Genomic DNA, 72,089 nt, shown 5'->3' on the forward strand with positions numbered 1-72,089 from the left:
GTGGATTTTACTAATGCTCCTCAAAAAGGCAAATGTGATATATGAAATGTCCCAAGAGTCAATGTTGTAGCTGCCCAGGAAGATATTACTTATGCCTCTTGGTGGTGGTTCTGTTGTTATCATCTCCCATTCGTCCTGATGATTGGCCCCTCCTCAGGGTGACTAGTTCCTCAGCAGTTGCAGGGCTTCAAGTGATGACAGGTGGCTCCTGGGGTTGCAGGGCCTCCCTCTTTGTGGAAGAAGGTAGTGTGTGGTCCACTTATTTTTCTGGATCCACAGAAAGGGGTAATTGTTTCCCATATAGCCCTACATATGTCTCTAAATCCATTCTGTAGCAACCCAGAAAAGGAGCACACAACAGATACATGCCTCTCCAGGAGGTCATTGTGCTCTCTCTCCAACTAAATATTGTCACCCATAATTTCATTGTTATATTTCAGGAGCTGTTTCACCTGGTCCTTCTGCTCTTCATACCGGTAGGCTGCTCCAATGGTATTGTGGTCCATAGTTTCCCTGAAACTATGGGCATCAGTAACCTCAATAACCTGTGTTATTTGTGCTCCTCCTACTCATATTACCGTGTACGAGTTGCTACTGGGTTGCACACTGCCAAAATAGATGTTTGAGGTGGGCTACAGGGAGTAGTGCCTACCACTGCAGGAAGATATTACTTATGCCTCTTGGTGGTGGTTCTGTTGTTATCATCTCCCATTCGTCCTGATGATTGGCCCCTCCTCAGGGTGACTAGTTCCTCAGCAGTTGCAGGGCTTCAAGTGATGACAGGTGGCTCCTGGGGTTGCAGGGCCTCCCTCTTTGTGGAAGAAGGTAGTGTGTGGTCCACTTATTTTTCTGGATCCACAGAAAGGGGTAATTGTTTCCCATATAGCCCTACATATGTCTCTAAATCCATTCTGTAGCAACCCAGAAAAGGAGCACACAACAGATACATGCCTCTCCAGGAGGTCATTGTGCTCTCTCTCCAACTAAATATTGTCACCCATAATTTCATTGTTATATTTCAGGAGCTGTTTCACCTGGTCCTTCTGCTCTTCATACCGGTAGGCTGCTCCAATGGTATTGTGGTCCATAGTTTCCCTGAAACTATGGGCATCAGTAACCTCAATAACCTGTGTTATTTGTGCTCCTCCTACTCATATTACCGTGTACGAGTTGCTACTGGGTTGCACACTGCCAAAATAGATGTTTGAGGTGGGCTACAGGGAGTAGTGCCTACCACTGCATGCTGCTAATGGGGAGACACAAGAAGGGTGTAGAAGTTGTGGTGGGCAGAGCAAGACTCACCCAAGCAGTCTCCTCAGATCCACCTGATAGACCAGGCTGCTGCTCCTCCAGATCAGGACCAGCATGAGTCGCGTTCTTACTGAAGTCTTGTGCAGGAGTTGGTACTGTGGTAGGATTGGAGTAGCTTCATGACCTTCCGCTGTGGGAGCTGGTCCTACAATATGAAGTTACATGATGATTTTTAGTACATCTGTGCGCAACGGTTTACAAATGTAGGCTATATATCTGAGTCGGTCCAATCATTATGCCCATATACAGAATCCAGTGTTAGAACAACACATTGCTTTACATGATACTTAAAGAAATATTTAGGGAAAGAGAGTTGACATCAGCTTTAGTTAGGGCATCAATGTACACATTTATCATCTGCCTCATATGCACAAACCCCACAAAGAATATGATATACTTATATACTCAATTTTTTCCATCACACTTTTCAGTCGTGCAAAAGTGATATGCAGCCCTTTCACTTTTGGAGATCACTTTCTCAACCTGAATTTATAATATTTATGCAATGTTTCATTTTATTCAGCTAACCCATTGTAGCTTTAAAAGCCATAAGACAGAACTTGCATAACATAGGAGACACATACTCTATACTCCCCCGGGTAGCCATACAGCTTAAACATTTCAAACGTTCAGAGTGACATCACAAAGACAAGTTACCCACATTAAAGTTGATATGTGTTGCAGGGTATGCACTTGAAATATTTTCATAGTCTGACATTTGATTCTATATTTTCAGAGTCCAAGTTAAGGTATGATGAATGTGAGATATCACATGAAGGTATGTTAGATACCTGATTGCATTATAGAAACTGTAGTGATTGACCACTAAGGTGTTAAATACAAAGGGGCAGATTTACAAGCCCCTTACAAGACATTTATGCCGTCGTTGCGTCACTTCTGTGACACAGCGGCGGCGTAAACCATGCGGAAAAGTGGTGCAGTGAAATCTGCAAGATTTCACTGAGTCACTTTTCCGACGCTGCTGCGTCAAGACCCTGTGCCTGCTTGAAGCAGGCGTAAGGCATGGCGTAGCATGTTCGGTATGGGCAGCCCCTGAGCATTGCTGGAGTTGCGTCGTGCTTGCGACACGACTCCAGCAATGTGGTGGCGCAAGGGTAAACTTGCCTGACGCATCTTTCCTGACGCATCCCTGCTGATTTGCAGGGATGCGCCAGGAAACATAAATCTGCCCCAAATTTCTTAGTTGAACAAATTATGTGTGAGCTACTTCCACCATGTTAAGTGTAATAATACATAGGCACTATAGATGAGAGTACCAGTGGTAAAATCTCCTTTGTCCCAAGAACTTACCCACACCAGGTTCTGAAGGCAGGATGAAGTAGGTAAAACTGTTTCTAAGAGTTTTCAGAGATTGCTTAGATGCTTTACATTAGTTTGTGTATCTGCATGTAACATACCACTGCAAACAATGAATACTTGCCTTTTCATTTTTTTTAACTATTACATTTTCATGGCAGTTCGGATAACATTCAGAAAAACAAAAACAGTTAATTGGTGTAGCAACTTGACACTTTTTTAAGGTAGACATGCCTACACAGGGTGTTAATATTAGGTTTTGTGGTACCTTTTTATAAAATTTTTATCTTAACTTCAGAATATTTCATGTTCCAAGACACAATTCTAGGTAAATGCCTGGAGAATTGAAATCTCAGTATGTACTTGCTGTGTACTTTACCATGATTTTACTTACCTATCTCCACTCCACCTGGAATTCTTGCAAAGACTTTAGTATGCAGTATCCCATGTAATTTTTCTTCCCATGGCAAGAGGTGCATAGGCCTGGGAGAACCACCACCTGGCTGCTATATGTGCTTTGGAGGCCAGAGATCTTACCCTACCTGTAGATCTTTCCAGTGCTTCCTAATTTCCTCCGGTGACGCCTGCCGTTGGACAGAGCATTCAATCTTTAGACAATTCTGTCCCACAGTTGCCTTTTCTGTTAATAGTTATAATTTGCAATGACATTTCGTAAAACTTACTAGGTTGCCCATCTCCAATCTCGAAAGAAATCTCTGGCGAATCCTCATTTAACCTCCTGCTTTCAATCCGCAGGTGATGAAGTAAAATTGCTTGTTTTTGTACTGGGCCATACTTATCTCTACCAAATGCCAAAATGTATGTAAAAACATATTCATCCAATGTGTCCAGAGAATTGATGGGTCACCAGGCATTGCAAGGAACGTGAGAGTAGGTGCCATACATTGACCAGCCGTTCCTCTGCACTAGAATGGAATGTAAAACAATTAACTAAAACAAGAATTCAACACAATAGATTAAGAAAACTGACTACCACAATGAACAAATATAAAAAACAATCTTGGGATGCCAGTGTAGTCCTTCTTCAGTGAGGTGAACAGCGTTACTAAGTGGTTTCATCTAATGTATGCCTTAGCCCTTCCTCGATACCGATGAAGCATGGTTGCTAAGGGACTTTCCTCAGATGATCTCAGGAGAGTGAAGACAAAGTCAAATGCATGGCAGTGCACCAATAAGTTTACTTTTCTTTCCTCTTTAATAGTATCTTTCGACGGTTCTTCAGCCTTACCCTCATCAGAGGACATCGTTTAGGGAGCAGCGCATGTGTCTCCTCACACTTTCTTGATAAGGGCAGCGGCATGAGGGTAAATCTGCGATAGCATGTGTGTTTCTTGACTGCATCTAAACTTGAATGGCAGCGCGAGGGAGTTATTTCCAGTTCAGTCAATAGCGTGAGAGCATTGTTCTCATCAGGTTTCTGGACATAAGGAAATGCTTTCTAAAAACGCACAAAGGCTCTGACAGCCGACATGCTCACAGTTAACAACTTTTCCTCTCACCTTTCCTTTATCCCCTCCGTTTCTCCGATTCAACAACTCGCCAATTAAATCCACAGTTGCAAAGACACTAATAATTTGTCGGTTTATTTCTGTCCAGAAAACAGGGTCAAGCGGTTGTCAAGCAGATACAGATGGACACGGTAGTGTCATCAAAATTCTTGGCCCTCATTGGAGAAGTTCTACCCTCATTAAACTCTTACTAAATGACCATTAGTAGGAGTGCATGACACTTACCCTTTATGAAGGGCATGAATGAAGACGACGCTTGTCTCCTTTTTGCAGGAGTGGAGGAACTTCATTGTCTTGTCACCACCTTATAGACATGGTAAAACAGTCTTTATTTCCAAATCAAGTTACCTCCAGCTTCTTCCAGCTTGCTCTGGCTACACTTCACACATCTCATAACTAAACATTCCACCCATACATTCTAAATTCCATTACTTCATATATAGGTGACAGTCTATCAACCTCTACACTCCTACACCAGGATTTATTAATGTAAACTTACAGTTCGTAACTTTTCACATGTAGATAGAGACCTCTGCCACCATCGCGGAGTTCTCTCGATGGGAAAGCATGCGGAAAATATAAAAAGTTTATTAAACTATAAAAACTATTTGAGGGGGGTGCTAGAGAGCCCGAAGCAAAATGGCCGCACTTTAGTGCTGCTCTGCTGGTCGAGGTAATCATTCGACAAATATCCTGCATTAGCAACGCCATCCAGAGGTAACAAGATCATATCCTGGCTTCTCAACATGTGAGGAACGAATTGCTGACTCTTATGTTTGCCGTCCAAGATACTCGTGGGCTGTTCTCGGCAGAAGCAAGAATTGGACAACATGGCGGCTCCCATGAATTCCTTTCACCCAGGCCCTCTCGCGAAACTGTGGCTGCTGTTGTGGCCTTGACATCGCTGTCTCTGGTGCTATGGCGGCAGAGGGCTGTGTCCGATCTGAATCCCTCATCATCTGAGAACACGTGGTAAGGGGTTGCTGCTGCGTTACGTGCCAGCAGGTGACCCAACCTGCCACTGGAGGTGGATTGGTGCGTGTGGCTGCCGCGGCCTCGACATACATATGGCATAGCAGAGGGAGCGGTGTGTGGCTGGACTGCTCTACAGCTTCACTGATGCCAAGACGAGCCCTGCGGGTGCTGCATAGTCAGTGGCTGCTGCGGTGTGCGCCAGCACGATATTGAGGCATATGACAGTGTGGCGTCGGCCTGGAGCGGCATAAACCAGAGGGGCTGCCTGCAGACACATCCATGGTAACCTGTAGGGCCACCAATCCCTACTTACTGCACTGCCCTGCTGTGTTGACACCGTCCAGGTGGTTGTGTGACTATGCATGCCTGTTAGTGCAGACATCGGGACAATGTTCTGTGGCCTTGCATCCTCGCTGCGCAGACCTGGCATGGTCTGAGACGCGGCGTGGTGCCATGCGGCCGACGTGGCCTGATGAACTCTGCAGTCACAGTGATTCAAAAGACCTGGCACCACCCGGCGATCGGCGGACCTGTTTGCTGGCTCCTGGTACGGTGGGATGTATTTAAGCACGATATTATATAACAAGTACAAGTGAGGCTGGGATTGCCGAGCAATAGTTGATGTGACATCACCAGATTGCCAGGACTGTTGTGTGTGAATTCCAGGCTCACGGGCAGCTAGCTTGGATATCACAGGATCACGCGGGCTGGGTCTGACAGTGTGGTGCATTGCTTTTCCTTTCTATCGCCTGACTGCAACAAATACCAAGTGGATTGAGGTAATCAGTGCTAACACGCATACGCTGTGATGTGATGTGAAGGAGAGACTTAGCGCCCATATTATGTGCTGATTGGGGCCCTCTGAAGCGTTGGTCTGGCACAGCTGCGAGTTTTTTGGCTGCTGGGTGTAGCGTGATAGGCCGCGGCCGCGGTTGTTGCTCTGCACGGCAACTTAGAAAACGATTGGAGGGGGAGTATACCACACGGTCCTGGTGAAAGCCGCCTGCATGGCTGCTCGCTCTGTGTACGTGACTGCGGTGCCTGCTCATGCGGAGGTGCGCCTTTCCAGCTGAAACTCCCTACTCATGTAGAGCGCTGGCTGGCCGTTCTGAACCTCAAGCAACGTTACTTCGGCTAACACACAGGCGGATCCATCCGCGTAACGGCACCGAACTATGGGCAAAAGAGACAAACAGCAAGCTAAACTGAACTTTGAGACCCGGCGGCACACGAAATCTCAAACTACAGCTGCCTCGGATACTGAACCAGAACTGGAGGCAGGTGCCAGCAGCAAACTGGAATGCATTATGCTCATTATGCAACAGTCTGCAGTCCATTGACAGCAAGATCGATAACCTTAATCTGCGGATGGACAATATGACAGCGAAACTCGAGAAACATGGCTCGAGGATATCTGAAGCAGAACAAAGTATCTCGGCTACTGAAGACCAGATGGAGGTTGTTGGTGCATCGTGCTCTAGTATGGAGAAAAATCTTAGCGGTGATACAGGCAAAGAATGTAGATCTTGAAGCCCGATCACGTCATAATATATAGTTAAAGCCATCACAGGGGATGGCAATGTACACTATGATACAACCGGTATACTTAACACGTTCGTACAATATTAACAGACAATGTATGCATGCAGACAGTCAGCAGGGGTGGCAGATATAGCGCAATACCTGGATGATATCGCACTTGTGTGGCTCTCGCGTAGACAGCAGGATTTTCTAATGCATCAAATAACACTTGATGAAATACGGGAGGCCATCACCGCACTGCCGAATGGGAAAGCTGCTGGTACAGATGGCTTGCCAGCAGAGTTTTATAAGGAATACATTGACATATTGGCCCCCTGTCTTCTTGAGATGTATATGGAAGCGTACGAAGAACAGCGTCTTCCAGCCACTCTGCGGGAAGCACTGATTATAGCATTGTTAAAGCCTGGAAAGGCACCAGACAGTTGTGAATCGTATAGGCCTCTATCTATCATTGATCAATACCGATGTTAACATTTTGGCGAAAGTGCTGGCTAACCGCCTGCGTCTGCTACTCCCTGTAATGGGCCTGCCTGATCAATCGGGATTTGTACCCGTTCGATCTACATCACACAACTTACGTACATTATTTGGATTGCAGCATGTGCTGGAACTGAAATTGCCTGCAGTGGCGGTCTTACTGGACGCTGCTAAGGCCTTTGATTCTCCTGGACGTATATGTTTGCAATCTTACACCGCAGGGGGGTGCCCTTCATTTTCACAAATTGGATTAAACTATTATATACAGACCCTACAGCGCACGTGAGGGTCAATGGGCAGACATTGGATGCATTTAAGATACAACGTGGTACACATCAAGGGTGCCCACTGTCGCCCTTATTATTTGCTGTGGTGTTAGAACCACTAGCGTGCATCTTATGGCAGCGATATGCACAGGCAGCACTGCACTTTTATCAGCAACCTCTAGCAGTTTCCATGTACGCAGACGACATGGTGCTTTATGTTTGAGATCCCGAAACCCATTTAGAACAACTTATCAGAGAATATATACGGTTTGAATGCTACTTGGGGCTACGTATCAATTGGGCTAAATCAATTGTCCTACCCCTGACCAACAGCACCCAACAGATAGAGCTTGGCTACCTTCTGGAATGAAGTGCAGACCTGGTAAAATACCTGGGGATATGGATTCATAGGGACTCGCAGGTGGTTGTCCAAACTAATTATGGAAAAGCCATCACACGGCTCGAAGACCAAGTGGCTAGATGGATAAAGCTGCCGTTGTCACTTGCCGACAGGATAGCACTGATAAAAATGATTGTGCTTCCATGGTTTTTATATTTATTTATGAATATTCCTGTCTGTCTAACGCACCATTTCTTTGCTATGTTTCGCTCTTTGCGGATTACACTAGCATGGGGAGGGAAAAAAACGAGAGTTAAATGGGAAGTCTTAACGCTCCCCTATGACATGGGTGGGTTCACTGCTCCGGACTTACAGCTGTGCTATCTCTGCGCACAGGCACATTATGCCTACTGCTGGCAACAGGCACCGGCCTACATTCCTGATATTGTGGTAGAAGCAAGAGCCGTACATCCAATACTGCTTATAGCTATGACTGTAAACAATCACACCGTATTTGAAAAGGGGAGATAGATATGGTGCAATGCACGGACAGCACATGGCAGGAACTTGGGAGGCGAGCGCAGAAACTGCCGCTTTACGCGCCAAATATGCCACTATTGCACCATGCTGTGATCTCCGTGTTAAAATCCTTAATGAGGTAAGACTGCAAACGATGGGTGATGTGTTTCCTGGGGGGCAATTTGCAGAGGTCTCAGCGGTCCTCGAAGATGGAAAGAATGCTGCAATGCGAATATTCATATACACTAGATTACACTCCGCTTTGCGTACACTGTACCCACAATTTCATGCCGAACCACAGACCCTGGAGGCCCTGCAGCTCATCTACACCACTCCGTCGCGTTCCAAGCTTAACACAAGATTATATTGCGCCTCACAGAAGGAAGGGACTGTCACGAGGGGGGGCTCGCTGGACCAGTGGAACGCGACTCTCTCTGAACCACTGTCGGAAGAGGTTTGGAGGGAATGCTGCAGGCTGACAGGACAGCTAACAGCAAACGGCAATCATAGATTGATACATTTTAAATATTTACATCAAATATATTATACACCTGCTCAGCTTTATAAATATGGTCTACGAGAATCTGGCAGTTGTATAAGATACAGCGCTCCGGATGCAGATTTCCAGCATTTAGCATAGTCATGTCCAAAGGTCGGTACATTTTGGACACAGGTCACGCACAGTCTGACACTGACAGTGTGGACACCAATAGCATGCACTCCACAACAGTGCCTGTTGGGAAATGTTGCCGATATTAAAGCCTCTATTAGAAAACTGGTGGCTGTGGCGCTGCTATTGGCTAAACGTATAGTCTCTATACACTGGAGGGGTTGGCCCGCGCCGACACATAAGCAATGGTTGTATGACATGGTGTACTGTCGATATCAACTCACCTGCTACGCTGAAGAGCTGCCCAGTGCCTCAAAACCTCGTGACATATGGGGCCAGCTGACCTCGTACTTGCTTACCATAAATGATGTTTGGCATCCTTTCCTACACTGTGATGCTCTGCTCAACTTGCTTTTAGATTTTACTGCTGTCATACTGTTGCCTGCTCTTATAACATTCTTCATGGAAGATTAATGTAATGTGCTGAACTTGATGCCTGTGATCTATATGCCTACACAACTGCTGATACCTTTTCTGGTTGTAAATGTTTTGAAAATGTATAAATATTTTTTTTAAACTATTTGAAACATTACATGAATATGAAAAGTTAAAACATTTTAAAAGTGCATTTTACACCTCATAATCATAAACTAAAATGTTGGAGCACAATCACTTAAAGGATTTCATTATAATAAAATATATTTATTGAATTATTAAATAATTTAAAATATCCTCTCTACATTAAAATGTGTATTTGTATGTCCCATGTATTACATTGTATAAAGTTTATTCTAAAATATGATAAAACTAGAATTATTTATTTATTGTATCTACATTTTTAGAATTAAAGAAAATGTATATATTTACTTCAAAAGAAAAAATAATTTTATGTCCCTCCCTCCATTATGTTTAGTTGGAGTGTGTTGCAGTACACGGGAGTGGCCATGTGTTTTGTTATGTTATGCAGATTTGAAGAGCGCACGATCACCTGGGAGGGTATCCTGGCACTGAGCAGGTGTGAATCCAGCCACACCTATAGCCTAGTGGGACTACTCGAAAAGCGAAGTCTTAGACCTGTCAGCCTTAGGGTGGTCTTCTCAGAAACATTTTGCCTGTATGCCTCACTTTTTGCCAAACTGTTGTTGTTCGTTTTAGGACTCTGGGAACTTTAACACTGCTAATCAGTGCTAAAGTGCATGTGCTTACTCTAAACATGATGTAATTGGTTTATCCACAATTGGCATATTTAATTTACTTATAAGCCCCTAGTAAATTGCACTATATGTGCTCAGTGCCTGTAAAATAAATGCTACTACTGGGCCTGCAGCCCTGATTGTGCCACCCACTTAAGTAGCCCTTTTAACATGTCTCATTCCTGCCACTGCAGAGCCTGCGTGTGCAGTTTTACTGACATGTTAACAAGTCATTTAAAAACCCTTCCCAAGACTTAAACTCCCCTTTTATTACATATAAGACACCCCTAAGGTAGGCACCAGGTAGGCAATTAGGTAGGGTGCTGTGTAACTAAAAGGTAGGACATGTACTTTTAAGCTTTACATGTCCTGGTAGTGAAAAACTCCCAAATTTGTTTTTCACTACTGTGAGGTCTACCCCTCTCAAAGGTTAAGGTTGGAGATTTCTTATTACATGTAGTAAGTATAATTCCTGGTTGAGAGGGAGAGGATCCTCTTTAATGGAAAAGTTGGGTTTATGATTACAACTTTAAAAATGCCACTTTTAGAAAGTTGCCATTTTTCTGTTCTTAAGCCCTGTGTGCCTGCTGCCTGTCTCCAATACACATCCAGGGTGGGTGACGGCTGGGCCTTGTGCATACCCTCTAAACAGCCACACACAAAGGGAGCTTAGATGTGACATCCTGATGGGCAATCGTGTGCAGGATGGGAGGGAGGAGCTGGGCTCAGCCTCACACTTACCCCTGAATTGGCTGTCTCCTGTTCCCACACAAATGACTGCTTAACCCCCTGTTGTGAGTCTGGAGCAAGGGCAGGAAAGGGAGGACCTCTGTGCATTTCAAGCCCCTCTTTGAATTCTCTTCTACTTCAAAGGCACAACTGGGTATAAGTATTGGACCTCTGAAACCACCAACTAGGTGCACTTCTAGACCTGTGTATGCTCTGTCAGGAAGAAGGATTTCTCTGCTGCTGAAGAACTGCCACTCTGCTGGACTGCTGCTCTGGAAGAACTGATTTTCTGCTGTGTTGACCTGCCTGCTGACCTCCGTGCCTGGGCGAGAAGGACTGGACCTAACCTACTTGAACCCAGACATGCTACAAGGGCTTGTCTACTTGCCTCCTGTTCTGAGTCTCAGTGACATCAAAGACTCCTCTTTACTTGCAAAAGCACCTGGACTTTGCCTTCTAACAAGTCTTGCCCTTCCAAGTGGTGCCAATACAGTCCTGGGCCCATGGAAATTAGTGCTATAATCGCCCAAAACCCATCAATGTTGCACCAGTCGGAACTGACGCATCCCCCTCAACGGCGACGCATCGCCTCCACCTTAACAACTGAGGACATTGCATTGCCATGTCCGTGGCCTTTTTGCGTTCAGCTCCTGATGCATCACCTACAGTCTGCAGCTCATTGATGACCCATCCTCGATTTGTGTAGCTCAATGATAACACATCGCGTATGAATCTTGTACTTAGGCGCCAACACATTGAATCCTGCTCCACTCATCTCACTTCACTTCATTGATGGTGCAACCAAAGTATTTTTCAGTGGGATCAACTTGGTTTCTGTGTTGGACCCGCGTTCTATCGTGGTCAGCTTGATCATTTGGATTCAACCTGGTCCAGGGCAACAAGATAGCCCCGGTTGGCTCCTTAGGCTTTTAAGCACTATATTCCAAGATATTCTTTACAAAATCATAACTCTGGTTCTACTTATTGGATTTTTGTGGTTGTGGTCTTGTTTTGTTCAATAAATTAAGCTCTACTGTTCTAACTAAACTAAGGTGTGGCATTTGTAAATGGTGTTTTCACTGCTTTATAGTTTTAAGTGTTTTAAGTTAAGCTTGACTGCTCTGTGCCAAGCTGCAGAGGGTGAGCACAGATTAATTTTTGGGTGTGTATCGGACTTACCCTGACTAGGATTGTGGTTCCTGCTTGGACAAGGTCTATAACTCTATCAAGCAGAAACCTAAGTTCTGACACAGGTCTTCAGCTTCTTGTGGAATTCAAGTAGTGCCTAAGAGGCTCCTATGCGTGGTGTCAGGTTGTTCCATGCTTTAGAAGCAATGGAGGAGAAGGCTCGAACACCAGATCTGGCTTTCCGAATGTGTGGGATTCATGCAAGTAGGAGTCTGGATGAGCGGGTCTGGGAGGTATGTGAAAGCAAATGCAGTTGTTGAGGTATTCAAGGTCACTCTTATGTGGTTCCTTGAATGTGTGGGTTAGGAGTTTTAATTGTGCTCATTTGTTAATGAGGAACCAGTGGAGCTCCTTCATGGTGCAGTGTGATGTGAGTGTGGCATGGGAGGTTGAGACTGAATCTGGAAGCTGAGTTCTGAATGGTCTGCAGCCTTCTGATGAGTTTTTGTTGATCCCTGCATAGAGGGTGTTCCCATAGTCGAGCTTGCTTGTGACCAGGATGTGCGTGACAGATTTCCAGGTGCTGATTGGTAGTCATTTGAAAATCTTCCTCAGCATCTTCAGGGTATGGAAGCATGAGTCGGTGACAGCATTAACTTGGGCAGTCATGTTGAGTTTCCTGAGACCATAGGTTCTTGGTGTGGGTGGTGGGGGTGGGTGTTGTTTGTAGCTCTGTTGGCCACCCAAGTATCCACAAGATGGTTTGCTAATTGCATTTTGAAGTATGTGAAGTAGTACTACTATAGCATTGTTTCATGCACTACAAAATGCTGTTTGTAAATAGCATTAAAATGCTCCCTTCATGAGTAGCCCTCGGCAGTATCCCTGGATGGGATACTGCTCTGGGTCATTCTAATTTTCCCAGTTTCTGTAAGCGCAGAATTACTGGGTCCACAAACTCCAAACCTGATGATTTCAGGCCTTGAGAAATTGGACCTGGACCTTTGAGCAGAGCTGCAGGGGCTACAGACTGCTGCTGCCTGCCCACTACCCGACCTCTAATTGCAGCATGATCAGAAAACATCCCTTTCAGCTCTCCTGCCTCTCACCCTTGATCCACAACAAAGACCTCCAAAAAGCCAGCATGCCTTTTGTCTCACATTCTAAGCAGGTGTGAATTTGAGTTGGTTACCTACCCCACGCTCATGTTATTCCCATTCTTCATGAAATAATTTGTAATTCCTGGAATTAGGTGTGGATAATCTGACCCTCTGATAGTCCCACATCTAGCTCTGAGCAGCTCATAAGAGCACATTATGATCAGAATTGTTAACTTGCTGCATACACACTAAAAGCAGTTTATAGCAGGGATGCATGAAGTTTGATCTGTTCTCAACTGCGTGGTGGTCTGCACAAATATAACTGCATTTTTTCCAAATGTTTGTTCAAAGTAAACTCAAGGATGTAGTTAGATGTGCTAGTGATGCTGATTTTTATACCAGGGGGACTCTAAACACAGCTGGACGTCTTGAGTACTATTGCATTCTAAATAAACTTGAAGTCTCTGCTGAAAAAAATGAATGATATAATGTTTGGGATCAGGAACTAAGAATTTTGTGTTCCTGGTGGTTTAATAATATAAATCTTGGTGCAAAAATGACTTTTCATGTTTCAAATTAACCAGCTCTCTCAAATGGAACCTCACTTGACTTAAATGAATTGGTTGACTATTATTTTTTTTATTTCAACGTATTTTATATTTATTTGGAAATACTAAGATAATGGGGAAGAAAATGTACATTATTAGACCGGTATAATGAGAAAGATACTTGTGGGACAAAAGTGCATTCAATAATAGAACCAAATATAATCATCTGATTACAAATCTAAACACATTACTGATTGCAAGGATGTTAATTGAGGTGAACCCCGGGGGGGTTGGTTAGAGAATAGGAAGGGTGGAGGAGAAGGAGAGGGATGACGTAAGGGCACCTCAGAAAGAGACAGGGATACAATCCAATTCAACCCAACCACGCTCTAATCCGAGAAAAATGCAGGTGCACTGAGGTCTGAGACAGGACCTGGTACAGGAACAGGTGCAGTTCAATGGACCCCCTTCCATGTCAACGTTGAATGCATGGATAGGTTCTCAGCTCTTTGTCTACATGAGGATCCCACCACTCCAAGCGCTACAACCCCAAGTGATGTGAGAGCAAGCTCAAGTGAACTCGCAGTGAGTATCACCACTGACACTCAGCTGACGTTGCTGAGGGATGAGATCCATGAACTAAGGAAATTGGTTATCATTTTCACACAAACTCTGAACGAAAAAGTGGATAAACTGACATTAATGCTGGACTACTTAGGCAAGGGGCCTGATTTTCCCAGAAATATTAAATCAATTGATTCTGATCCACAGGTGACAGGCCCTGTCATCGCCCTCAACAAGTTAGATGCCCACCTCAGTTTACCACCTGTAATGTATCTAGGTTCTCTTATCCTAATCCCAGTAACAGAGCAACAGTCCATCATGTGGGAGCAACAAAGTGAGGGAACTATGGGCTCAATTCTACCCCAATCCTTACCATATAATTCGAGGAGGCCTGGTTGGAAGGCACATAGCCCCTCATTTTTGATTAACGAAAGGCTGACTCCATGACACCATATTTTGGAAGAAAGTAATGTCAGTGCCCATATGGAGATGGAATCTTAATGTTCCCAAATAATCCCTGGGGCTTTTGAAAGCAAAGAAGCACTAGTCAAGAAGACAATTCACTGGTTACGCAAAGTACGTAATTGTCAATCCATAATCAAGGAGGATATTGTACAAGCCAGGCATTTTAGCAGTAAGCTGGGAAGTGTTGATTACATAGGCATAAGGTTTACCAACAGCAAAAAAAATGAATGTTTGATTGCTCTGGAGCACAGAGGGCCCTTACATAATTCCTTGAACATACGTATTTAACAAAAAATAGTAACTGTTTCTGAGGGTAGTATAAGTCTTGCTCTAAGCCAAAGAACAGCAAATGAAACAAGGGTGGGTAGCTCAGGCTCCCTGGCTACATCTGATGTTGATTGACTACCCCATGACGCTGTCCAGGCTAGTGCTAAAGCTTATATTGCACCACCTGTTACTGGGGAAAAGCCTGGGGTAGCACCGGTAGGTCCCCTTCATTGGGGAGGGGGGAGGTCGATCAGGCCTGAGATTGCACAAGGGTTACCTACCACACAACCCCGATTTGTTTACTTGCCTCAATATACATCCCTGACACTAGCTACCTCCGAAGTGAGGCAATATGATAAAGTTAAACTCATGGCATGGAACATTGCAGGGCTACAAGCTAAACAAAATGATTTGGAATGGGTGGAATTTAATGATAGTCACCAAATAATTTTATGACAGGCAACATGGGCAACAGAGCCAATTGATAGACCAGGTTATCTCACCAATTTTCTAAATGCCATCCCAGCTACTCCAGGGAGAGCCTCGAGAGGCTTAATATTCACTAAAAGTTTTTAACAACTACAGGGTGTAACTACTAGACTCAGGATCAAGGGATATTTTAGGCATTTATCTGACATTCCACAGATCTGGTGTCCTAAATCACCTAGTCCCGATTAACATTTATATATGTACAGTCCAGGACAGTGTGGAATCTTCAACTATACACGCAGTTCAAGCCCTAGTAGAGTGCAGTATACATCATTCCTGGCCTTTGATAATAGCAGGCCACTGCAACACCACATTTGGACCTCTCGAACTCCTATCAGCATTGACAGCTAGCAAGGACGAGGAGTGGGGCATCCCTGAGCATACAAGCAAGCCAATGTTAAAATGGCCAAAAGTTGCAAGCCAAATTTTCCATCTTTCCTTAGACCTCAGCCTGAAAGCCACTAAGAGGCGCACTAAATCTGATATTCAGCCTCATCCCACTTTTAAAACAGACATGCATAATAACTACATAGACTATATTCTGCTTGACTCGAGGCTACGGCGGTATATGATAGATATGGATGTTGTCACCTGTGGGGATAGTGATCATAATGCTCTTGTTACTGTTTTTAAATTTGATTTGCTCTGCAAATCTCTTGTCCAAATCAGTGTCCTTCATAATGCCATTAGCTCTTACAAATAATCTCAGGAATACAAAGTGAGCCAATATTGGTATGGATACTTGGGTCAAGGCAAAAATGTATCAATCATTCGTCGACCACTATGGGACCTAGAATTCTATCGACAGCAAGCACATTGAGTTATTTAGGGGCATATCAACAAGGGCTTTATCTCTGCTTTTTTAGCTTGCCAATTAGTCTCATTGATGAAATCCAAAAAATCCTCTGTAGGCCAGTCCTGTTTCATCTGTAGGACTGGATAGAAGAACATCAGGTCATTTCACATCTGCAGGCAGGCTTCCGCAAGAACATAGGTACTATAGACCAGATTTTTCATTTATGTCTATCTATTGGAAGAACGTTACCAGCAGCAAGGACCATCTGTGTGTAGCTTTTATGGACATGTGGGCAGAATTTTATCTAGTATCGCGGCACACTCTCTGGGAAATATTGGCCCAAATGGGGATCCCACCCGATTTTACTCCATCGCCTCATCAGGCTTGATAGAAACACATTTGCTCAAGTTAGGTGGAGCACGCTGGGCCATCTTTACCCCAGAAATTAATGCTAATTGTTGGGTGAGATAGGGACGAGTCCTGACCCCCACTCTGTGTAATGAAGTTAGCAGTCTAGTAGTTAGGGGGGCGGAGTGAGTTGGGTGGAGAGGAAGAGGAGGGGTCAGGACAGGATGAGGGCAGTTAGAGTAGGGACAGGGCTGGGGTTGGATGCAGAGAATAAAGCTCCAGTTATAACTACAAGTAGCGTCTGTGATTATTTGTAGCGCAATGCTACAACTGGCGACGAGGGTGGGATGACCAAGCCCCAACGCTCACAGAACCCCATGAAGACACCCTGTCCCAGGCAACGTCGAGGAGAACGCTGCCGAGTAAAGTTGAGCTGCCACCTGAGGAGAAGAGGCCAGCAGCAGGGGACCGTGACCCCCCAGAGACCGTGAGGAGGCCGAGAGCGGTCGCAAGAACAAGCGCTGACGCGCTCGAAAAGAATAAAGCCGATCACGCCGAAGCGCGACTCACGCCAGAAGCGTGTGCCTTGGGTGAGGCTGGTAAGCGCAGAAGTCGGGAGCCCACCCCGACCCTGCCTCGCACCCGAGAGCGAAAGAGAAGTGCCCCAGCGTAGAGGACGCCGTCCCTGAGGGTCCGCTGGCGAGCGCCGCCGAGCACCTTGAAGTCCGGGCTTGAGTGCCCGTCGATGTTGGAAGATCTCACACCTGATGCGTAAGTCTTGGCACGCTGTCGCAAGAAGAAACGCGGGAATCTGCAGAATAAGGAGGGAGCCCACCCCAACCTCACCTGGTAGTAGCCGCCGTTGGAGAGAAGCAGGTCCTGATGTGTGCCACCCTCTGAAGTTGCCCGCCGGTGAGTCCAGAGTGAAAGAGGACCGAGTGAGCCATGAGAGAAAGCCTCGTGTGCATGCAGTGACAGCGGCCATCTTGGAGTCAGGCATTTTTCAAGACAGACCCCTTGATTGTTGTAGAGCGGCCATTTTGAAGTCAGGCATACAGCAACAGAAACAAGCATTGGCAAGAAGAAATAAACAAGCATTGACAAGAGCAAATAAACAAGCATTGGCGAGAAGAAATAAACAAGCATTGACAAGAACAAATAAACAAGCATTGGCGAGAAGAAATAAACAAGCATTGACAAGAGCAAGTAAACAACCATTGGCGAGCAGAAATAAACAAGCATTGACCAGAGCAAAGAAACAAGCACTGGCGAGAAGAAGTAAACAAGCATTGTCAAGTGTAAATAAACAAGCATTGGCGAGAATAAATAAAGAAACAGGCACCAACAAAAGGGTGAAAAGAAAACAACGACACAAGGGTGACCCCCAACACCTCACCACAGCGGAAGCCCCTTGTTGTGGGAGGATCACACCTGCGAGCTCCGGAACCTCTGACCGTGACCACGGGAGGGAGTATGGGCCCCGAGTGGCAAGAATGGTTAGAAGACTTCAAAGATTATATCGAGGGATCCAAAGTGACGGAAGACAAAGAGAAGTTAATTGCCCTCCGCAACCTAGCAGGCCGGGAAGTAAGCAAAATCATCACGGATCTTTCGGCTGCATATACTGGAACCTATGACAAAGTGCGTGAGGCACTCAACAAGAAGTTTCTCCATAAAAGAAACGTGGACTATGAGCGCCACGCATTTCACCAAGCGCGTCAAGGGAAAGAGGAAGCAATGAGTGCATTCATCACCCGGTTACGACGGCTGTTGAGACACTGTGAGTTTGAAACTTTCTCGCCTGACGCTGCCATCAAATCGCAAATCATAGCCGGCTGTCACTCAGAAGCACTCAGGAGACGGCTACTGAGGAAACCCCACGAATTGGAAGAGATTGAAGAAATGACTCGCATATACGATCAAGCGGAGGAACACGCCGCCACCATTGAAACAGGACACGTCAGTCATGAGCAAGCACACCGCGTTCAAGAACAACTTCGTAGCAGAAGGAAGTATTCGCAGGAGAATAAATGGAGACATAGTCCGTCGTCTCGCCAACGAAGGGACCGAAAGCCAGAAAGGACTAAACGATGTTATCGGTGTGGATATGACTATCCTCATTTAGACACCTGTCCGGCCATGGGTCAGCGATGCAGGAAATGTGGGCGATCCAACCACTTCGAAGCAATGTGCGGGGACTATCACAAGGAAAGGCGAGGTGAACCAACAAAACCGTCCCGCTCAGACGCAAGGAAACATCACATACGAGCTGTTCAAGGAGAGTTCATGCGGTCCCCAGGCTCATCACATTCCAGCCGGGAATCACGCAGGTCACGATGGGAATGCAGATCCCCATCTCGGGACTCGAGATCATCATCCTCCAAAGACTCGACCTACACTGTGGAATGCTTGAACATGATTGCAGACCCTGATCAACTGAAAAAGTATCCACGCCTAGACATTAGAGTGGGGAATCACGATACCAAATTTGTAATGGACAGCGGAGCCTCGCTGAACTATATTCCAGTTACGGACCACGAGAAAATGGTCCTGAAACCCCCACTAACTTTTGCACCGGTCCGCGTCTTCACGTGGATGGCCAAAAAACCACTCCCCTGCCTGGGTAAATTCCACACAAGCCTCACCCATGATGACATCACCATACCAGCGGTCATACATGTCATCAAAGGGCCTGAAGCCGACTGCCTACTTAGCCTCCCCACTGCAGAGCGTCTTCGTCTGGTGGAAATTTTATTCAAAGTCAATGACAATCAGAACTGTGTCAGCAAGTTTCCCAAATTATTTCAAGGCTTAGGCAAGCTGAAAGGTTGTCAAATTCGGCTGCACATTAACGAACAGATCAAACCCGTTGCTCAGCACCCACGCCGTGTTCCATTTCATCTTCAAAGTGCCGTCGAGGACGAACTTCAGGAACTTCTATCCGCAGACATCATTGAGCGCACGGATGGCCTGACCCCTTGGGTGTCGCCGGTGGTCATCGTACCTAAAAAAGGGACTCCCAACAAGGTGAGACTGTGCGTTGACATGCGCCTACCCAACACCGCAATTGAAAGGGAGCGACACCCTGGACCGCATCTGAGCGATATGATTGCTGCACTGAATGGCGCAAGGGTCTTCTCGAAGCTAGACCTAAACAAAGGTTATCACCAGCTAGAATTAGACACCAAATCTCGCTACATCACCACGTTTGCAACTCACCTAGGACTTTTTAGGTACAAGCGGCTGAGCTTTGGCGTCTCGTCTGCCGCGGAAATCTTTCAGGAGGCAATCCGTCAAATCATTCAACACATCCCCAACACCTTAAACTACAGCGACGACATCCTGGTCTATGGGTCTGATGTTCGTGAGCACGACATCGCTCTTGATCGCGTTTGCCATGCCCTGTTGGATGCGAATTTGACGCTGAACAAGGAGAAATGTGAGTTTCATCAGGCCACTTTGAAATTCTTTGGCCACATTTTCTCAGACGAGGGCATGAAGCCTGACCCGGACAAGATCACGACCTTGAATAATACCAAGAGCCCGCAGGATGTCAATGACTTGAGGTCCTTCTCAGGGATGGCCAGCTACTGAGCCCGCTACATCCGTGACTATGCGACCATCAGTCACCCCCTTCGGATTCTTACCAAGCTTGGTCAACCGTTTGACTGGACCCCTGAGTGTGAGCGGGCGTTCAGGGACATCAAGCGCGCTGTGGAGTCGGCCGACAGCCTCTCATACTTCAACCCTCAACGGAAGACCGAGATCACCGTCGACGCCAGCCCCGTTGGATTGGGGGCCATCTTGGCTCAATATGATAATGACTCTGACCAGAGGCGGATCGTTGCCTAAGCCAGCCGCAGCCTGTCTGATCCCGAGAAGAAGTACTCGCAGCCAGAGAAGGAAAGTCTTGCTGTAGTTTGGGCATGCGAACACTTCCATGTCTTCATATATGGCAAGCATTTTACCCTGATCACTGATCATCAGGCGTTGATCACCATCTACGGCAACCCGAAATCCAAGATGCCTCCGAGAATTGAGAGATGGGGTCTCAGACTTCAGGAGTACACTTTCACTATTGTTCATAAACCGGGGAAGGCGGAGAACCCGGCTGACTACAAGTCCTGCCACCCTCAGTCATCTTCAGAATCCAAACCATCGATTGCTGAGGAGTATATCCACTTTGTGGCTGACCAAGCATTGCCACCTGCCATTCCCATGGACGTCATTCGGGAGGTCACCGCCCAAGACACTATCTTGCAAATGGTACTCCACCGGATCCAAACTAATAGATGGAGATATAACCTGCAAGAAGAAGACACAGACTCCGGACAATCCGGAAAGAGATACAAGCATTCCGGCACGTCTGCGATGAACTGTCGGTCACCACCGATGGCGTCATACTAAGAGGTCAACGACTTGTCATCCCCGGTCAACTACGGCAGGGAGTTATCAATCTGGCCCATGAAGGCCACAGAGGAGTAGTATCTACGAAGCGAGCTCTACGGGAACGCATCTGGTTCCCCTTTCTGGATCAAATGGTGGAGTCTACACTAAAGGATTGCCACCTCTGTCAGTTGACCAGCAAAAGCAATCCACCGGCACCACTACAAATGACCACCCTACCCAGTGGAGTGTGGCAAGAAATTGCTATAGACTTTTATGGACCGCTGCAGTCTGGAAAATATGTGGTTGCCATAATTGACGAATATTCACGATTTCCCATCGCACAAATAATATCGTCTACAAGCGCCTCCTGCACTCTCAAAGTGCTAGATGAGGTATTTGCAACATGGGGTGTCCCCAAAGAAGTCAAAACGGACAATGGGCCCCCATTCAATGGACACAAATTCAGTGCCTTTGCGAAACACATGGACTTCAAGCACAGAAAAGTCACACCACTCTGGCCACAAGCATATGGCACCATTGAAAGATTTGTGGCTACGATCAAAAAGACATTTCAGCAAGCCACTGCTGAAAAGAGAGAACTGCAGGCAGCTCTGAATGAAGTTCTCAGAGCTTACAGGACAACTCCCCACTCAACCACCGGACAATGCCCTGCATCCCTCATGCTAGGGCGGCCAATGAGAAATCGCATCCCGACATGGGAAGGTGCCTTGCAAGCGGTATCGCCAAATCACATTCACCAGGAAATGGCTGTGACTGACAAGCATAACAAGGACAGAATGAAATCGTATGCTGATGCCAAAAGGAGAGCGAGGTCTCCATCCTTGCAGGAAGGGGATCATGTCTTCATCAAACAGAAGCAGCAGAGAAAGACTGATTCCCGATTCCGTGACGAGCCACTGTTAGTTACCCAACAGAAGGGCACCATGTTGACGGCGGAATCTGAACAACGCAGAATCACCAGGAACATCTCCCACTTCAAGAGGTGTCCGCGAGACATAAAAGGACCTGGGATGAGCCCGACTGGCACTCCCGCACTTGAAGAACCTGACCTTGGTGATACAGAAGGCAGAGGTCAGCAGAGTGAGCCCGTGTCGAGTGTGTCCACTTGGAACATGTCATTGCGGCCACGTCGTGATATCCAGCCACCAAAGAGACTCATTGTAGAGATGGACTGAAGCATTGTTTGTTTGTTTTATTAAGAAAAGGGGAGATGTAATGAAGTTAGCAGTCTAGTAGTTAGGGGGGCGGAGTGAGTTGGGTGGAGAGGAAGAGGAGGGGTCAGGACAGGATGAGGGCAGTTAGAGTAGGGACAGGGCTGGGGTTGGATGCAGAGAATAAAGCACCAGTTATAACTACAAGTAGCGTCTGTGATTATTTGTAGTGCAATGCTACACTCTGTTTCCTTGTTCATGATTGGTGTGGTGGAAGACCTAAAACAAATGTCATCATGATGCCCCTAAGTTAGCTGGTGTACATATGCTTGTTCTGCTATTTGCAGATGATACCCTGCTGCTCTCAAGCACACCTATGGATTTGCAGGAACTGCTAAATTATTTTGTGGGGTTCATTCAGGATATAGAGCTTGAGATCAACGCAGGCAAATCCAAGTTTGTGGCCATCAGTACTCAGTACTTTTAGAAAGAAGATGATTGTGGAGGGCTACAGCATTGATAAGGTCAGGAGCTTTGAGCCTGGGAGTTAGGCTCACTGATAAGCTTTCCCGGGACTTTCAGCTGGCAAAAAGCAATGTTGAGTATCCCTAGTAGAAGCCCACTTATACCTTTAAAAAGGTTGACCAAATTGCTCGTTTAAAAAGTCCGACATTACAGGGTTAGAATATTGACAACTCAGGAGTCGGCCCCCTTTAAAGCTGCACTACAGGAGCTATTGTTATCAGACAGGTATTGCACCACGCCATGGATTAAAACAGTGAAAATTCTATGTAGCGAGATAAAGCTTAGGGGTGTTGGGAACAGGAAGATCCTAGCAAGCTGAGGGCAAATCCAGCCAAATGACCCGAAAACACTTACTGGAAGCATGTTTTACAAAATACGTGGCGCGAGGCCTGAGGGACACATTCTTAAGCCATAAATGCTCCCCGCACTTTGAGCTGTTTCTTGATAGAATTACCCCCTTGCAGCAAAATCTCTGCATATTGGCTTCCGGTTAACGTGCTGCCACACAGGATTTTCATCTCGAGATGGTATTAGGAGGGGGATCAGAAATGCGACTTTCCGCCTAATAAGTCAGAAACAGGCACATTTTTTATTGGTTTGTGGTAAGTATAACAAACCGAGATACAGCAGGATGTTGCCCCTTTGCCTCAACCTGGAAGTAAAGAAAGCAGTGTCTGAGGGGCATATCAACAACAACCGGCGATAATTATCTCTAAGCGCACTTAGCGCTAGGATAATTATCGCCGGCTAGCGTGAATTTTTATCGCTGAGATAGCGTGCTATTAGCAACGCTTATCTCAATAGCGATAATCTCACGTTACCTTGTTGAGAGGGACAGGCAAACTTAGCCATGATATCCTCCTTCCATAGGATATCATGGCTAAGTCAGAAAAATACCAGATGTAAAAAAGCAGCGTTAACCGTGGTTAGCGCTGCTTTTTTTGTCTCTAACAGGGTTAGCGACATTCTTGATAATCGGAGAAATGTCGCTTAGCGACATTTCTCCTATTATTGTACTCTGGAACGCCCCCTTTGCATCTCATTAGAGATGCAAGGGGAAGCGTAGAGTAAAAGGGTGCTAACATGCAAATTTGCATGTTAGCACCCTGTTGTTAATAGGGTGCTAGTTTTATCTCTGCTTTTTTGGCTTTTAAAGCCAAAAAAGCAGAGATAAAGCCCTTGTTGATATGCCCATGAGTGCGTTACGTACATTAACATCTGACACCTCTGAACCTATTGTATTTGCTTTAGCAAGACTTTTAAATTGGGCCTGGTGTCGTGCAGTAGAAGCCAAAAGTGCTGGGTCATTATAGCGAATTAGTCCGCAGCAATCTTTTGCCATTGGTTTGAGGCTTGTTATCAAACTGCAAATGTTTTTTTTTTACTTTGGATAACATTTCGAGCCTGGTTGCATATCACTCCTGTATTTTTGCACCCCCTTGAGAATCATTAATTGTATCTATTTGGTAAATTGCTGATACTCAACATTTTTTACTTGTGTGAGTGGTTATATTTTTATATTGCACTTTAGCACTTTATCTTTCATGACATCGAGATGCATTATTTTTTTTGTTAGATATTTTACTTGCAGTCAGGAATTGTTATTGTAACGAAATATTTTTAAACTCTGCAAGCTGTCACAATTTTATGTTGCATTTTAGTAACTTTTTTTCTTTTGCCATGAATCTGATCCTTGACATTACAGTGTGGTTTGTTCAAATTGTTTTTATATTTGTACATTATATTTTAATAGATATTTATGAGATATGTCTGTATGTATTGAACCTTTCATGGTCTTTTGCGACCGAAATAAAGGAGTTTATGAAAATGAATGTTAAAACGTGAAATGTTTTGAAAAAGTATGTTGAACAATATAAACCATAAATCAAATAATAGTATGAAAAAAAATATTTAACATATACTAAATATGGCATGTAAAACATAAGTGTAAAAATTTACTTGAGACAACTGTATTAATGTTAAAAAATGTAACACAATCGAAAAATTACAGAAAAAATGTAAAACGTACAAGACTGATTTATTATAATTGACATGGTTTATTCAATAGTAAAATTGTCTTAAAATATTGTTTATTTTAATATGAATTTTTGTTTTGTATAAGTACAATGATATATGTTTAAAAAAATTACATATACTAAAGGACCAACGACGGTACAGACGTTTGGGACTACATTGGCAAGAGATAAATTTAGGAATATACCGCATTCCAGTTTGCACTCTGGTGTGTCCCTGGGCAGCACCCAGGTCATCACATTTGGAATCTGAACCAAAACCCCAGTCTCATTTTTTGTGGAAAAGAAAAAATAGCGGTGAAGGGATAGCTTGAAGCTCTCATCTTCATGGTCTCTAACTAACTAAACATACATATATGTCATAGAAGACACTACATTTAAAAAAAATCTGATTTGCTCTTTCTGCTGAAAGTCGGGATTTCTCTGTGCAATTTTATTTATTGTTTGAGACAAGTTTTTCTACTGTGGCTATACCAGGGTACTTATTGTGCAAACATCGATCAGGCTAACAATGAACTACTAAGCAAAGTTAAGAGTCTTTTGCTCAGATTTAGAATGACAGGCAAAAGAAAATGAGGTGGATTCTTGCACACCTGAATTGTGCTATGTTATGGGGTAGTACTCTTGCCGCAGAATTATGCTGAAACCTTAGCTACAGTGCTCTCACAAAGCAAGAAAGTCTAAGGGGGATATTCTCAAGGACTTATCGCCGAGTTAACGGCACTTTATCACAGTCAAAGTGACGATAAAATTATCGCCCTATTCACAAGCTGGTGCTAACAGCCGATACCACCAGTTTCTCTGCGATAGCAGGCGCAAAAAATATCGCTACAGATGACCCCCGCAACTATCGCTAATGAGATGCAGAGTAGGCGTTCCCGTGCCAAAACCCGCAACAACACCACTCCACAGCATTCACAACGACCACACAGAACTGCGATAAGAACACCAACCAGGTGATAAGGCATGTTAGCAGCAGGAAAATAACACCTGCTCTGACCTGGTGCAAAGTCGGACCGCAGCCTGCACCACAAAAGGGAGCACAGCTCACAGCCACACCTGAAGAACAACAGATGCACCCGGGCGACTGAACGTGCAGCCCGGAGGGCCGAAAGGGCAACAACACCCTCCGCCACCACCCTCAGGACCCCCCCTCCCCTGCACCCCCGACTGAAGACATGCCACATCAGCTACACCTAAACATGTACAAAATAATCCGCTTGATGTCACACAATCACAGCTGGTGACATGCATGTGTCGTCACAGAAATGAGCATCACACATTCACTTTCGAAGCAACAAATGAAACTTTATTAAAAGGAACACTGAAATGAAATGAAGACACATGGCGTCTCCCCTCGGGAAAATCCGTAGGTCACAGCCTGCAAGACAAAAATCATGATGAGAAGGTGTGTCCTGCGCACATCAAAGGACAGAGAGAGAGCGAAGGAGAGAGGGAGAGAGAGAGAGAGAGAGAGAGAATAAGAGAGGGGGAGAGGTAGGGAGAGAGAGAGAGACAAGAAGAGAGGGGGAGAAAGAGAACAGAAGGGGGGGAGAGAGAGAGAGAAGAAGAGAGGGGAGAGAGAGCGAGAGAGATAAGAAGAGAGGGGGGAGAGAGAGAGAGAGAGAGAGAGAGAGAGAGAAGAGAAGAGAAGAGAAGAGAAGAGAAGAGGGGGAGAGAGAGAGAGAGAGAGGGAGAAGAAGAGAGGGGGAGACAGAGTGAGAGAAGAAGAAGAAGAGAGGGGGAGAGAGAGAGAGGGAGAGAGAGAGAGAGAGAGAGAGAGAGAGAAGAATAGAGGAGGAGAGGGAGAGTGCCACCACTGCGCACCCAGGCCTCACTGCTCACCTTCCACCACCGGCGTGTAGACAGGAGGTTCCACCACGTGCCGCTGCAAGCCACAAGCCCGGGCCCATGGACATGGCACCCTCCACACCATGCAGCCACGCTCCGCAGGCCACCAGGTCTCACGTTTGGTGCTGGGTCTTGATTACTCCATGGCATAGGACATACCAGTGCACCCGGCATCATCGCAGGCTGCACACCCTCTCAGCCTAATGGGTGCTACTAACTCTTGGATCCCGGAAGCGACGCCACGTGGCTGTAGGCCCATGTTGCTGGCTGGCTCTGGCCTACACTGCGTTCCAGCAGGGCACACAAAACCTGAGCTGGCTGCACACCCGCTCAGCAGCTTGAGGTGCCACTGACTCAGTGCACCCAAATTCAGCATCCCGTGGCGGGGTACCTGTGCCGGCCGCAATGCTCTGGGTGCCACTAACCCTGTGCAACCCCAGTCAGCGCCACATGGTGGTAGGCCTGTGACGGCCGCAAGGCCTCGGGTGCCACTAACCCTGTGCGCAGCAACTCATGGGCCCTTTATGATTGGGAACCGTGGAGTGTCCGTCATCCAGTCACCACCGGCAGAGGGGAATGTGACGTCGTCGGCCCCTTATATTTGCGGGGTCACATGGCCTGTGACACCTCTGCCAGATGGGTGTGGTGTGCGTGCAAACCTGCCCTCAGGGAGTGGCTGTGACATGCTGACAACTAGACCAGTGACCTGCACACCACCAGCGAGTACGCTTGCGATGGGTAGCAATGAGGGGCCCTCCTCAGAGCGTTAGCATAGGGCTTGCAACAATGACTCGTGGGCTCTGGGCGTGGTTCAGTCCAGGTGACTGATGCGTGTGTCCATGTTGTTGTGTTCACGGGACCCGGTAAACAATATGTAATGTGGCACCCTCTGACTGGCATCACACAGGATGAGCATCATTGACGCAAGGGAAATCACTGTCCCTACATTCATTAACCCATGCATACATGAATGATGAAAGACATGACAAAGCAGTGCGTCACTGGATGTTTATTGCACATCCAGTGCAGATCTGCAGCTGGAGCGGTACAGTGCAATGCCGAGCACTCTACACAATATGGGCCCGTGGAGGGCCAGCCAGAGTCCATCCGGGGATGACAAGTACTGCGGAAGAGGAAGGGTACAGTCCGCAGTCTGGTCGCCGTGTCATTGGTCATCAGACAGGATATGGCAGTCCATGTCGCTGTCCAAGGTGAGTGCATCGGAGTGTATCGGGGGTTAGTAGAAGGTCATGAGGCCATGTGCGGCACCAAGCAGAAACAGGCCAGGTGGCGGAAATGAATGCTAGTGCCTCCTAATCACAAACCCATCCACGTCCTCGTCCCCGTATGTGTACTCTGCCCCACCTGTGGGTGTTGCAGTACCAGCTGCAGCACTGTGTGCCACTGACACATCAGGGGCCAGAGGAGGATTGTTGGCTGCACTGTGTGGCAGTGACACATCAGGTGCCGGAGTGGATACGCCTGCAGCACTGTGAGGCACTGACACACCAGGGGGCGGAGATGTGGATGGTGTGGGGGCAGCAGCATTCATCAGCACCACGCCTTGTGTCAGCAATGCCATGATGATGATGCAGGACATGGTAGATCTCAGCTACATTTAGCTGATGTGCAGCGGTGGCTGCCATCCTTTCCATCTCCATCCGCACCATGTCCTCCATGAGCCTCCGCATGTGTGCCAGCTCACGCCTGCTATCGCTGGTGCCCCTCTGAGCGGTCATCTGTTCTTCTCTCTGCGTCAGGACTCCAGTGATGTCAGTCAGGGCTTGTTGGAGACCATGGAGCAGGCCTAGACAGCCATGGATGGCGTCCAGTTTGGTGGCCAAGGGGTCGAACCACACCCGCACCTGCTCAGCCGTCTCCCTCTGGGCCTCCAGAACACGGCGTTGGAAGGCCGTGTGTTGTTCCTGGGGGTCTTGGGAGGCTGCTGGGGCTGTGGGTGTTTCCTGGTGGGTCATTTGGGTGGTGGGTGGGGTCTCCTCGATGCAGCAGGTCAGCCCTGATCTTGGAGGTGAGTCGCGGGTGATGTCAATGATGTCTAGGAGTACGTGGGTGTCGATGCTGGGGTTGTCCTCCTCGTCATCAGTGAAGAGTGCTTGGGACTGCTCTGCAGGGGGTGTTGACGGTGGCCCTGCAATGTGAAGGGGAGATGGTGTATTGCAATGTGCCCACATGTACGTAGCCGCATGTTACATGTTGACACTCAGACAGCATGGCATTGTATATTGTGACAGTCTTTAGATCTGGGTGATGACCCAGAGTCATTGAGGGTGTGTACTGTGCTCTGCTTGATTGTGCATGTGTGCCATCATGGCCATCTCCACCCGAACCCCCAGTACCTGGTGGTCAATCACCCAGTTGTGTTGTGTCCTTTTGAGCAGTGTCCGGACCCCCGACTCCGGCCGCAGTATCCACACTGATGGCTGTCGACACCAGCTCCTCCATGTCATCCAGCACGAGCTGTGGCGCTGGATCCACCTCCAGTCTGCATTGCTGCCTTCTGGTTGGCTGCGAGTTTCTCCTTGGTCTTCTGCTTGATGTCATTCCATCGCCTCTTGACCTCGTCTATTGTCCTCTTGTGCTCTCCGACGGCATTGACCTTGTCCACGGTGTCCCGCCATATTCCAGTTTTGGTGGCCAATGACACGTTGGAGGTGACGAACAGTTGTTGATGTTGTTCCATCACCTCCGTGACTATGATCCTGTTCGCCCGCGGACTGAACTTTGTCTTCCTCTTCTTCTTGTCCTTGCCCTTCCCTGTCCCCGAGGTCCCGGGCTGGTCGTCCAGGGTGCTTGTGGGGTTTGCTCATCCTCTGCGCCTGCTCCAGCTTCCTCCATGGTGCTTGGGTGTTGGTCAATTTGTGTTTGGGTGTTTTTTCTACTTTTACGGTGATTTTTCAAGCCAGGTGTGTGTTGCAGGCCTGGCGCTGCTTATCGCTGAGTTCCTCATCGCACTGTGGCCCATTGCAGGTTTTTTGGTGTTGTGGTTTGTGTTTTCATCTCCATCGAGGTGGTTGTATCGTGGACAATGTCCGCGGTTTCGGCAGACTATCGCATGGTACCGCCTTGTTGTGAATTCCACATTGACATGGGGTTATTTTCTCGCAATGGGCTATGATGTTGAGAGTCGCATTAAGCTACTCTTGCGGTAGTTATCACACGTTCTTGTGAATATACCCCTAGGTATTCGAAACATGCTATGGGAAATTGTTCACTGGTTGCATACGACAACAGAGAGCGAGGGCTACAAGAGTGTATTAATTTGCATTTTTGAAAATATCTAATTTCCTAATAGAACCCCTGAGTTTAGGAATTAGAGAACAGGATATAGCCATTTTTAAACTGGTGTATGGAACAGTTTTGGGCTACCTGCAGAGTCTTACCAAATTGCAGGGATACAATATTAATCACACCATGGAGAGTTTTAAAAATGACACTTGTCTTCTGTCACCAATAACTGCTTGATTCAATGAGACACAGAGCCGATCTGCCTCCTCCAGACATATTTCAGAGTTCAATTTTTATTTTAAGATATTTTCAAAATTACCTCAATTAACACAAAAACAAATCAATTCTCAGCAACCAAGCTTTTCCGATGGAAGGATTTGGCTTCTCTCATCCCTTAATGCCAATACAAAAGTGTCCCATCTAAAAGTTCTTAGCAAGGTGGGTGCTAAGAACCATTTAATAGGGCTAATTGGTTCTAAATGTGATTATCAAAGTAAATAGTTCTTAGCTGCTTGTTTTTGGACACTGTATAAAGCTTTATATTCAATTTCTTAAGAAAGCCTTATAGTTAATGGTTGTCACTGCTAGGATCAGAAGGGGCATGTCACAGGGTGCTATAATTCACCTATACCTGTACAGATAAATTTGATGAGGAAACACCACTCCTTCAGAACTCTCGCTAACCTATCATCACATTCTAGCCACTACCCTGTCCCTGGCTCCTACCCATAGTGTTTATAAATAAGCGATCACCCTACTGCTACTACAGTTGTTGATTGCTCTCCCTGCCTCTGCTAAACAATCAACCTGTATTTTAACCTTGTATCTTTATCAAAACGTATGAGTAACAAGTGTTTATCAAGCTCATCACCAACCCATCTTTCTAACCTCCTTACCCAACTACAACCTGGCTCTGGTCAGCTCCACTCCACAGTGCTGGTTCTCATGCATGTGATCATCTTCCTTAGTCCTCAACAGCATCAACTCTCTTACTTTCATACCCTCTCCTCAGAATTCAATGTGATCAACCAATACATATATAGTTTGCAACTATCATGTCCCTCGACTCTGCTAGAATCTCACTTCAATCTCTAATTCGATGTTTCATGTTCATTCTTATTTAGTTTTGCGGTAGTTATATAACCAAGACTAGATCCAAGGAGAGCGGCAAAGTGCTTTACAGACGAGTGAAAAATGTTAGGATACACAGGATGTGACATCAATTACATACACATATCTCAGTTTCGTAGTGGCGCACACAAATATAGTGAGAATCATCCTTAACAACCCATACTTGAGGGACTTTTCACAAATGTTGATGTATGTATGTATGTAGTATTTCTATAGGGTGAACCTAGCTAAAAGGCAGCGCAGCTCTGTACATGGTCAAAGACAAGCATAAAGTCAATGAGTAAGAGGAGACAAAGCTTGGTTGTGGATATCTAATGCAGTGTAATATAGTGTTTTTTATGAAGTGAAGTTTTCAACTCTTTCCAAATGGTTTGGGGCAATCACAATGAATATAGGGATGTTGTTCCAGATCCTGGGCACATAGATGGAAGTAAAGGTCTGCTGTCCTGTTTTTGTATTTTACACCTCTCAGTCTGATGGTGCCCTGGCTGCAGCTGCACAATAATCTGCCAGAGGTTGTGAGCTTGTCTGCAAGATAAGTGGAGGTGAAATGATGCACCTGGCTTTGAAGATGATGCTGGTTTGCGAGGGAAGTCAATGAGGTTCCATCAGGATATTGGTGATATCATCATTCTTCAGACCCTGGATCAGACATGCTGCAGTATGTAGGATGCCCCTAAAGGGATTCCGTGTGATGCCTGTGAGCCAATATAGTAGGGCATTACCATGATCCAGGTGAGGAATTACAAGGACTTGAACAGCAGTTCTGAAGTCACTTCCTTTAAGAAATGGCTTGACTTTCTTTACAAGAGAGAGCTGGTACTGGTCAGTCTTTTTTGGCAATGTGTTTCTTGAGGATGAGGTTGATATCTATGGTTAGTTCAAGTGACTTAGCAATCGGTGAATGTTTGGGTGTGAAGACGTTAAAGTTCATTACATTGAGTCAGGTTTGTACTGTATCTTATTTGCTGTTGTTTGCAAATAACAGGAATTCTGTCATGGTTGGTTTGAACTTCAGGTAGGCACTAGACACCCGATTCTGGATGATGTACAAGCACTCTCTGTGGTGTTGGATGTCTGAAGCAGAGGAGACTTCCAAGAAGAGTTCTGTGTCATCAGCAGATTGGTGAATTTGGGTGTAGTGATCTGTGAGTAGAGGACCAAGTGGCTTGATGTAAAAGTTGAAGATGACGGGAGACAGTATGGAACCATGGGAAACTCCACAGGTAATAAGAATCTTTTATGAAATGGAAGTGCACATGTGAACAAACTGGGCCACTAGGAAAATGTAAGAGGAGAACTGGCACAGGACATTTCTGGTGAATCACATTAAAGAATCCAGGGTGCATATGAGGGTGGGATGGCCAACTGAGTTGAAGGCAGCTGAGATGGCCAACAATACCAGGAGGCTGGTGTTATCTTCATTTGAGGTCACGAGGCATTGTCTAAAATGTATAAGGTAGCAGTCTCTGTGCTGCAGCATAATCTGATGCTAGACTAGAAGCCAAGCAGGAGATGGTTAGCATTGATGTGATCTTGTTGACAACAGACTGTTTTTCAGTATCTTGCTGAAGAACCATAGATGAGTGATGGGTCGGAGTTGGCAAGGTAATCAGGGTCTAGTGTAGGTGGTAAGAGATATGTATGTATGGTACCAAAATATTTAATTTTTAATACAGATGACCAAAATATTTTTATGTACATATGGATAAGTATAGGGTTACTACTATTCGTTTCTCTACATGAATGTACTTTGAAGATATTTATGTTTAAGGTACATATATGTTGATTTAATAATATTGAAGCCATACTTACCCATATGTACTTACCATATCGATAATTTTAGTCTGTTTCAGGTCATTCTCAGTCTTCTAATTCAGTTATTCCTGCCCAAAACAGGAATGGATACATCAACCTTTTCAGGGTAGCAAACATTTGATGAATAACCAGATAGCTGCAGTTATTTGGGTGTTCTTCAATTTTTGAATATGGAACCACATAGGAATGCTCACTGATTCACTCTGGTAGTATATCTGTGCACACACAAATTTCACCATATTGGACACTCTTTATATCAACATATACCATTGAGATTGCTCCAATCCTGGCTCAGGAATTAAGGCTCTGACTCTTTGGGAAGCTGTATTTCACTTCTTTTTTAGATATAAATTGAGGTCAGTGAGTAAACGTCTTAGTCATATAAATTCCTAAGTAAGTCACTCCTAAATCTGAAGTGAGACAATGCTTATTTCCTGATTCAAAAAGTGTTTCTTGTCAATGGCTGTCTTATTTCTGTCTTAGGTGAGAAATGCTCATGAATTACCAAGAGTCAGACCTGCTTACTCATCGTAACAAACTCATTTCTTCATGCTTTCAAACTCAGGAGTATTTCACACTTAGGCCTGAGTGAGAATACTTTCTCACTGAAAAGCCTTTCAAATCTGGATCCAGGATTGGTATTTTATTACTGTAACCTTACCTATGACGTTGGTGCCATATGAATACCTTTTCATACATACATAAGAACCAACTGCATCACATACAAGGTCATCAAAAGAAACTAACAAGCTCAGGTGTACAGTACCATACCAAGAGCAAAGAGATTCAGAAACTGTACAGAAACATGTGCAGAAGATCAAAAAGTAGGACTTCTCTGTTCATACTCCCAGGATATGGACCAGCATCGGTGTTAGAACTATTCTAACCCTTCTTTAGTTCAGAAACTTCTGGGGGCATATTATCAAGAATTGCGTTAAAATTATCGCCGCTTTAGCGGCAGGAAACTTTACATTTTGGACAGCTTCAATATGCAGTCCAAGGTCACAGCATCATAAACCTTGTTTCAATCTTCATATAAGAAATGCCTGCCAGACGTTTCCCATTTGACCTTTAAATTATTAAACAAAATGATGGGTTCTGCAGCAGAGTTGTCAATGAAATTACACCGAGGACAGGAGTATGGATGTACACATACGAAAGGGTCGCTGTTCAGAGTTTAAATTCAGCTCTCGTTATTAAATAGCCCCTTTCTGTGGTCTGTGACAGGCTTACATATCGCCATCGATAGGTAAATCCCAAAGCAAATGAGTTACCAGGGTGAAGAGACATTATGATCGAATATACAGTGGCAACTGGCCAGAGACTGATCATAATAGATCTGGAAGTATACTGTAGATAATGCAGTTGTGGAAAGAACAAGAACAACCTGCAAAGACGGCAGAGGGACACCCAAGTGTGTGTCATCGTGAGGTTGATTGGCATTTATTTGTGCCTTCCATAAGAGACACTCGTGTTGACTTACAAATCACCATGGCAGCAGAACATGCTGGAGCCAAAGGCTAGCTGCTCTACAGTCATGACAAGCTACATGCTGCAGAAGGTAAATCGATAGTGTGGATCAAACTGCTTAGTGTTAAAGACATCAGCACAAGCAGCAGAGGCAGAGAAACAAACAAGTATGCAGGCCATCCAAAAACAGCATGTACCATTGTACTTGGAGAGCAACAAATATAGAGTCTTCAGTAGCAAAAGCCATGAAAATAATTTTTCATATTTTAGTTTTCATAGGAATAAAAACTTTGATATGAATGACGTTGAAACAGGCCTTCACTCATCCTATGCAATAAGACAATATGAAATTAAGGAAACAATTGACTTTGTACTGTGCCACCCTGCACCACCAGAATGATGTAGATGCACCCTTGCATCCTGATGCTGGATGCAGTGTCAAGGATATAATAAAGGGTAGTTCCCTGACCCAGCATCCATGTCTAGGTTATGGGGAACCAGCTTGCCCTGCACTGCGGATGCGTTGCACAGCTGCAATACCAAGGAAGTTGTGGGGCTGTAATTTTATGTATTGCGCTCCGATGTTTCTGCTTACAGCATCACAGCTAGTCTGGCAGAGCACCTTTAGTCCCACTTCCAAGGGTCCAGGACAGGGGTGGTACCCCTTGAGGGTGGGACTCACAGCAGACAGAGTCCAGGTGCTGAATTTAAGCTGGTTGGAGCCTTTTGTGTCCCTGAGGCTCTAATCAGGAGGCTAACAACTAGCCTTTGGTGTCACTCTGGTGGTCCTGGGTTCAAGATGCATGTTCAATCCTTTTCACTCTGGCCACGGAGCAGCATGGCAACAGAGTAGCAGTCCTTCTCACAGAGCACCACAGCAGTCCTGAATCTTCCACAGGTCCAGAGGTGTGTTGAAAAGTTAGGTCTGAGGGCCCAATATATATACCCGGTACCAGGTCTGAGGGCCCAGTATTTATACCTGGTACCAGCTTTGAAGTAAAATAAGATTCTGACGTTTTCCACCCAGAGAGATGTTCTCAATTTTATACCTCCCTGCACTGGCCTTACCTTGTCTGGGGCCACAAAATACTAGTGTCAAACCCTTTATGAGTGTGCTCAGCCGGAGGCTTTGTGATGTGCAGTTGTAGTAGGTGACATCTTTTCCCCCTACTAAATCAGAGATGGCCCATCCTCCCAACGCCAGTGGCATAACAAAAGTTAAAGGGGGCTCCCCTGCAAGGTACACAGAGGGGCCCCCGCTCCGGATTTAATCTGGAGCTATTATGCCTGAGTACTGTGCTGAGGGGGCCTCCTGCAGCTCGGACCCGCACACCGCGGGGGCTGCAGGTGCCTGTATTACACCCCTGAGCTACACCTAGTCATGGGACCCACGATACGGGCTGCAGGCACCAAATGGTCGGGATATTCATCAAATTACACAAGTTCTGCCCACCCCTAGTGGTGACTCTTTTACGAAGACAGTAGGCCTGCCTTATTTAAAGTCACAACCCATTATATTTTGATGCTGCATTTGGTGTAGGTGGGTAGAGGGTATTGTGGCTATGGGGCTCAGGACCCATTAGGAGTGCAACATGACTTGCGGATGTCACAAACGTATTTCCATCCACCTGAGCTATATTTGCAATTTAAAGCATAGTAATTAGTAGGATGTGCTTAATAAAAGTAACTTTACTTTAAAAAAAAATCTTTTTATTAAAACATCAGCAGTGTTAATGAGCTACCTTACTACATTACATTTTTGACAGTACATACAGAGCAGCATATTGTACATTCTTGATAATTATTGTCTTTTCGGACTGAACTGGGACCCAGGAGAGCTGTCCCCGGAACTATCATGTTCTCGCACCCCATCCCGTTGATATATCCTGACTTGCTTTACATACCCCTATATAACTCCCACTGGTTCCATAACTTTTCCTATTTCTCCGGGCAGCCTCGACTCTCATACATTGTTTTCTTCACGGAGCAGCACCAGTCCATGTCCATTTTCCACTGTCGGCAGCTGGCTGTCCCCCAGGACCCCGCGATATTTCTCTTGTCCACCATTGCAGCCACTGGTAGCCAGATGTTTTGATACTTAGGCCATGTTTGTTCCCCAGATACATACAGAACATGCCAACGTGCCTCAAGAGGTATTGTAAACCCTAGGACTTCTGACATTATTCGAGTCCCCCTCCTCCAGAATTGTTGTATAATCGGACAGTCACACAATATATGGAAAAAGGTGCCCCTCTGTTTACTGCCCCTCTGGCAATCCTCTGTGAGGGTGTGAACCAGTCTGAACATGAGTGTGCTGGTGGAATAGGACCTTTGTAATATTCGTAGCTGGACCAGCCGAAAGCGTGCCCTGATTGCCACCTCCCTAGGGTTTTGCACCGCTTCCACCGAATCGTCATCCTCAAGGAAGCCTACGTCGGATTCCCATGCCTCTCTTAACTTCACAAGGGGGTCGGGCGAGTTGTTAATGATTTTCTTGTATGTACAAGACAGCGCCTTTGCGGGTATCAGGTCCAGTAGTAGCCTATCTTCTAGTGTACTGTATTCAGGAAGGTGTATCCCCTCTTTGATATGTCTATGTACAGCATGCCCCAATTGCAAGTATCAGTATCACTCTGATTCTGTTAGTTGGAACTCTTTTTGCAGAGTAGAGAACGGGGACAGGGCCTATTCCCGCCATACATCTCCCAAACTCATTATATCTATTAGTTTCCAATTACCAAACCCTTGTAGCCTACCTACTTCCTTGAGCATGCCACTATCCCACAAGGGGGTTTGTTCAGTCAGCCTGTTATCCCACCCGAGAAATCTAGTGGCTTTTGTCCACACCTTGATCACAGTACTCGTATTGGGTGACCACTGCGCCTTCCTAGGCCTGGTCGCCCCCACGCTCCTCTTGCCTCCTGCTCACCGCTGTTCCTGGTTTTGCCGCTGACTTCTTTTGACGCCGACTTCATTTCCCTGCAGGCGCCCCAGCCGCCGCTGAGCCGCCCGCCAGCCCGCACTCGATTTTCCCGCCGCTGCCTCCCTGCGGCCCCTCCCCCCCGCCAGCCGATTGGCTCCCATGCTCCCGCCACCCAGCGGACCCTCCCTCCCGGCTCCCTTCTTAAGGGGACCCTGCCACCATCTCAGGAGCGACCACTGCGCCTTCCTAGGCCTGGTCGCCCCCACGCTCCTCTTGTCTCCTGCTCACCGCTGTTCCTGGTTTTGCCGCTGACTTCTTTTGACGCCGACTTCATTTCCCTGCAGGCGCCCCAGCCGCCGCTGAGCCTCCCTCTGGCCCGCACTCGATTTTCCCGCCGCTGCCTCCCTGCGGCCCCGCCCCCCCGCCAGCTGATTGGCTCCCACGCTCCCGCCACCCAGTGGACCCTCCCTCCCAGCTCCCTTCTTATGACGCCCCCACGCACCCGCAGCGTTGACGCGCAGCGTTGACGCGCAGCGGGCGCGCCGATTGTGCGTTGAAGGCGCGCCAAAGGCAAGCCCGTCTGCGCCCGTCCGCGCCTGGACCGCGCCCAGCGCCAGGACCCCTGGACCCCGCTGATGCAAGACTACCCTACGGACCTACGACGCCGCCACCCTCAACGCACTCACTCAACACCGCATGAACCCCCAGCTGCTACCGAGCCACCCCGAGACGCACCCACGGACCCTTCACCTGCCACTCCTGCAAGTTCTCCAGCATCCGGACCTGCACTGCACCCACCAAGCCGACCTCCAGCAGCAACCACCTCAAGTGCATCCTGCTCAACACCCGCTCCGTCCACAGACACGCCGTGGAGCTCTGGAACCTCCTCGACTCGACATCTCCAGACGTCGCCTTCCTCACGGAAACATGGTTGAACACCTCCTCAGCGCCCGACATCGCCATCGCCATCCCGGACGGCTACAACATCACCCGGAGGGACCGCGTCAACCAGACGGGAGGAGGCATCGGCATCGCCCACAAGAACACCATCCGCATCACGACCAACACCGACGACACCCTCACAGCCGCTGAACACCTGCACTTCCAGATCCACACCGACCCCAAGACCACCCTCAGAGGCACCCTCATCTACAGACCCCCGGGACCGCGCACACAATTCAGCGAAGACATCGCCGACTTCATCAGCTCGCACGCCCTCCCCTCCACCGATTACATCCTCCTCGGGGACCTCAACTTCCACCTGGAGAACAACGACGACCGCAACACCACCACCCTGCTGGACAACCTCGCCAACCTCGGACTCAAGCAGCTGGTGACCACCCCCACCCACTACGCCGGCCACACGCTTGACCCCGTCTTCTCCTCCAGCAAGGACATCTCCTTCAGCCACGCCAACGGACTCCACTGGACGGACCACAGCTGCGTCCACTTCAGCTTCAGAAGGAACACGATCCACCACCACCAGCAACAGGCTCCACGCAGAAGCTGGAACAAGATCACAGCCGACCAGCTCGCTGCATCCCTGAGCCAGAACCCTCCCGCCAGCTCAGCGAACCCCAACCATGCCACCATCAACCTCTCGAGGTGGATCAGCAACTGCGCAGACGACCTCGCCCCACTGAGGACCCCTCCCAGCAGACCCGGCAGCAAGAAAGCATCCTGGTTCACCGACGAACTCAAGAGCTCCAAGAAGAACTGCCAAGCCCTCGAGAAAGCCTGGCGCAGAGACCCGACACCAGACAACATGACCACCCTCAAGCTCGCCACTCGAAAACACCACCAACTGATCCACACCACCAAGAAAACAGCATTCAAGGAACGACTGGACAACAACGCCCACAACAGCAAGGAACTTTTCAACATCGTCAAAGAGCTCTCCAACCCCAGCGCCGGAAACAACGACATCACCCCATCGCAAGACCTCTGCAACTCACTCACCTCGTACTTCCACAAGATTGCAGACATACACAACAGCTTCAGCACACAGCCGACGCACCCTACGACTGCTCCAGCGCCCCCCACCACCACCCTCCGCGCCTGGACCCCGGTCAACACCGAAGAGACCATACGCACGATGAACTCCATCCACTCCGGATCTCCAACCGACCCCTGCCCTCATCACGTCTTCAAAAAGGCCGACTCCGTCATCGCACCCCATCTCCGGGACATCATCAACGCCTCCTTCGACACCGCAACCTTCCCGGAGAGCTGGAAGCATGACGAACTCAAGAAACCATCAGCCGACCCCACCGACCTCAAGAACTACTGCCCCATCTCGCTGCTCCCGTTTCCCGCCAAAGTCATCGAGAAGACCGTCAACAGACAGCTGGCCGCCTTCCTCGAGACGAGTGGATCCCTCGACCCCTCGCAGTCCGGCTTCCGGGCGAACCACAGTACCGAGACCGCCCTCATCGCAGCCACTGACGACATCCGAGCCCTGCTCGACAACGGAGAAACAGCGGCCCTCATCCTCCTGGACCTCTCCGCGGCGTTCGACACTGTCTGCCACCGCACCCTAGTGCAACACCTCAGCAACGTCGGAATCCAAGAGAAGGCACTGGAATGGATCGTCTCCTTCCTCGCCGGAAGGACACAGAGAGTCCACCTCCCCCCGTTCAGATCAGAAGCCACCGAAGTCATCTGCGGCGTACCACAAGGATCATCACTCAGCCCCACGCTGTTCAACATCTACATGAGCCCCCTTGCGGCCATCGCACGCCAACACAACCTCAACATCATCTCCTACGCCGACGACACCCAGCTGATCCTCTCCCTCACCAACGACCCCGCCACCACCAGAACCAACATACACGAAGGAATGAAAGACGTGGCCGAGTGGATGAGGAACAGCCGCCTGAAACTGAACTCAGATAAGACGGAAGTCCTCATCCTGGGAGCTTCGCCCTCCGCCTGGGACGACTCCTGGTGGCCCCCTGCCCTGGGCAGCGCACCCAAACCAACGGACCATGCACGCAACCTGGGCTTCATCCTGGCCTCCTCCCTCTCCATGACCAGACAAGTCAACGCCGTCTCCTCGTCATGCTTCAACATCCTACGCATGCTACGGAAGATCTTCCGGTGGATCCCCACCGAAACCAGGAAGACGGTCACCCAGGCCCTCGTCACCAGCCGACTGGACTACGGCAACTCCCTCTACGCCGGAACCACTGCCAAACTCCAGAAAAGACTTCAGCGGATTCAGAACGCCTCAGCACGACTCATCCTGGACATCCCCCGACACAGCCACATCTCCGCACACCTAAGAAACCTGCACTGGCTCCCCGTCAACAAAAGAATCACGTTCCGACTCCTCACCCACGCACACAAAGCTCTCCACAACCAAGGCCCAAGATACCTCAACGACAGCCTCAACTTCTACACTCCCACCCGCCAGCTTCGATCGACCAGCCACGCCCTCGCCGCCGTCCCCCGCATCCGAAGAGCCACAATGGGAGGAAGATCCTTCTCCTACCTGGCCACCAAGAGGTGGAACTCCCTCCCCACCCACCTCCGCCTGAACCAAGACCACCTCGCCTTCAGGAAGCAACTCAAGACCTGGCTGTTCGAGCAGTAGCAGGCCCCCCACCTCAAGCGCCTTGAGACCCTCCGGGTGAGTAGCGCGCTATACAAATGCTTTGATTGATTGATTGATATGTTTGTTCACTGCACGGATGTATAGCGCCCCCATGTACCCTCCTGCACCCATCGCCCAGTGGTCCACTTAATATGCTGGGTCGTTTCTGTCCATGAACACCCAGTCATTGATGACCATTAACTGTGATGCTCAATAATATTTCCGGACGTCTGGTATGGCCAAACCACCGTCATATACGCCTCTCTGTAGCTTAGCTAATGCGATCCTTGCACCCCAACCGTCCCAAAAGAGCATCCATAATTCACTCTCCACTTCCTTAAAGAATTTATCTGGGACTGGACATGGCGTGTTCTGCAGGATATATTGCATTCTGGGGAGGGACATCATTTTAAAAAGAACTGCTCGTCCCATAAGAGAGATTGGCAGGGTGCTTCAGTGGGCTATGTCACTTTTTTAACCTGTCTAGTTGCAGTTGTAAGTTCTTTGTGAGAAAGTCGGCATCTGTTTTGGTAATTTGTATGCCCAAATATTTAAAGCTGTCCTTGACCTGCAGTTGGGCACCGGCCCCTAGTTGTGGTGGGGGACCATCTGTCAACATACACCACAAGGACTTGTCACAGTGAATCTGGTATCACGAGTAACCCCTGAATAGGTTAAAAATCTGTAAGAGCCGGCTCACCGTGAATCTTGTCCGTGTCATGTACAAGAGAACATCGTTGGCATATAGTGAGATTTTCTCTTCCCATTAGTCCCTCCATAAATACCGGATATCACAGGGTCCCATCTCACCCAGGCTGCCAACGGTTCCAACGCTAATGCGAATAACATCGGGGATAGAAGGCACCTCTGTCTGGTACCCTTATGGAGGGCAAAGGAGCGAGACACCAAACCATTCACTCGGACCCTGGTGAAGGGGGCTGTGTAAAGCAATTTAATCCAGGATTGGAATTAGGAGCCAAACCCAAATCGCTTCAGAACTTCAAATAGAAAGTGCCATTTTATGCTATCGAATGCCATATGGGCATCAAGGGATATCAATGCCGCTTCCTCCTCCGGATTCGTTTTCACTAGGTGCATCACCCCATACAAACGTTTAAGATTGAGCCTAGTGCTCCTACGGGACATAAAACCAGACTGGTCTGGGTGGATCAAGGTTATGAAGTCCAAATCCCACCGCTGCCACCAATGTTAGAAATGGGATTTCTGGTTGACTAGGGCTTGCGCCAAAGCCAGGCAGAAACCACCACTCTAGTCAGGGCTGGGGAGTTACACGCCAAAGATAACCCCTGCTCACCCCCTTGGTAGCTTGGCACGAGCAGTCAGCAGTCAGGTTTGCACGCGCACCCAGCAACAACACCCAAGGCCCACCACAAAAGAAACTCCACACAAGGTATTATATAAAAATAGCCTTTGTATTATACCAAAAGACATTAGATAAAAACACACACTTTACAATGTGCCAACAGGCACGGGCAGAATTTACAAGGATATGTACAGGGGACAGGGCCACATGGACCACTGTCAGGAATTAGCACTTTGTAGAAATTAGCACTTAGGACATAGGAATAATACTTTAGAACATAGCACATACAATCACTGTAGCACTAAATAGAAAATGTAGCACACAACCAGTAACTACTGGTAACAGGTAAGTACCACCTACGCAACCCTAACCACCTTAGGAAAATATCGCGCAGGGAACCAGGACCTCACTAGCACCACCTGTACTAGGAGAAAACAACCACCTAAGTATCACAATACCTGTAGGGGTAAACGCACATTACACATGATGCATCACATTCAGAGGTGTAGGGAAGGAAAACACATGATGCATAAAATACATTCAGCGGTGTAAAACAAGGCACATGACGCATAAAAACACATTCAGAGGTGCAGGTTAGGAACAATAGCGCAAACTCACATTGGCCACCACCTGTGGCAGTCCCTAGGCCAACTGGCCTTGTTGGGGCTAGGACGCCCTGTCCAGCAGAGTCAGGGCGCGCCTGCGCAAACCAGGGCGCACAACCTAAACGTGGCAGCTGCCCACTAAGTGCTGGGCAGCTGTAGGGACTGGGGCCTGGGCACCTCTGGGCCCTTAGGACAATTATGGCCGATGTTGGAGCCTCGCTGGGCTCTGAGAAGAGAATGCCCCCGTAACGTTGGAGCCTCTTAGAGGCTCGAGAAAATCATGCTGCGGCGTTGGAGCCTAAGCAAATATGTCCCCACTCACGGTGGAGCGGCCCGCTGCCTTCCGGGGCCGCTCATACCACTAAGGAACTGCCCCCATAGGTTGGAGCCTTGGCTTCTAAAACAAATATGCCTCCAAATGTCGTAGAGCCGAGAACGGCTCTGAATCAACCAATGCGCCCCGTCGTTGGAGTCCCGCTCGGGTGACTTGCGAGCCTCGCCGGCTCTCAAATAATATGCCCCTTTGGTTGGAGTCCCACTCGGGGGACTCTTAAATAGCAATGCCCCCGTTGGAGTGGTCCGCAACTGCGGTGACGCTGGGGGGGACAGGGGCAGAGACCACAACCACACGGGGTCCTGCTTACCTCGGACTCCCGCGTGGTCTGACGCTCCGTCCTTCTCTCTGGTGCCGGCTTTCCCTGCACGGACGAGCAGCCGAGCCGCGCTGCCTTGCTCCCTTCACGGGCGGCTTGTGGGGCTTTCGCCAGAGCAGGGTAGGCTCCCGCCTGGCTCCTCTGTGGCTGCGAGGCTTCTCCTTTTGTTCTCGCGGTATTTCCTGGCGCCGGGACTTCCTGCCCGCTCTGCGTTCCAGTGACGTGGCAGTAGGAGTCCCGGTTGCCAGGCAACCCTCCGGCTTCTCGCGGCGCCGGCGTTAGCGGCGAAGAACTTCTCTCCTCTTTACCGAAGCGCGGGGTGGGCTCCCGCCTTCGGTCCAAATAAAAATACAACGATGGCTCCTATTGTTTAGGCACACAAAGCGGGGTGGGCACCCGCGAAGGCTGGCAATACGGGGTGGGCACCCGCGTTCGTTTTTGAGGCCAAAGGTGCGCAAATAAGCAGGGTAGGCACCCGCTATGGCGATAAAAATGTGGGGTGGGCACCCGCTCGTAATAGGAGCATACCGCGGGGTAGGCACCCGCTGTTTCAAGCAATCCCAATGGGGGGGTCCCTACACAGTGCAGCTTCGCGCTGCAGGCCCCCAGCAGTCCTCCTGGGGCACACACACAGCGCTCCCAGCTGCAACAGGTGAAAAGTCCAGGAAAGGTCCTAGGTAGGCAGGGGGCAAGGCTGGGCCAGGGGCCAGCTCACTGGGCCCTCCAGGCAGGAAGGCAGTCCTAAGTGGTGGTTCCTCCTGGCCTCCAGCAGCAGCAGCCCCCCTCAGATAGGATCCTGGAAGAGAACAGATTCTGTGGGGACACAGCCCCATTTTTATACATAGCTTTCCTTTGTCTCAAGGTGCAGGGAAGGGGCGAACCAGTTACAACTGGTTCCTGAGCACTTTGTTTTGCTCAGCCCCTCTCCCTATTCAGAGTGCAGGCCAGAGTCATCAGTCGCACCACAGGGGGCGGAGCCAGCATTGTGTGGGGAAAACCCAGCCCTATTCAGGACCCAGGTGTACTCCTCCCACCCATCTAGCTGCTGATCTCCCTATTCACCACTGGGTGACTCCTCCTGACTCTGTGGATTCCCTAGCCCGTCACATGACCTCAGCCAGCCAATCACGCGACAGGCAGTCACTGCACATTTTACACTCATATGCCAACTCCTAGAAGTGGCCCTTCCGCACATGACATAATCACACATTATACATCACTGCGAAGCATTCGATCACACGAGTCCGCACATACCAAACTCGAGCCTGCACACCCCACGCATCAGGAACTACCAGGGACACATACATTCCCCATGCATTCCTATGGGAGGGCAGGCCTATCTCACCACATGCACTCAGAGGGCGCACGCACTTTACTCTGGGACACAGGGAAAGTGCGCAGAAACCAAAAATCACTACCACCAGGTCACCAATAAAAGCAAAACGTCCAGGGGTGAACCTGCCAGAAGGGCCAAGTCCAACAGTTCCAGTAGTCAATTTACCAATACTTTAGCAAGTATTTTAACTTCAATTTTCAGCAGAGATATTGGTCGATATGAGCCACAGTGGTTGGCAGGCTTGCCCGGTTTTGGAATCACAACGATTGTTGCTGTCTGCTGGTCCGTCGGCAGCTGCCGTACCTTTACTTTTTAAAAGAAAATGCACTGACTAGACAATAACTTATTGAGTGTTGTAATTGGGAGCCAAAAATGGAGACTACTATGCAACACCACCTCACCTGTGTTGGCCTTGGACTGCTCTGCTTCACTACCCTTAGAGAGTCAAGTGCTACAATGGGTCAATTAGTTCCCAGAAAGGAAATAGCTGTGTATCTATCACTTGTGAAGGAAGAACTCTCCTCCTTAGCAACTAAAAACCCACTTCCTTCAATTAGTTTCTGGCATGGCTTCCGAATTAGGTCTTTCACATCCATTCTGAATACCTTCAGATGGATTTTGATTAAGTCCAGCGATTTATTTGCTGTGATATTTTTAATATGCTCCATTTTCATTTTAGTTTTTAGTATATGGAACTTTTACTTTATTAAAAGTGTACAGTAATAGTTATTTTCAGTAGTATATCTTTTTAAAGATATAGCTGGATAAAGAGACGAAAGTCCTCCCTGCATGTGAATATCTTTAGCTATGCTTCAAGGATTTGCTGCATTGTACAAATAAGCAAAAGGCTGCAGATCACGCCGGTGCATATTCATAAATCGTGTTTTGCTTTGGTTGTGTTGTTTTCTGCTGACATTTGTGAATTGCCCTCGAAAGGTTGCGCTGTCATACCGGGGTAGTGATCAGACTGGAAGTAGAAAGTCAATACAATTATATTTTAAAATATTAATTACACCCTTCACACGTGTCGATGTAAATTATGTATCGTATTTTCAAAGGGCTATTACGAGGAGAGATCGATCAAAATAAACTTTAACGAAAATACAAGAAAATGACCCTAGAGTTCTGCTGTTGTAAGGAGCGCTTAATTGACTGGTCTTAAGACAGATAGTACCACTTATGTGATAAAAAAACATCTGACGTTAAGGGACTTTAGTTATACATTGTGCTGAGTTGGAGCACATAAAAGAACTATTTTCTGCCTCTGGAAATGATTGAGTAGATGTCAACACATTGCATTCGGCCAAGGAAATAACACAATTTCTTCAAAAAGTTGAACTCTGCCACATCCATGAAAGATTGCTTTTCACGGACAAAAATGGTGACGGCAACACCGTTTGTTTTCTCAAAATGTTCTTTGCCCTCAATTACAGGAGCCTTCTGGACAGATATATTTACAAATCTGAACATGTTTCTCTACTCCCTTTGATATAATGTTGTTCAAAAAATATTTTTCCTTGCAAAATCAGCATTTAACCTTTATTTTCCTCTCTGATGTGTCATCTTACGTCCTTTCTTCTTTATGAAATAACCACATCTGGTGGAAAGATGAACTTACATCACTAAGGGAAGAGATGCGCCTTATCAGAGTTGTATTTCAAAATATCGAGGACAAAAGTATTTACCTTACCATATATCGTGGCTAAAATATCAACTACCTCAAGAACAGGAAAGTAAGGCTATATGGGGAGGTATAGACGTTCTATTCTTAATTCCGTAGCAACAAATGTAAGAGCAATTCACGTGGGGGCATATGTATCAAATTCTCTATTTGCGATTCTCAAATAGCGATTTTTTGAGAATCGCTATTTGGGAATCGCAAACTAGATGTAAGTAAAAATTTGCAAATTGTTAGCGATTCCTTGGCATTCCTTAATTGCGATTAGTAAATTGCGAATCGCAATTAAGGAATACCTTCCCATTCATTCCTATGGGCCTCAATGGGAAGACATTCTCAATCAGCGATTCGCAATTAGAGAATCGCAAATTGAGAATAATTTCAAGGGTGCAAGGGTGTCATAAGGACACCCTGATGCAACCCTGAAATGAGCATGTGTGTGCATGTGGCGCACATACATGCCCTAGGGGCATGTATGTGGGCCACATTGAACTTTAAAAAATGCCAAAAAGTGCATTTTTCAAAGAAATAGCAAGTTACCACCAACTTGAAGTTGGTGGTAATTTGCGATTTCTTAAGGAGAAATCGCACAACTTGGGTGCTTGTTACATCGCATTTAAGGAATCGCAATTTGCAATGCCTTAAATGCAATCGCAAAATAGAGAATCGCAGATTTGCGATTCTCTAATTTGAGATGCCATTTTGAGATGATACATCCCAAAAGGCCTTTTCCCGTTCGCAAACGGGCAGATTCTGAGAATCTGGGGACTGACACAGGTTGGAACAGGCAGTGAAAATAGAAGCCGGCAGTGAAAACAAAAGTACTAACAACAGGAAGGTAAAGCTAGGATACATTAGACAAACTATTATAAATTACAGTTTGTCTCCTTCTCAGAAAGGATCTCTGTGTGAGTTGAAAAGATCTTTCAACGAATGTCGGAAGCAGGTTAATCTCACAGAATTCAGGGAGATGCCCAGCAGTTCCTATGGAGAAGGAGAGCTGGGTGGTTCTCTGTGCCAAAGGCACCAGCCTTGAAGTCTAACTGCTACCCTTGGAAAATAGGACTATCAAAATTACAACCTACACACAAGATAGAACAACAGGGAACAGAACGAGAAACATCACAACAGGAACTGGGATCAGAGAAAGATTGGACTGGAATCAGTGTCAGCAACAGGACTGGAATACACAGAACTTTAATTCTGAAAACAAGACTAGGAAACATCTATACACAAACAATGCACGACAGAAATATGCATACAAACAGGAGCACAGAACACAAGACAAGGAGTCTGCATATAATAGGGCAGATCAAGAAGAGTGCACACATGGGACTGTGATCAATGGCTAAAACAGAAACAAAGATGCAGGAAAACAAGGGGCAGAAACAGGGGCAGCTACAAATAGCCAAAAAGCAGAAAAATAGGTAGTGGGGAAAAGGAAAACAGAATCAAAGAACAAGCCTGTTATAACAGCAGCAGGAACACAACAGAGCACAAGGAAACAAAGCAGATGCCTGTTCCAAGCTACTGAACTTTACGTTCACAGAGCTGAAATAACTGGAGACTATACCCTTCCAGACATTGATATAGAAACCCATACAAGAGGCTGGGAAGCCGCTCAGAAGGAGGATCACTTGACATGTGGACACAGGGGAAACTATAACATTCCAATTGTAAGTTCCTCTCCTAGGCGTTTTTCTTTGCCTCTTTTGTATTGTAGCACACGTCATTTGATGGGCACCTCCCTGGAGTCTGCCTGTTAGACGGACCGGGAGGGTCGGCCGAGGACAAGGGGAGAGGTCTCCGGGGAGAGCCGTCTCCAGCGATCGTACAGACAAATAACTTCCCCCCCACAGACAGACACCACACAAGGAGAAGATTTAGCGTTCTTTATAGGCAATTTCTTACGGTACGATGGAAGGTACAAGGAGGTCTGGACTCAGGGGTCCCCTCGATTCAAGTCTCTCAAGATGGGGAAAGGGGGTAGCGGGACAGTCTGGTTACCAGTCTGGTAGTTGAGGTGGTATGGTGGATAGCTCACAATCCTCGAGCTCGGTGTTCTAGCTGGGACGGGCCGCGGCAGCGCCAGCAGGTCCCGGTGAAGATGGTTGATACACGGTCCGCGGCAGCGCCAGCAGGTCCCGGAGAGATGGTCGATGCACGGTCCGCGGCAGCGCCAGCAGGTCCCGGTGAGGATGGTCGTTACAACGGGCCGCGGCAGCGCCAGCAGGCAGGACGATAGTTCACAAGATAGGGCTACGGCAGCGCCAGTAGTCCGTCAAGGCTGAGTTCTCTCGGTGTCTCTCGACTCCAGGATACAACTGCCGTCCTGCTCCGGAGCTGCCCTAGTTATAGGTCTGGCGCCCTTTGATGTCCGGACCCTCGCACTTGGAGGTCGGAGGGTCCGGGATGAAGGTGTCCAGACGCCCAGCAGGGGGTGGAGCCAGCGCCTGGGGGAGCTGGAGGCGATCGGCACCTGGCGGGGGAGAGCCCTTGACGCTTCGTTCTCCCATTGACCTGCCAAGTGGTCCGCTCACCTCCTGGGTGGATGGTGGTGCCGGGATGCCGGGGCCGGCCAGGCCCGGGGTTAGGGTCGGGTGGAGGCCACGCGGCCTCGTGGCGCAGGGCCCAAGATGGCGGCTTGATCCGGCCGGGGGAGCCGGTGGTGGCTCGGTCCCGTGATACATGGAGGTCCGGGGGCAGGAGTTCCGTCGGGAGACGGAGTGCGGGTGATTCGTGTGGGTCACGCCTGGCGGGCCGGGGCTTAGGCCCTGTCATGCGGGGGGGGAGCAAGCCCTTCGTGTGGCCTGTCCAACATGCGTCCCCCCCAGCTGAAGGCGGGGAGAGTCACCCATCTTCCTGGGGACTCTCCTCGTCGAGGCGGAAGAAGCGTGACAGGCCATCTGCGTTGGCGTGGTCTTGGCCCGGTCGGTGTTCCACGGTGAAGTCCATTCCCTGCAGGGAGATGGACCAGCGCAATAGTTTTGGGTTCTCCCCCCGCATCTGCATCAGCCACTGCAGGGGTCGATGGTCGGTTTGTACCCGGAAGTGGGTACCGAAGAGATAGGGCCAGAGCTTTTTGAGGGCCCACACTACTGCGAAGGCCTCCCTCTCGATTGTGCTCCAGCGCTGTTCTCGGGCCAGGAGACGTCTGCTGATGAAGGCCACCGGCTGGTCATGGCCCTCGGGGTTCAGTTGGGAAAGAACCGCTCCGATGCCGTGGTCGGAGGCGTCTGTCTGTACAATGAATTCCCGACTGTAATCGGGGGCCTGGAGCACAGGGGCGGTGCACAGGGCGGCCTTCAGCTTTTCGAAGGCCGCTTGACAGTCGGTGGTCCAGTTAATCCGCTTTGGCTGGTTTTTGGACGTGAGACCCGTGAGGGGCCCCACAATGCTGCCGTAGTCCCTCACGAACCGCCGGTAGTAGCCGGTGAGTCCCAAGAAGGCTCGGACCTCGGTCTGGGTGACGGGGGGCTGCCAGGACTGGATGGCAGCAATTTTAGGTTGCAGCGGGCCACCAGCCCGCTTCCCACCTGGTGCCCGAGGTAGGTCACGGACCCTTGACCAATTTGGCATTTGCCAGCCTTAATCGTGAGGCCGGCCCGCTGGAGGGCCTGCAGGACCTCTTGGAGGTGGAGGAGGTGGTCGGACCAGTGGCGGCTGTACACCGCGATATCGTCCAGGTAGGCAGCGCTGAACTCCTCGAGCCCCGCCAAGACCTGGTTCACTAGACGTTGAAAAGTAGCGGGGGCATTCTTCATGCCGAAGGGCATGACCCTGAAGTGGTAGTGGCCATCGGGGGTAGAGAAGGCAGACCGCTCCTGAGCCCGGGGTGTGAGACCGATCTGCCAGTAGCCCGCTGTTAGGTCGAAGATGCTGAGATAGCGGGCGGCCCCCAGCCGGTCGATCAATTCATCTGCTCGGGGGATAGGATGAGCGTCGGTCCGGGTGACAGCGTTCAAGCCCCGGTAGTCGACGCAGAATCTCAGTTCAGGCGTGGTGCCGGGGGCAGCGGCTTTGGGGACCAGTACAACTGGGCTGGCCCAGGGGCTGTCCGAGGGCTCGATGACCCCGATCGTGAGCATTTTGGCCACTTCCTCTTGGATGCAGGCCCGTACCCGATCTGGCACGCGGTAGGCCCGGTGTCGGACAGGGGGACTGTCCCCGGTGTCCACGTCGTGCAAGCACCAAGGGGTGATCCCGGGGGTGAGGGAGAACAGTGTAGCGAACCGCAGTAGGAGGTCCCGGCAGCCCTGGCGTTGCTCTGGGGTGAGGGCATCGGAGAGCCGGACCCCGTCCACGGAACCGTCGTTCTCCTGAGTCTTCGGGAGATCCAGGAGGGGTTCGGAGTCTTCCTCCGCCCCACTGTCCGTAGCCATCAGGAGACTGAGTTCTGAGCGCACAAAGTGTGGTTTGAGTCTGTTGGTGTGGAGGACCCGAAGGGGGTTCCGGGGGGTCCCCATGTCGATGAGGTAAGTGACGGGGCTTTTGCGCTCAACCACTTTGAAGGGCCCCGTCCACTTATCTTGCAAGGCACATGGTTCGGTGGGGGACATCACCCACACTTGTTGACCAGGTTCGAACTCGACGGAGGAGGCATTGTGATCGTACCATTTTTTCATGTCCTCCTGACTGGCCTCGAGGTTCGCTTTTGCCATCTCCCTGAAGCGTCGGGTCTGATTGCGGAGGGCCAGGAGGTACTTGAAGACGTCTGGAGGGGTCTTTAAGGGGGGCATCTCCCAACCTTCTTTGACTAGGCTGAGGGGCCCTCGCACAGGGTGCCCGTACAGGAGTTCGAAAGGGCTAAAGCCGAGGGACTTCTGGGGAACTTCTCGATAGGCGAAGAGGAGGCACGGGAGTAGTACATCCCACTGGCGACGGAGGGGCTCTTCCAATCCCCCAATCATCCCCTTGAGGGTGCGGTTGAACCGCTCCACTAGTCCGTTCCCTTGTGGGTGATAGGGGGTCGTGAATCGGTAGGTGACCCCGCACTGTTGCCAGAGGGACTTCATATATTTCGAGATAAAGTTCGTGCCTCGGTCGCTGACGACTTCTCGGGGGAAGCCCACTCGGAAGAAGATCCCCATTAGGGCCCGGCCAACCACCGGGGCTGTTACAGTTCGCAGGGGCACCGCCTCGGGGTAGCGGGTGGCGTGGTCCACCAGTACCAGGATGAACCTATGTCCTTGTGCCGTGCGGGGGTCCAGGGGCCCCACAATGTCTATTCCTACCCTCTCGAACGGGGTGGTGACCACTGGGAAGGGTTGCAGTGGGGCTTTCAGCTTACGGCCGCTCTTCCCACTGGCTTGACACGTGGGGCAGGACCGGCAGTGGTTAAGGACGTCGTTCCGCATCTTCGGCCAGAAAAAGTGAGTCACTAGGCGACTGTAGGTTTTGTCCTGGCCCAGGTGTCCAGCCAGGGGGACATCGTGGGCCAGAGTTAGTAGGAATTCTCTGAAGCGGAGAGGCACCACCAGCACTCGACTGGCCCCTAGTTCTGCGATTCTTTGTTTGCTGTATAGCAGGTCGTTATCCCAATAGACCCAATGAGTTCCGGTGGAGTCCCCTGCGCTCTGGGCGCTGGCTTGCTGGCGGAGCCCCTCGAGGGAGGGGCAGGTCTTTTGCTCCTGGCGGAACTGCTCTTGGGTGGGCCCCCCTTCTTGACGCCACTGAGCCAGGCCGGGAAGGTCCTGGGGTTGCGCGACCCCTTCGGCCGTTGGTTCTGGGGGGTTGGTCTCGTCGTGGTCCTCTACTGGGGCGACCGGGGGCGGAGGTGCTGGCCATTCTGGATCTTCTGATCGGGGGACGGCACGGGCGGCCATGGACTGGGTGGTTACGCAGGCCCAGTCCGGGAGGCCCAGCATCCCCAGCTGCTCTCTTCTTTCGACGGTGGCCCACGGGGAACTCTCAAGGTCATTCCCCAGGAGGCAGTCCACGGGCGCATCATCCCGGACCGTCACCTTCAACAGGCCGGAGACCCCTCCCCATTCGAAGGGGACGCAGGCCATTTGACACAGACTCTCGGAATTGTCGGCTGAGCGGACGGGGCAGAGAATGTTCGGCAGGATCTGCTCGGGCTTCACCAGGTGACAGCGGACGGGCGTCACACTGGCGCCTGTGTCACGTAAGGCCTCGGCCCGACGTCCATTAATGGTCACCCATTGGCCATATTTCCGGGTGTTGGCGGGTAGGGGGGCCCGCGGAACCATGTCCTTTCCCCCTAGGCATGCTAGAACCATGGCGGCCGGTTCCCACTCTTGCTGGGCCGGCTCATATTCTTCCTGTTCCTCTGATAGTCGTTCTTCCCCCAGGGCGGCGGCCGCTACCTGGCGGGGCTTTGGTGTTTGGTTCTGCGGGCAGCTCGGGTCATTGGCGTAGTGGCCGACTCGCTGGCATCGGTGGCACGTGACGTTGGCTCGGAACCCCGGGCGCATCGGGGGGTTGCCCCGCCCGGCCGGGGGTGGGGTGCTGGCCACGGGTGTTGCCGGGATGGTGTCTCTCCCTCGCCCCTGGCCTCCTCCTCCTCCCCGGGGACGGTGCTGGCCTTGGTTGTTTCGGTTTTGCTCGTGCGGTCCTCTCCGGCCCACTCGGGTGCTTTCCCATCGGTCAGCTTCGGCGGCGAGTTGCCGGGGGTCAGTCAATTTACTGTCGAGGAGGTGCTGCCTGAGCTCGACGAAACAGTTGTTCGACAGGTGCTCCCATACCATAAGGTTAAAGAGTTGCTCGTAGGTCGTTACATGGCTCCCCTTGATCCAACCCTCGAAGGCTCGGCTGAAATAGTTGACGTACTCCACCCAAGTTGTACCTGGGATCCGGGTGCAGTCTCTGAACCTCTGGCGGTACATCTCGGGCGTGAGGCCGTAGCGGGTGAGGAGGGCAGCCTTCATGTGGTCGTAGGACGACATCTGGTGATCTGGGAGCTGCAATAGAGCATCGCGGCCTTCGTTGACGAACCTCCCCCATAGTCCGGCTCCCCAATCACTCCGGTCGATCCGGTGGGAGGTCATGGCGATCTCGTAGGCTTTGAACCACTGTTGTATGTCGTCCTCTCGGACATATTCTCGGACAACATCCTTGGGGATGTGGACTTTTCTCTCGGTTGCTCCCGGGGTGTGCGGTCGCTCAGGCACCCCCGGTTCTTTATTCTGTTTCCGGAGTTCTATTTCCGCCAGTTTGCGCTCGTGTTCGAGTGTTATTCTTTTTTCCTCGAGCTCTCTCTGTCTCTGTTTTTCTTCTCGCTCTTCTCGGAGCCGCAGATGTTCTAGATTTAGTTTCTGCTCGGCTAACTTTAGTTCACCGTCCATCTTGAGTCGTGCCATTTCCAACTCATGTAATCTGGTTCTTTCTCTTTCTTGGATCTCCTCCTGCGAGAGGCCCGTTCCCCGCTCCTCGGGAGCCGTGGCGTTCCCCTCTGGTGCGACACTGTTTTGGTCGGGGGATCCGGTGACCCCAGTTTCCGCCCACGACTCAAGGGCGCGCTTTAAATCGTCTTTGGTACTCAGGCCGGTGGTAGCAATGCCTAGTTCCATGCAGAATTGTTTAAGTTCGCGGTGGTTATATTCTTCCAACTTATCCATTTGGAACTTTTCAGTGGAACCGCTATCTTTGGCTGACATCGTGGTTTTGTCGTGGGGTGAGCTACTCTCTGTACGATTACGCGTTGATTCGGATCGCGCCGCTGGCCACCAATGTTAGACGGACCGGGAGGGTCGGCCGAGGACAAGGGGAGAGGTCTCCGGGGAGAGCCGTCTCCAGCGATCGTACAGACAAATAACTTCCCCCCCACAGACAGACACCACACAAGGAGAAGATTTAGCGTTCTTTATAGGCAATTTCTTACGGTACGATGGAAGGTACAAGGAGGTCTGGACTCAGGGGTCCCCTCGATTCAAGTCTCTCAAGATGGGGAAAGGGGGTAGCGGGACAGTCTGGTTACCAGTCTGGTAGTTGAGGTGGTATGGTGGATAGCTCACAATCCTCGAGCTCGGTGTTCTAGCTGGGACGGGCCGCGGCAGCGCCAGCAGGTCCCGATGAAGATGGTTGATACACGGTCCGCGGCAGCGCCAGCAGGTCCCGGAGAGATGGTCGATGCACGGTCCGCGGCAGCGCCAGCAGGTCCCGGTGAGGATGGTCGTTACAACGGGCCGCGGCAGCGCCAGCAGGTCCCGACGAGGATGGATGTTGCAGAAGGCCGCGGCAGCGCCAGCAGGCAGGACGATAGTTCACAAGATAGGGCTACGGCAGCGCCAGTAGTCCGTCAAGGCTGAGTTCTCTCGGTGTCTCTCGACTCCAGGATACAACTGCCGTCCTGCTCCGGAGCTGCCCTAGTTATAGGTCTGGCGCCCTTTGATGTCCGGACCCTCGCACTTGGAGGTCGGAGGGTCCGGGATGAAGGTGTCCAGACGCCCAGCAGGGGGTGGAGCCAGCGCCTGGGGGAGCTGGAGGCGATCGGCACCTGGCGGGGGAGAGCCCTTGACGCTTCGTTCTCCCATTGACCTGCCAAGTGGTCCGCTCACCTCCTGGGTGGATGGTGGTGCCGGGATGCCGGGGCCGGCCAGGCCCGGGGTTAGGGTCGGGTGGAGGCCACGCGGCCTCGTGGCGCAGGGCCCAAGATGGCGGCTTGATCCGGCCGGGGGAGCCGGTGGTGGCTCGGTCCCGTGATACATGGAGGTCCGGGGGCAGGAGTTCCGTCGGGAGACGGAGTGCGGGTGATTCGTGTGGGTCACGCCTGGCGGGCCGGGGCTTAGGCCCTGTCATGCGGGGGGGGAGCAAGCCCTTCGTGTGGCCTGTCCAACACTGCCCATGATGTGTTTCTACCCTGCACACAACCGAAGTTGGGAAATTAGAGGGATATTGTGCCTTCGGAATATCTTATTTGTATTGAAAAAAAATTTTGGTCCATTTTGTCTTTATCAGAGAAATCTGTATTAAGTTCTGACCATATATTGGAAATTACCTCTGTTATGTTGCTTGAAGTACAAAATGTAACTAAGTCCAATTTTATTCAACCCATGGCTATGACATATCCCCATACGGAAGAGCTAGCGAATGCTAGGCTTCCCCATCTGTCCCCCCGAGCAAGTCAAGGGACACTTCTGCTCAAGCGGGAGTACCTCTGTATTTGTTACCCCCTATTGAACCCATGTGTAACATTGAAAAAGAAGAGTCATATTTAAGTACTCCATTTGGGGAGGATGGACTAGGTCCCCCGTTGGAAAAGCCTACAATTAAATCTTTCCCTATGTTTTATAATGGTAAGAAAGGGGGTATTAGAGACATCATGAGAATCAGGGGTTCCAAAAAACAAGCGGTGAGAGAAGAGGGGCAGGAGGAGGGTCTTAACGCCTCTACCTACCAGGCTTGTCCTTCAGACCCCCCCCCCCCCGAGATGGGAGGCACAAAAGTAAGGAAGAGGGAACACCTTATAACTAATTACAAGGCGGAAAATACGAAGAAAAAAACATAAAAGTTAAAGCGATTCTCTAAATTAAAAGTGCCAAAATTGCATTTTTCACGGATCCTTGCAAGCCAGGGTGACTCTCAAATACTAAAGGAGGAGGGAGATTTGAAAACCCCATCTGATAAGGGTATTCCTATGGAGCCCCACATAGTGTGTACGTCGTTGGCTAGGGGAGTGGGGGTCTCTAGGACAGGAGAATCTTTACCATACTCTATATTGCAGTCCACTCAACTATCCCATACTCCCTTGATCAATAACCCGGTTGATCACGTTGTAAGGAAACCTCAAAAGGGAGGTGGGGTTCCTATGTGCCAGTCTGGGTCAGGGGTCACCGGGGCTAGGATGAACGATCATTTAGAGGAGAGGTATCAAACACAGAGTATCAAGCACGTTGGGTGGAATAGAGCTCTTATCGGGAATACAGATTCGCTGCCTGTTTTCAGAAATTGAGGCGCTAAGGTTGATATCAAGTAAGGATATTTTAAATGTGAAGATTAATGCACACAAAACTTCCTTCTGCTCTAGAGTTACGTTTTGCTCTTTGATCATAGCCAATTTGGTTATGCAGAATTGTGTGCATTTCCTGAAACTGGGGCTTGATATAGCATCTGTCCCTAAATATTAGGAATATCTCCCCAGATGTTCCCCAGGCAGTGTCTGACTGCTTCTAGGGCCATTAATTCTGTGGTGCTGGATGTGATGGGCCCTGACTTTGAGTACTCGGTAGGTAACACCAAAAATATTGTGGTTTCCCTGTATAGTAGGGGCCGTTCAATGAATCTGGTGTCAAAGATGGTAGTCTTCCCCCAGACTTTTGATTCTGAAGAAGAATCGGCCCGGTGGAGCTGGGTCGTGAGAGCTTTGAATAATACCTGCCCGGATGCAGAAAGAAGCACTCCTTTGAGGTAGCCTGAGTGGGTTAATTCTGTCCTGGAATATGGCAGGTTTGGGTCATGACGAGGCGAAATTGAGTTTGTTGAAAATTATGGATCCTTTAATCATCTGTTTGCAAGAAACTTGGTCTTGCAAGGATTTTGACTGTGATGGTTATTTTACTTTTTCCTGCCATGCTAAACATTCTGAAAGCGGTCACGTTAGTGGGGGGGGGGGGGTTCCATGTTGCTCAAGAACTCGATTAATTGGAACCAGAAGGTATTTTGCCACCCTTCAAACTATTGTATATGTTTGAAGTTGGCCTGTTTGGGAGATCTTGGTAGGCCTATTTTTTTCATTGTGGCAAATCTTTATATACCTCCTGGGAGAAACTTTGATCATCTATTGAGCACTCTCTTCTTATTTATTCACGACATATCCATCAGGGAAGAATGTCCTTTAGTGGTAATAGTGGGAGATTTAAATGCCAAAATTTCCAACTCTGCTTCAGAGATCTATGCGAATATTGATAAAGAAGAAACTTGGCATATTCCTGAGATTCTTTTACTGGAAAAAACAAAAACAGATAAACGGGGCATCTCCCTGCTGGACAGTGTTAGTGATCTCCCTGTACTGGACCCGGGGGATTCGGGCCAGGGAATGTGTCAAGGTACTACGTCGTCCCTTACCTTGTGGCGTCTTCGGAGACGTAGTAAGGTTTTGCAGGGACGCAAGGGACCAACTTCCCTAATAACTAATTTATTACTTGTATGAGGTTTTAATAACTACAAGATGTAAACTAGCTGTTTGGGAGGAGGGCCGGATACTGGACGCGTTGATGTTTTTTCAGTTGACGACCTGTAAAATACAATGCAGAACTGCTCAGTATTCTAAACTGATCTCCCTATCTAAAGCATCTACAGAGACAGAGATTACCAGAATGCTTGTTGTTACTCATGCTATTAAACGCCTACCTGCGATCAACTCTTGTCTGGCCTACGTCCTAGTATTTTCTTTTGGATTGTTGACTGATGAGATTCGTAGTTCCTGCGTGTTTTAATCTGGGTTGGAATTTTCTGTTGACAATAAAACACATAACACCTTCAGAACTTCAAGCTTCACATATTCGTATATAGATACTTTTAAGGTAACGAATCCCCTCCCCTCATGTACTCACTCATATACTGGCTTTGCTTGAAGTATTTCTGTTCTACTGTCCCAGCGAACTTTCACCTGCTCAAATAACCAGATTCAGCAAACATGGCAAACATTTCACTACTAATCTCGATGACATAAAGTACATTAATTAACAAAGGTAAACCTAGTAATTCTATTTACAGGTTCTAATCACGATGTCCCTTTAATCAAAAGGTTCCAAAAATTGTCTTTAGTTGTTTTTCTCTGCAGAGACCTTTCTTGCGTTGGGCGCCTTGAAATCTACAAACTAAAAGAACTTATCTCCTTTTCTTATCATTTTCTGCAGGCTTCTGCTGAAGATCGATGACCGTGACCCCTCCCGTTGCAGATGGAATACTGAAGCGGCCTGCTCCGATGATGAGGTAAGAGTGACTCCGGGAAACCTCCAGCGCGATCCTCACAGGTGGCAAGAGAAAGGCAAAGCGCCTTCCAGAATGCTGGGTGCAGTTTAAATAGTAAACCGCACCCAAGCGTTCTCACGTAAACACCCTTTGCGCTTGCACGCTCCGTCACGTTTTTGACAGGCAGTGCGAGCGCTCAGGGAATGACACAGAGAGCATCGGAAGACTTAACAAATGCGAGAGAGCTCGAAGCTGAGTTTTACATTATGCATCTTCCTATGTGAGCACATTTTTACAGTAAACAATAACGCATCCTAAAAAGCGATGCAAAGGCAAAGATACAATGGAAATATTATGAAAACAGTTCACAGACAATATACTTAAATGAAACAAAAACTGTTCCCATTTACTAATGCACCTCATGCATACATTACCACACTAACGAGGTGCAGTTGCACGGGAAAGGGGCGGGTTTTTATAAGTAGAGGAATTGAATGGAGTATCTACTTGAGACATGTACTAGTTGCGAGTCCAGCCCAGCAACTCTCATGTTTCTCCTGACAGAATGCTAGTTTATAATAAAGTAAATAGGCGCTCTTTCTGGACGTTTAAAAATATAATTGAAGTGGGTTCAATAGTGAAGATAGCTCTCGTAAACAAGGAGGGTTAAAAACGTTCTTGAATATTATACAGCATTTTGAGGCCCAAATGGAAAAGATGCGGAACTTAAGTTCTAGATCTGCTGTCCCCCGTTTGTCTAAACAGAGTGCACCATTGCTGAAACTGTTAAACAAGGAAATTAATCAATTAGTTCGAAATCAACATATCCAATTCTCAATAGGTCAACAGCAAGAAATTAATCGCCTCAAGCGAATAAGAAGCCGTTGTAAATTTAGCGAAAAGAAAAGGGAATTTGACGCTAAATGGATTGGGCTGAGGGAAGCAGCAAGGGCCAAGGATTCAAGAAAGTACTGACACCTGGTTGCGGAATTCTGTGATTCAAGGCAGAGGGCTTTATCTATACCCATTCCAGAAAACGAGCGGGTGGTTTATATCTCCGAACTATATAAAAACAATAGTCACGTAGTTCCAGTAATGACACGCATGGAAGGGGAGTATTATTGTCCCCTTGTATAAAAAGGGTCCAAAAACATCACCAGGTAGCTTTAGAAAGATTGCTCTGTTGAATGCCTTGGGTAAGCTATTTTCAAAAAGCCTTTTATGTCATCTACAGAAATGGGCCTATGACCATAACATTTTACCTCCGGTGAAAGCTAGCTTCAGAAAGAACCATGGTACTCTGGACAACATTGCGGTTGTCCAGGCCATCGTGGAGAAATATGTTTTCTTACGAAGCATGCCAGTTTATACGGCATTTATTGACTTCTCCAAAGCGTTTGACGGAGTCGACCGCCAATCGCTGTGAAGAAAACTTGCCCAACAGGGCATACCGCAACATCTTTTGGGTTGTGTGATGGAATGGCACACAGATACCGGGTCTCAAGTTTTGATGGGAGGGGCGCTGGGGCTATCATGTAGAACTAAAACGCACAATGGGCTAAATCAACATTCCTTGTTGGCCCCCTTATTGTTCTCTTTATAGATATCTGATCTCCCTGCAGTCTTGAATTCAGTGCAAGGGGATGCCCCCAAGATTGGCACAATGTCTGTTGGCTCTTTATTATATGCGGACATCGTTGCCATTTTTGATTTAACTCCCATTGGTCTTCAACATCGTCTGGATGCTTTAACTATCTAGGCCCATATGTTGAAAATTAATATTGCTTAAAGCAAAATCTTGGTCTTCTGAAAGAAAGGACAACGACTTAAGAGATGTTTTAAGTGGTCACTGTGGCCTGAAGCACTGGAACTGGTGGAGTCTTACTTATACCTGGGGAAGGCTTTCTCGAAAACAGGGAGCGATTCAGAGTACATTTATCTCTGTGTTAGTAGGGTACTTTCCCAGGCTGGAGCTTTAAATAGATTTTACAACACTTGTTGGAAACATCATTTTAGTCATGTTTTGTCAGTTTTTTTTTATAACAACATATTTTATTGATTTTGTTAAACAAACAACCAGCACAGTTATCCAGAGATTATGGTGCGAGTACATCCCCCAGGATACACATTGTGCTGATTTACCGCCCCCAACCCCAAGTCTGTTTTGTCAGTTTTTAAGGTAAAAATTCCCCCACATTAATGTACGCTGCTGAGGTACTGGACATTAAACATTGGCTCTCTTTTGATAAGACTGAAGGCCGAATTCTTCGTCAAATCTGTAATCTAAATTCTCAGGCTGATGTACATGTTTTACGTCGGGAATTTGGTTTAGATTCTTCATATAGTTTATCCTGGGCTGCGGTCTTGAGGTGGGGTCATTCTTTGTGTTGGGGGGAGGAGGATACTCTTAAGACTGCCTTGATGATAGAAATTTTCAAAAAATTGAAAGACATTCAACATTTTTTAGGTCCTTTGTGAAAGCGAATGACTCATTCGGGCTTACCTTGAATATTGATACCCCCATGACAAAATCTGCATTAAAGCAATTTATAAAGAAGTTTGCACCCTCTGTTAGTTCGGCTAGAGACACTGGCCTAAGTCAGATTAAGTCTCTCAATGAGGTGGTTTGGGGGAGTGCTTTGGGGAATAGACCTCAGAGCTATTTAACCTGGAACCTTCCTTATGGAATAAGAAGGCTAACTCTCTTATTAAGACTTACTTTGTTGCCCTTAAGAGATGTCACTGGTATATGGGATAAAATCCCTAGGGAGGAGAGAATCTGTGAAATGTGTTATTTGCAAATTCAAGATTGTAATCACGTGTTATTTATCTGCATGAAGTTACAAAGGGCCAGGCTTATGCTTTTAAGACCTGTATTCATCAAATATAATATCCACTCTGCCCAGGAGGCTCGCTCATTTGTTCTGTCCCCTCCTAATGAAATGGTTTGTTTTAAAATATATTAATTTTTTAAACATTTCTGGCTCTTTATTAGATCATTTTTAATGCTACTTTGTGTATTGTAATATTTGTTGTTCGAATATTGAAGAACTTTGTATTGTACATACGGTATTCATTTTTATATTTTTTGTGCACTTTTCTGGACCTCTGTCAGAGTTCCATATCAAAATAAAAATGTGACTTTTGGAGGCTCTGGGGAGGAGCACATCTGCAGGGAGAAAGCCATGTGTAAGGACTTAACCAGGTGCAGGAAATCAGGGAATCATCAATGAAGGGAAGGCTGAACTGGTACCTGGAGAAGGGAAGTCCAGGGGAACCAGGAGACGCAAGACAGGGAATAGGAAAACCTCGAACAGGGTATGGATTGGAACAAATATAGAGAATAGTTTAGAATGCAAATATAAAAGGGCCTTAATAACCGTAGGATCCAACAACAAATCTACTAAACTAGAAAACCATCAACAGAATGTGATTTAGGAAGGTTCTGAAGACTACAAGTACCATAATGCACTAGGGAAGTGGAACAGAAACCTGGACTAAAAGGTGAAACAAAACTAAATATAATAAGTGTTGATGTGTATATTGACCTATATTGATGTAAAGGGCACTTCTGTGTGATATCTAGTGGCTGAATGGCAGAATCCGGACACATTTGTAAGTACATATCTCATAAAATAGAGGAGCTGGCCATAGTCAAAAGCCAGTTTCAAATCATAGTGTCTGTTTAGCACTTGTGAAGTTGACAATAAGCTGAGTACCTTTGTTTCCCTCCAAAGCATTGGCATATAGGTGTTAGGCTCCAGAGCACTCCCAGTCAAGATAAGACAATAGAAGGGCTGATGGACCTTTAAGTGAGGCTTTTGCGTTGGGCACTGCTGGGAGTGAAAATAAGAACTCCCCTGATTCTGTGCAGGTTGCTGCTCTGAACTGAATGCAGGTAACATCTGGGTGCTGCTGAATGTGTTCAGGATATTTCTCTGAAACTGGTTTGATCCCGCTCATTTCCAGCATGTTTTAGCTGTAAGCAAGCTGTTCTCATTTCAGTTCAGCAGCTTTAAAAGTATTGACAAATGCTGTCCACAAAATGACCACTGATGGACAATGGACACTTGTCCAAAATCGCCATCTTTTTTGTAATGTTTAGGACTGTTTATCAAGACGATCTTATAAGTACAGATCAACTTTTCCTTTATGAAATTACTATTTCAAATTGTAAGGAAATCCTCTGGGGGACAAGGCAGGCCTCAAGCAGCAGGCCTGTCGTCTGCGAACAAGGCAGGCTTCAAGCAGCAGGGAAGTCCTCTGAGGTGCAAGGCAGTCCTTCTTCTGTAAAGGCCGGAGGTCCAGGAGTTTACTCAAAATTGACTCAGGAGGTCCAATAATTATACCTGGTGCCATGCTAGGAAGTAGGGAAGTTTTCTAGGCGCCCCCACATCTGGTTCTGGAAAAGTCTTGCCTTCTCCTGCCAAGGCTTAAAGAAGTCTAGGGTTACAAAAGACTGGGGTTTCTTTCATTGAGTGTGCTTGGTGCAAACGCTTTGAAATGTGAGTGAAGCAGGGAACATGAGGTAGGGCTCCACTCTACAGGCCTACATTAGTTTGGATCATTTCTGAGCAAAAGGACCCAGATCTTCCCCACATCTCAGATACGGGGTACAACAAGGCTCTTCTTTGAGCCCGACACTTTTCAATACGTGCGTCGCATTCCTTGCAAAGCTCGTTCATAAGTGGGGATTTAAGATATGCTCATATGCAGATGATACTCAATTGGTCATCTCAATAAGGGGAAAACATGAAGAAATTAAAAAGAACCATTCAACCTGCCTAGCTGAGGTAGCCAGCCGGATGAGGGCACAGTGCCTAAAACTAAATGCTGAAAAAACAGACATTCTACTATTTGGAGGTGTGCAACAGATTTGGGGATGATCATGGTGGCCTGTGCCCCTGGGACACACACCTAAGCCAAAACAAGGTGCAAACAACTCAGGTGTCCTCATTGATGAGTCTTTATCTATGCAGAAGCAAGTCATAGCCACTTGTGGCAAATGCTATAACTTGCTCAAAATCCTTAAGAAACCTTTCTACTGGATTCTACCAGACTGGCGCAGAACCATAGTCTAAGCCCTAGAGGTTAGTAGATTGGAATACAGAAATGCCCCATACATGGGGATGGCTGACTAACTCTTAACCCACTTGCAGGTGATCCAAAACATGGCTGGTAAACTCATCTGCAATAAAGACAGATACTGCTAAAAAACCTCCACTGGCTATCTTACCAAAAGAGGGCAAAATTCAAATTTTGTTACCCTGCTCACAAGGCTCTTCGTAACTCAGGTCCTGTGATCCTTCAATCTAAAATGGAGTTCTACATACCCAAAAGAAGACTGCGATCCACACATCTAGCCTTATCCAAAACCAAACATGTCAAAAACGTTTGATCCAGATGTCGCTCCTTCACCCATCTTGCAGAAGCCCGTTGAAATCTGCTGTCCCTGGACCTTTCACCTCACGAATGACAACATCAGTTTCAGAAAGAAAATTTAAGCTTGGCTCTTTCAAGAGTAATTGATTTTATCTTCTAAATGTCCCTTCCCCTAGTCACTCAGCAAACAGGGAGTGGGGGCAGCTACAGTGCCGTGATATACCCCTATGGATGAGTATTTTTATCTTCACAAATACTGCAAAATAAATAAATAAATAGCTCCACCCCAGCCACCAGTGCAGCTCCATATTGTTAACTCTCTGGGCCCAATACTCATTCTTAATGGGGAAGCTAATAACAGGCCCAGGCGGCTGAAAGCTCCTAGGAAGCCATAGAAGCTTTTGCGCAGGAAAATGCCAATTTTCTAAAAGTGGCATTTTCAAAATTATAATCTAAAATCCAACTTTACCATGAAAGAGGATTTTAAACTACAATTTGTTTAAGGCTAAACATGACATTGCTCACCCGTATCTAGTGGGTCTTTTCTCTGCCCACAACTTCTACAAACAACATATAGAACCTCAGGTAATCATTTTGGTATTTGTACCTAGTAAACAGTTACTGATTCTGCCATTCTGTTTTCTCTCTACTTTTCCAGAGCCAAAAATCAGGTGCTTAAATTTACTCTGGAAAAAGAAGGTAATAATGAGTGCTTTTGTACATGTAACCAGAGGCAGTGACTATAGGCACAGATAATATTGATTAATTATTAATCTTCAATTCTTAGGACTTTGTTAGCTTTAATAGAAGAGAGGATTGAAGCGGCTCATTGACAGTTGCAACTTAAAAAGTAAACTGACCAGTACATGTAGATCACGCCAGTGCATTTCAAAACTTTTAATCGCTAATAAATAAAGTAAGATATGATGTGATTCACATAATCCACATTTACATTTAAGCATAGCCTTCTTTCTTACTGTTTACCAATGTATGACAGAAATATTTTGTATGAAAAAGTCAAATAACACAGTTGGGTTTTATCACATGTGTTAGCACCGGTGTAGAGTTTATTATTTTCTTCATGTAGCATGTCACTCTTGATTATTGAATTTTAGTGTAAATATGAAAATGTCAGTGATTATATTGTGTATCTTAAAAAAATTAAGCCTTGATAATCTCCAGGCGTGTGTGCCAAAGTAGAGGATAAAAAACATGTTGGCTGGCTATATAAGGATTTATTAACCTTGATCGATTGAATGGCATTAGACCATAAATAGCTCATCCAAATTATATACTAAATGATGCATTTGGAACTGTATTAAACATATTGGAGAAGAACATTATATTTTGGGCACTATTAAGGAGTATTATCAAAGGATACTTGTCTTATTGACAAAAGGGTTATACAATGTATTCCTCTAATTAAATGTTGATACGTTTCTTTGTTTTGCATGGATTGAGATCATACCAGGAAAATATTGAGAATAATACACTCTACTCAATACAATTAAACAGGACATTTCTATCTGCTCCTAACCAAATTTTAGCACTTATTAAATATAAAAGGGTACCAAATGCAAACCAATGGGAGTGATAAAAAAGCACAGCAGTGAAAAATGAATTTAGGTATTTTTCACTACCAGGAAATGTAAATCTTAAAAACGCATGCCCTACCTTCTAAATACATTACACCAGGCCCTATAGGCTGTTTAGGTCCTACCCTAGGGATGACTTATATGTATTAAAAAGGAAGGTTTAGCCTGGCAAAAGGTTTATTTTTCCAGGCCAAAATGACAGTTTAAAACTGCACTACAGTCTGCAATCGCAGACCTTACAAGCGTTTTACAGGGTTAAATTAGTGGATGGCACCATGAGTGATGCAGGCCCACCAGTAGCATTTAATATACATGCACTGGGTACATTTAGTACCTTATACTGGGGACTTGTAAGTAAATTAAGTGTGCCAATCAAGTGTAGACCAGTTTTACCATGATTAGGATAGCACAAGCACTTTAGCACTTGTTAGCCAAGCTCAGCGGGCATGGACTCCAACTACCAAACAAAACGAATTTCAGAAAACGGGAGGGGTGAAAGCAAAATGTTTGGGGTTGACCCTGCAGAGAGGTCAAAGTCTAACAGAGGCATACATGTTGTCAGTCCAACTCCAACAACATTAAAGTATAAAAGGATTTACCAGCCCCCCAGTGGGCATTGACAAAAGCATAAAAGATGTTTTTCAAAAACCTACTTATACTTTAGAAAAGTGACAAAGGTCATTGAGTGACAAACTTGACAACATAACTGAGGCAGATCTATGTACTGTTATGCAACACAAAAGTGTGTCATTTATACGTAAACATCACCAATATGAATCATGTATTGATTGTGTCAGTACATCTGTAAACCATTTTACCCATGCAACTGCCACATTATCAAGGACCATGGGTAACCTACAAGTAGAGTTGGGCCATACTGGGGGTATGTGACTGATGGCCATCTGTAAGTGACCACTACCTCAGAAAATGTACAAACCACTTGACTAGCTATTGCTAGTCTTGTAGGTGATGAAGAAAGTGAAGATACTTTAAGCCTAAGTATTGTCTCTGTTACTGAAGCCATGAACAGTCGTAGCTATGCTGCACGTGGTGATGTGTCTTAAGGGGTCAGTACTGCAATCTGCAATAGGTCAGTGTTGGAAGACTAGGAAACAAATATTAAAGAAATGCTTTCTGGATCTGTAATGTGTGGTTGCCAATATACGTTTTGTGAATCATTGAAATTATTTCTTAATTACAAACCTGCAGTTACAAGTTCTTTCTTTTTATCTTTTCATCAACACAGTTGCTATGTGTATTTATATGTTTTAACATTTGTATTAAAACTTTCTTTAAAAATAATGATCAGTAATGTCTGCACATCATGCCTTTCCTTCAGCTGCCCTGGAGGCATCTTGAGTTTGATATGGTAGTGGATCTGTAACACCTGTGGGGAGTCCTTTTCTCGTTGAAATATTAAGCAATAATATTACATGAAGCTTCAAGACTAAATTACAGTGCCATACCACTCTTATGGACACAACTAAATGTGCCCTTTAAAAGTTCAAATGTGCAATATACTACAGAATGTGTTCTTTTGTGAGCATCATCATATATTCGCTCACCTGGGATGTTTGGATTTAACTATAGCATTAAAATGTAAGTCCTTAAGGCATAAACACTGTCACTTATAATAAGACAATTTGATGTCAATATTTCACATGATCGATCAAGGTTTAATATTTATAAATATGTATTGATAGACGTACCAAGTATATATCCATCATCAAAATCTCCTCTAGATAGACTACTGTAAATTACAATGTGTATAAAAATGCTAAAAATGTGTTCGTTTTCGGTACTGTCTAGTAATAGGAGAGATAACTTGGGCGGGATGTAGTGTTTTTTAAAGTGTTGAATTTTCAACTCTTTCCTACACTTCAGCAGTGTTGGGCAGCCCAGATGGATATAGGGAGTTGTTCCACAACCTTGGTGAATAGATGAGAAAGGACTGCAGTCTTGTTTTTTCTTTATACACTTCTTTGTCTGCAGTCTGATGGTGTCCAGGCTGCTTGTGTGCCTTAGCCACTACAGATGGTGAGCTTGTCTGCTAGATAGGTAGGGGTGCTGGTTATAACGGCTTTGTAATTGAAGCAGCTGGTTTTGAAGATAGTGTGGGCTGGAATGGGAGTCAATGGTGTTCCATCAGGATGGGGTGATGCAATCACATTTCTTCAGGCCCTGAAGGAGAGGTGCTGTGGTGTCTAAGATTCACCAAAGGTTTTTGTGAGGCTATCCAGTAGGGCATCACCACCATCCAGAAGCAAAAGTATGAAGGTTTGAACTGCAGGTCTGAAGTTGCTTTCTAAAAGAAATTGCTTGGTTTACTTTTGAAGAGAAAGTTGGCAGCATTCCTTCTTTGCTTTATTCACAATGTGTTCGTTAAGGGTGAGGTTGGTGTCCAGGGTGAATCAACTTGACATGGCATTCAGTGAAAGTTAGGGCTCGAAACCATCAAGGCTCATGTCATTGTGTTAGGTATGTACTGTTTCTTGTTTGATGTTCTTTGCAAATAACAGGAATTCTGTCTTGGCTGGCTTGAACTTCAGGTAGGTGATGGGCATCCAGGTTCTGATGATGTGTGAGCATTGTTTGAGGTGTGCATGTCTGAATCAGAGGAGATTTTCAAGAAGATTTGTGCATCATCAGCATATTAATGAATATTAATCCTATTATCTGTGAGTAGAGCACCCAGTTGTTCCATGAAGATGACACGACACAGTATGAAACCCTGGTGAGCTCTACAGATGACAGGAATGTTTTGTAACCCGGAGGTGCCCATGTGAACAAACTGGTGATAGTTGGTAAAAAAGGAGGAGAACCAGTGAAGGACATTGATAGTGAATCCCATTTTTGACTACAGGGTGCATTTAAGTGTGGCATGGTCAACTGTGTCGAAAGCACTTGAGAGGTACAGCAACATTAGGAGTAGATTTGGGTGAAATTTTAATTACACCTTCGTAGTTGGCATCATTCTGGTAATTTTGCATGACAAAATAAACGCAGCATTAAAGAGATGATGCCATTACACCAAGTTGAATCATTTCAGGGAGAAATTTTCAAGTGATAAGTAACTCTCGGGAAATGTTTGAACACAAGCAGCATTTCAAGTAGCTCTTTTACCTGATCTGACCGTTCGGGTCATTTTTTTGTGTGCCACTACAACTCAGAATGCGACAAGCAGTTCCTTTAACATGGGCAGTTAACAAATATTTCAGGGAGATATTGCACATGAGCGGACCGTTAAGGTAATTTTTATTTAATTTCACTTAAAATATGCATACAGCAAAATATGTGACTTTCGCACACCCCTAATCAGAAAGCAGGGGTTATCTTCATCTGTGGTCAGGAGGGATTGTGTACAAACCTCATGGTTGCAGTATCTGTGCAGCAGCGTGATCCGAAGCCTGATTGGAAGTCATGCAGGAGATAGTTAGCATTGATTTTTTTGTCGAGTTGAACATATACTAATTTGTAAGTGATCTGGCAGATGAATGATGGGCCAGTAGTTGGCGAAGTCATCAGCGCCTTGTGTACGTTTTCTGGCCTGTGTGTTAGAGCTTCTGGGAAGTTGCCTTGAATGAGATAGGCATTAGCAATGCTAAGAAGGGGTAAAAGAGAGAGTCCCCGGAGAGTACTTAGATGAAGACAACGCCACTATATCTATGACCATACAGGATGCAACACAAACAACATGTATATTCAGTGAGTGATAAGTTTTTCTGTTCCTAAGTAAATATTCATCAGCAGATGTTGGGCTTATTGCCAAATGTTAGAAAAAATAATATGATTATTAATGTTTGATAACATTACATCTAGGAAAGTCCTAAAACTAGAACTTGCACTTTGGGAAACACCACCTGCTACTGCAATGACACAATGTGAAGTGAGAATAATAATTGCCCATGGCGTACGGCGTTGCTTCTGTATTTCTTTCTAGCAGTGGTTTAGGTTAATCTATTCTTTCTGCTGAAAGAGTGTAAATCCGAACCCAAAAGTCCTTTCCAGGCCTCTCCTTCTCTATAGGCCAACCCCCTTGCCATCACACACAAAGCTGCCCTTGTGGACGAATCTAGTGCATTTTGGGACAATTTAGGTATGTTGCATCTGATTACCACCTGCTTCTATCTGGTGGTAAATTGCATATGCAAAATAACCCTTCTGCAACTAGTCATCATTTGCAAATCCTTACTACATATAAATAGTGATTCGTTATTAGGAAATCTATCATAACAAATCATTATTTTGAGTTGGTATGTTAAGGAATTGCTATTTATTCTGTTTGCACAAAATATCAAAGGAATGGCCTTTTAAATATAGGAAAAATCTATTTTAGCAGGCAAAAACCAGATTGCAACTTACTGACTCACTAATCTCATGTAGATCTGGCCCGGAGTTATGATATGTTTATTTATTGTTCTGGGCTTGATATTTTTAGGGGGTGGGCGGTAAACTCTGCTTTGCCAGTAGAGTCTGTGGAATTTTACCCACTCTTCACACCACCTGGAGCTCACTGTTCCAGGAAAACTCTGGGAACTGCCATGTGGTGGAGTTTTTTCTCGCCTGCAGCTCCCCATCATTATTATGGTGACCGCAAGCAAAAATAAAACGATTGCCCAATACGGGTGGTTGAAGCAGGTTGCTACCATTTGCTTTGAGAATGCTACCGCTCAGGTAGAAAATCTACTTGAGCAGCAGAAGGAAGAAGTGTCCTCTGGCATGGCGTGTGGCGCCGTTCGCCCTGATTTGAAAGTGTGGAATAAGTTCCTGGTGCTAAACATCAGCACGAGCAGAACAACATACCGAAATTCCATCACTTGCAGAACTCTGCTGAATGTCGCTGGGTTTTTATGTAACTCCATGAAATTCGGTGGAGTAAAACTCCCTGAGTTACGTCCACCCCTAGATATTTTACAGCAAACCTCACAAGCTCCAAATGCGCATTTTTGGTCTAATATCTTTTGACAACAGCAACCTACATACCAAAATAAGTGTGCATTTGGGTCTTACAAATTCACTAAGAACATTGCTAGAAAACAATTGATTTGCTAAGGCCCCAGATCTAAATATATGCCAAGAAAGAAAAGAAACCCCTAACCACTATTTCTGAATAGTGTCCTCTGGACAAGGAACAATTAAACGGTGTCTGAGTCAAGGTTTGTGGACAAAACAAAACCATTTTACATTTAGATATGCCTAGTAACTGCATCAATTCTGTCACTCAATCTAAACATCTTACTTTCTCCCTTTTAAGAACTGACCATCTTTTGTGTGGTGTAGCCCAAGATGTGTGCCCTATCTATTTTTTCAGGCTGTAGAAAACTGTGCACCTTATCACTGCTAAGCAATATTAAAGTGCCTGTACTTCTCATTTTAATATGATGAAATTGGTATAATCCTAGTTGGCATATTTACCTTACCTGTAAGTCCCTAGTATATGGTACCAAGTGTACCCAGGACCTGTAAGTTGAATGTCTCTAGTACACTGCAACACACATTTGGCCATCCAATACAGTGACACTGTAAAACAAGGCTTTGGGTCTACCACTGACTAAAGCACCTTTAAGCTGCTTTTCCACCTGTAAAAATTCTTTTTGATAGGTTTCAACCTTCCTTTAAATATTAAAAAGTCAGCCCTAAGTAGTTCCTATTGCCCATATGGCAAAATGCATAGTATTTAAAAATTAGACATGTAGAAATGTAATATTACACATGTCCTTACAGCAGCCAGGCCACAAAAAACATTTTCTCTGTAGCAAGGCTGATCGTTCCGTGGAAAACACTGGGATGCAATATTAAATTTAATAATTCTATCTACAGCCAGAAAGCACTTAGAAATGTTATTCTTGGAATCTGTGTAATCTGCATTTGCCTACAGCTACAGCCCTCTGAGTGATCAACTCTTAAAGAGGCGTGAAACCTGCTCCCAGAGCAGTAGAAAAAGGCCTGAATGTGATTCTGGTCCTCTGGCAGGATAACCATTTGAGCAGTGCCAAGGAATCTAATTAACTTCAAAGGATCCTGCCCTGTCACAGGCGGGACACCTTCCCAGGCCCCTTCTTTTGTACTTTAGTCAGGCAGGCTCCAGTCCAAGTGAGGAGGGAGCTCGCCCCAAAACTGGTTTGAAGGCGGGGTTGCTCCTCTGTGGCAACAATTCTGGGATGGGCACACAGTCTTAACACAAGAGGAGAAGGGTTTTACCATCTTTGATTTTGGCAGAGAGGGGCGCTGTGGGATTATTTGCCATAGGGCACACAGGAAGTGCTAAAAAAGTGTGTAGTAATGCTTACCTCATTGGTGAGGGAGGAACCAGGAGTCATACCCCCCACAAACTGGTGTAAATAAGGCATCCCCAGTACCCCCCTCAGAACACTAGTGGACCTTAGTAAGATCAGAAGAGGGCTGAACATGCTGTCTGAGAACCGAGAAAATACCTGAAGGACTGAACCTGCTCTCTCTTGTACAACAAGACAATTAAATGGACTTCAGAGGTCACAAGGCTGCCCTTCTGTTCAAGATACAGGGATCTAACAAGCTACAAGAGACCTTTCCTGCAACTACCCACTTGACCAGTTCCAAATGTACCTACCCTGGACCCTGCTGTTAGCCTCTGCTGGAGTGAGTACTAACCACCAAGCGGTGTTCCTGAGGTATTGAAATCCTCTTATGTGTTTCTGGCTGTACTCCTCCTACCACCACTGTAAACTTGGTACTTTAAAGCCTTTTGGCTCCAAAGACCTCAGGAAGACCAGGTACAGCCTGCTAAACCGATTTTGGCCTTCCATTCCATAGATTAAGTCTGAAGTTAAAACTTCTGGCATGTATCTTACCTGAGCTCCATTGGTCCATGACCAGTGGACCACAGTTGGTGCTTAAAAGTTTTTGCTTCTATTTTTATTTAAAAGTTAAAACAATTCACATCACCAGTTCCCCGTAATGGACTGATGTTTTGGTGTCACTTTATTTATTAAAAGGT

The sequence above is a fragment of the Triturus cristatus genome, chromosome 6, assembly GCF_964204655.1.
Source record: "Triturus cristatus chromosome 6, aTriCri1.1, whole genome shotgun sequence".
Classification (NCBI taxonomy): Eukaryota; Metazoa; Chordata; class Amphibia; order Caudata; family Salamandridae; genus Triturus; species Triturus cristatus.